Consider the following 72089-nt stretch of genomic DNA (forward strand, 5'->3'; position numbering starts at 1 on the left):
CAACGAGCAATGGAGAAGCAGCAACGACACAGCACTCCCGGCGCGCGATGGAAGAGGAGGCCATGCGGCATATCAAATCTACACAGACACAGACCCTCATGGCCTGAGCACACGGAGGTACACCGGTCGATCACCGATTCACAGATCCGAGCCAACCCGGAGGCAGAGCCGACCCCTGACACGGACCGTCCAGAAGGCGGAGGGGGACGCTCTGCCATGCCACAACACAGTTTACCCAAAGAGACATACCAGAGGCATCGGCTGAGAACAGCGGCCATACAGGCCCCAAAACACAGCCGGTCTTTTTCATACAAGACTTATATTGCCGGACACTCAGAGATACATCTGCACCTACGCACGTAACTATTCACAATCCACTACATAGCCCTACAGGGGTAGCGGGTCAAACACACTCATATTGTTCACAGTTTTGGCCGCTTTTTACACCCCCCTCTCTATTAACAAAACATCGCCCTCCCATACTATCTTAGCAAGACCCTAGGCCTCGCATACTACACTGCACTATGTCTGATATGGGCACTCTATTAACACACAAAGCACACAGAGAGGATCCTAAAATGTCACGTAGCTGCCTTGAAGCCTAATAAGTCTCCCACCCTATTTCCCGTTGTCGACCTGTGCCCACAACTACAGCATGAACCCTTATGACCACAGAGAACGGGGGCCCAACTGCTGCATGTATAAACCAGCATGCTACTCAAGATTAATCAATATTAATTAATGCTTATGTAATCTTATGAATAGCGTGGTTATCTCTATTTTGTCTGATCTACACAAACTTCGTTCACATTCAATCAAAGCTCGCTCGTGATTAAGCTAATTAGAAATCTACTAATATTGTTGAATTGTTGAATAGTTCATTGTCATTTGTGTGGACGATTGTTAGCGTACTTGTCTTACTCTTAGCAAAGCAACATCTTTACTAAAACTATTGACTCAAAGCATGGTTTCATACTATAATATAAAAAATTTGCTGTTTTACATGCCACAATATGTACCGTTTTGTTACCACTTGCAACTGCCGTCGTGGCTTTGCAGGCCTGTTTGTTACTTCAAGCACACGAAAAATAAAGAATAAAAAAAAAAAAAATGTGACAATTATGTAGCAGTTTGCACATAGAAACATAGAAACATAGAATGTGACGGCAGATAAGAACCATTCGGCCCATCTAGTCTGCCCAGTTTTCTAAATACTTTCATTAGTCCCTGGCCTTATCTTATAGTTAGGATAGCCTTATGCCTATCCCACGCATGCTTAAACTCCTTTACTGTGTTAACCTCTACCACTTCAGCTGGAAGGCTATTCCGTGCATCCACTACCCTCTCAGTAAAGTAATACTTCCTGATATTATTTTTAAACCTTTGTCCCTCTAATTTAAGACTATGTCCTCTTGTTGTGGTAGTTTTTCTTCTTTTAAATATAGTCTCCTCCTTTACTGTGTTGATTCCCTTTATGTATTTAAATGTTTCTATCATACCCCCCCTGTCTCGTCTTTCCACCAAGCTATACATGTTAAGATCCTTTAACCTTTCCTGGTAAGTTTTATCCTGCAATCCATGAACCAGTTTAGTAGCCCTTCTTTGAACTCTCTCTAAGGTATCAATATCCTTCTGCAGATAGGGTCTCCAGTACTGTGTACAGTACTCCAAGTGAGGTCTCACCAGTGTTATGTACAATGGCATGAGCACTTCCCTCTTTCTACTGCTAATACCTCTCCCTATACAACCAAGCATTCTGCTAGCATTTCCTGCTGCTCTATTACATTGTCTGCCTACCTTTAAGTCATCAGAAATAATCACCCCTAAATCCCTTTCCTCAGATGTTGAGGTTAGGACTCTATCAAATATTCTGTACTCTGCCCTTGGGTTTTTACGTCCAAGATGCATTATCTTGCACTTATCCACATTAAATGTCAGTTGCCACAACTCTGACCATTTTTCTAGTTTACCTAAATCATTTTCCATTTGGCTTATCCCTCCTGGAACATCAACCCTGTTACATATCTTAGTATCATCCGCAAAAAGACACACCTTACCATCAAGACCTTCTGCAATATCACTAATAAAAATATTAAAGAGAATGGGTCCAAGTACAGATCCCTGAGGTACCCCACTGGTGACAAGCCCAAGCTTCGAATATACTCCATTGACTACAACCCTCTGTTGCCTGTCACTCAGCCACTGCCTTACCCATTCTTCAATATTGGAATCCAAACTCAAAGATTGTAGTTTATTGATAAGCCTTTCAATGTGCAACAGTGTCAAAAGCCTTACTGAAATCTAGGTAAGCAATGTCTACTGCACCACCCTGATCTATAATTTTAGTTACCCAATCAAAAAAATCAATAAGATTAGTTTGGCATGATCTCCCTGAAGTAAACCCATGTTGCCTCTGATCTTGAAATCCATGTGTTTTTAGATGTTCAACAATCCTATCCTTTAACATGGTTTCCATCACTTTCCCCACTACTGAAGTAAGGCTTACTGGCCTATAGTTGCCCGACTCCTCCCTATTACCTTTCTTGTGAATGGACACAACATTCGCTAACTTCCAATCTTCTGGGACTACTCCTGTTATCAATGATTGGTTAAATAAATCTGTTAATGGTTTTGCTAGTAGACCACTAAGCTCTTTTAATAGCTTTGGGTGTATTCCATCAGGTCCCATTGACTTATTTGTCTTTACTTTTGAGAGTTGAAATAGAACCTCTTCCTCTGTAAACTCACGTGTAATAAATGACTAATTTATCCTTTTTCTTAACTGAGGTCCCTTTCCTTCAGTTTCATCTGTAAATACCAAACAAAAATATTCATTGAAGCAGTCAGCTAGACCTTTATCCTCATCTACATACCTTCCTTCTTTTGTTTTTAATCTAACTAATCCTTGTTTTACTTTTCTTTTCTCATTTATGTATCTAGAAAAGTTTTGTCCCCCTTGTTTACTGACTGTGCTATTTTCTCTTCTGTGTGTGCTTTGGAAGCTCTTATAACTTGCTTAGCCTCTTTCTGCCTAATCTTATAGGTCATTCTGTCTTCCTCACTCTGGTTTTTTTTATAATTACTAAATGCTAACTTCTTGTTTTTTACTATTTTGGCCACATCTGCGGAGTACCACAGTGGTTTCTTGAATTTTTTGCTTTTACTGACAAGCCTAATGCAATTTTCTGTTGCCTTCAGTAGTGCAACTTTTAAATAATCCCATTTCTTTTGGACTCCATTTAAATTGCTCCAGTCTAATAATGACTCTTTTACACATATTCTAATTTTAGAAAAGTCTGTTTTTCTAAAGTCTAAAACTTTTGTTTTTGTGTGGTTTGACTCAGTCACTGTTCTTATATTAAACCACACTGACTGATGATCACTGGATCCTAAACTTTCACCTACAGTAATATCGGATACCAAATCTCCATTTGTTAACACTAAATCTAGTATGGCCTCTTTACGAGTTGGCTCCTCAACGACTTGTTTTAGAGACAATCCCAGTAGGGAGTTTAGAATATGTGTGCTCCTGGCACAAGTAGCTATTTTTTTTTTTCCAATTCACATCAGGAAGATTAAAGTCACCCATGATGATAACTTCCCCCTTCATTGTCATTTTAGCTATTTCTTCAACTAGTAGATTATCTAACTCTTCAATTTGTCCTGGGGGCCTATAAATCACACCTACACGAGTTACTGTGTGATTACCAAATTTAACGTAACCCAAACAGACTCTATGTTCACCTCACTAACCTTTATTAGGCTCGATTTTATGCTATTCTTTACATACAGGGCCACCCCTCCCCCTTTCTTGCCTTCCCTGTCTTTTCTATATAAAGAGTACCCTTTCTTACTAAATTGCACCTTTCTTGCTAAATTGCCTGATAAACTAAGACCTATTTTTAATTTTAGAAACTCCAAGTAATATTTTATTAAACTGTCACGTTAAGCTGGAAGCATGTTTTGGAAGCCATTGTGCAATATATTTGACACTCAGAAGTTCAACATGCTCGTTAGAATACATTCTTCTCAACAGCTTTTTAATTTTTGGGGGTGAACAGCCTGTGAAGTCTTCCCCAACAATTTTATTGTCTGACAAATTACAATTTAAATTTGATTTCCCGCAGAGAACATTCCAAGGGATCTCATGACATTACGTGATTACTGCATTTACATGCGTTCTGCCAGAAAGAGTCTGTCTCCAAGATCCTGTTTAAAAATATATATACGTCATTTTCTTAAATTACATTATTCTGACACCCTGTTCATCTGAGTTAATTATTGCTTTATAAAGAAAGGCCTTTTTTTTGTAGGTATTTTTTTTTTTCTTCCACATAGAATGCTTCTCTGCGTGCAGAATGTGTTAAAACACTCTGGGTTTGTCTTGGGAAAGGATCAATTTTCGGAGTTTAATAATGTAACCTAGTTCATCCATCCCCGCAGCTATAAATTACACAGCAGTAAATATTTTGCATGTGATATCACTTGTTAAAGAGACCAGCGCTTTTGTGTTAATAGGAATTGATGCTATTTCTATTTCAATCATATCGCTTTAATCTATCTGCAAGGTAACCATTCAATTCAGTGCAGGGTTTCAATTCTGTCCATCTGTAAGGTTACTATTTCTTAATGATGTTATTTCTGGAGAGACTGGTACAGTCTGCTAAATAACTGCAGAGGTCTCGTACCCCTAACCAAACAGTATAATGTGGCACATATTTAGCCTGTGCCAAAGTAAACCTTTGTTGGATGGCTGGTTAATTTCCTGGTTGTTAAGGAAGTGGCAGATGAATGTTGGAATTAAGGATTCGGAAGAATGTCAGAGAGTGCTATTCATGATTCGAGCTTCAATGTAGTTTGCGATGGGTTGTTAGTTCTCCAAAATCACTATACTGTTCCCTTATGCTTAAATCACAATCACAAATAGGAATCTACAAAGGAAATCTTCGGGATGAAGCAAGAAACGGATCCTAATTACATGTCCTTCCATGAAAACAACCTGGTTGTAAAACATGAAAGAAATTGTGTTGGCTACAAATAATAACATATTTATAATACATACGGTAAACACATTTTTAAATATGATACAGTTATAAAACTTCCAATTTTCTCTATCAAACGGATCAATACAGGAAGTGCTTCTAAGTAGTAGGCCACCCATACCTTTTATGAATGTTCATCTTTTTACTTTTTGTTCATTATTTTTTTTTTCTGTCATCTACACCTCGTAGCAGAGCACAGTGCTTCCCAAAGACAAGCACTGGGGAGTTAGAGAAATGTTATCCAAAGACAAGCTCTGGGGCTATAGATAAAGACAAAGACTGGGCCATAGATAAACACCATCCAAAGATAAAGACTGGGCCATAGATAAACACTATCCAAAGACAAAGACTGGGCCATAGATAAACACTATCCAAAGACAAAGACTGGGCCATAGATAAACACTATCCAAAGACAAAGACTGGGCCATAGATAAACACTATCCAAAGATAAAGACTGGGCCATAGATAAACACTATCCAAAGACAAAGACTGGGCCATAGATAAACACTATTAATTGAGAAAGACTAGGTCATAGAGATGCACTCATCAAGGACAAGCCCCTGGGACATTAAAGGTGCACTCATCTAAGGCAAGCCCTGTGACTATAAAGATGCAAACTTCAAAGACAAGCCCTGTGGACAATGGAGATGCATTCCACAAAGACAAGCCTTGCCACCATAGAGACACACTCCTCAAACACATGCCCTTAAACCATATAGATGCACTTTTTAAAGACAAGTCCCGGGGCCCTAGAGATGCATTCCTCAAAGACAAGCACTAGGACCATAGAGATACATTTCCTAACAATAAGCTCCTGGGACCAAAGAGACACACTTCACAAAGACAAGCCCCTGGAACCATAGAGATGCATTGCACAAAACCAAAACCCCTGGGATCATAGAGATGTTTTTTTCCAAAGACAAGCCCTTGGGACTATACAGGGAGTGCAGAATTATTAGGCAAGTTGTATTTTTGAGGATTAATTTTATTATTGAACAACAACCATGTTCTCAATGAACCCAAAAAACTCATTAATATCAAAGCTGAATATTTTTGGAAGTAGTTTTTAGTTTGTTTTTAGTTATAGCTATTTTAGGGGGATATCTGTGTGTGCAGGTGACTATTACTGTGCATAATTATTAGGCAACTTAACAAAAAACAAATATATACCCATTTCAATTATTTATTTTTACCAGTGAAACCAATATAACATCTCAACATTCACAAATATACATTTCTGACATTCAAAAACATAACAAAAACAAATCAGTGACCAATATAGCCACCTTTCTTTGCAAGGACACTCAAAAGCCTGCCATCCATGGATTCTGTCAGTGTTTTGATCTGTTCACCATCAACATTGCGTGCAGCAGCAACCACAGCCTCCCAGACACTGTTCAGAGAGGTGTACTGTTTTCCCTCCTTGTAAATCTCACATTTGATGATGGACCACAGGTTCTCAATGGGGTTCAGATCAGGTGAACAAGGAGGCCATGTCATTAGATTTTCTTCTTTTATAGCCTTTCTTGCCAGCCACGCTGTGGAGTACTTGGACGCGTGTGATGGAGCATTGTCCTGCATGAAAATCATGTTTTTCTTGAAGGATGCAGACTTCTTCCTGTACCACTGCTTGAAGAAGGTGTCTTCCAGAAACTGGGAGTTGAGCTTGACTCCATCCTCAACCCGAAAAGGCCCCACAAGCTCATCTTTGATGATACCAGCCCAAACCAGTACTCCACCTCCACCTTGCTGGCGTCTGAGTCGGACTGGAGCTCTCTGCCCTTTACCAATCCATCCATCTGGCCCATCAAGACTCACTCTCATTTCATCAGTCCATAAAACCTTAGAAAAATCAGTCTTGAGATATTTCTTGGCCCAGTCTTGACGTTTCAGCTTGTGTGTCTTGTTCAGTGGTGGTCGTCTTTCAGCCTTTCTTACCTTGGCCATGTCTCTGAGTATTGCACACCTTGTGCTTTTGGGCACTCCAGTGATGTTGCAGCTCTGAAATATGGCCAAACTGGTGGCAAGTGGCATCTTGGCAGCTGCACGCTTGACTTTTCTCAGTTCATGGGCAGTTATTTTGCGCCTTGGTTTCTCCACACGCTTCTTGCGACCCTGTTGACTATTTTGAATGAAACGCTTGATTGTTCGATGATCACGCTTCAGAAGCTTTGCAATTTTAAGAGGGCTGCATCCCTCTGCAAGATATCTCACTATTTTTAACTTTTCTGAGCCTGTCAAGTCCTTCTTTTGACCCATTTTGCCAAAGGAAAGGAGGTTGCCTAATAATTATGCACACCTGATATAGGGTGTTGATGTCATTAGACCACACCCCTTCTCATTACAGAGATGCACATCACCTAATATGCTTAATTGGTAGTAGGCTTTCGAGCCTATACAGCTTGGAGTAAGACAACATGCATAAAGAGGATAATGTGGTCAAAATACTCATTTGCCTAATAATTCTGCACGCAGTGTAGAGATGCACTCTACAAAGACAAGCCCCTGAGAACATACACTGTGTGCAGAATTATTAGGCAAATGAGTATTTTGACCACATCATCCTCTTTATGCATGTTGTCTTACTCCAAGCTGTATAGGCTCGAAAGCCTACTACCAATTAAGCATATTAGGTGATGTGCATCTCTGTAATGAAAAGGGGTGTGGTCTAATGACATCAACACCCTATATCAGGTGTGCATAATTATTAGGCAACTTCCTTTCCTTTGGCAAAATGGGTCAAAAGAAGGACTTGACAGGCGCAGAAAAGTCAAAAATAGTGAGATATCTTGCAGAGGGATGCAGCACTCTTAAAATTGCAAAGCTTCTGAAGCGTGATCATCGAACAATCAAGCGTTTCATTCAAAATAGTCAACAGGGTCGCAAGAAGCGTGTGGAGAAACCAAGGCGCAAAATAACTGCCCATGAACTGAGAAAAGTCAAGCGTGCAGCTGCCAAGATGCCACTTGCCACCAGTTTGGCCATATTTCAGAGCTGCAACATCACTGGAGTGCCCAAAAGCACAAGGTGTGCAATACTCAGAGACATGGCCAAGGTAAGAAAGGCTGAAAGACGACCACCACTGAACAAGACACACAAGCTGAAACGTCAAGACTGGGCCAAGAAATATCTCAAGACTGATTTTTCTAAGGTTTTATGGACTGATGAAATGAGAGTGAGTCTTGATGGGCCAGATGGATGGATTGGTAAAGGGCAGAGAGCTCCAGTCTGACTCAGACGCCAGCAAGGTGGAGGTGGAGTACTGGTTTGGGCTGGTATCATCAAAGATGAGCTTGTGGGGCCTTTTCGGGTTGAGGATGGAGTCAAGCTCAACTCCCAGTTTCTGGAAGACACCTTCTTCAAGCAGTGGTACAGGAAGAAGTCTGCATCCTTCAAGAAAAACATGATTTTCATGCAGGACAATGCTCCATCACATGCGTCCAAGTACTCCACAGCGTGGCTGGCAAGAAAGGGTATAAAAGAAGAAAATCTAATAACATGGCCTCCTTGTTCACCTGATCTGAACCCCATTGAGAACCTGTGGTCCATCATCAAATGTGAGATTTACAAGGAGGGAAAACAGTACACCTCTCTGAACAGTGTCTGGGAGGCTGTGGTTGCTGCTGCACGCAATGTTGATGGTGATCAGATCAAAACACTGACAGAATCCATGGATGGCAGGCTTGTGAGTGTCCTTGCAAAGAAAGGTGGCTATATTGGTCACTGATTTGTTTTTGTTATGTTTTTGAATGTCAGAAATGTATATTTGTGAATGTTGAGATGTTATATTGGTTTCACTGGTAAAAATAAATAATTGAAATGGGTATATATTTGTTTTTTGTTAAGTTGCCTAATAATTATGCACAGTAATAGTCACCTGCACACACAGATATCCCCCTAAAATAGCTATAACTAAAACAAACTAAAAACTACTTCCAAAAATATTCAGCTTTGATATTAATGAGTTTTTTGGGTTCATTGAGAACATGGTTGTTGTTCAATAATAAAATTAATCCTCAAAAATACAACTTGCCTAATAATTCTGCACTCCCTGTAGAGATGCACTGCACACAGATAAGCCCCTGGACCATAGAGATGCATTTTCTGAAGACAAGCCCTGGGACCATGGAGGCGTAAACTTAAAAATGTCAATTATAACACTGACAATACAGAATGTAATTGCGAGAAATTGTTGCATTCTTGGATACATTATGTAACGTGAAGGGTGTCACTAACATGTGTATACAGCAGTGACAGTAAATGACATTATTTATATCATTATTCATTTTGATAGTACTAGCTAAGTCCACAGAGCTAGCTGCATTAAAGAAGAGCTGTCATATCAGAGTATGTATTCAGCCCAGTAAACTCTATATTCACCATGGTGAGTTGGGGAGCATAGGAAAAAATGCATGTATTGCTGATCCCTCTCTGAAAGACTGGCGCTGCCATCTTGCCCATGCATCAAGTGCCAGGCTCTGCTGGCAATGCTTTACATTCAATTAAATGACAGTGACTGCCAGAGGGAGTCGAGCTGATACAGTATCAAAGCACATTACACATTACATGATCCACTGTATTAAAAATATACATTTTACCGGTGCAGAAGGAACTGCTGTAGAATGGTCATGGCTTTAGAGGATTAGTGGAGAACTAGGGGTTCAAGCCCAGGTAATTAGATAACATAAGGGGATTGTAGAGCTACCTGAACCCTCCCATGTTCTGGATCTACTAGCAGCCGGGAATTCCAACCAAATAACCATTTCTGTGCCAGATGGATGAGAAAAGGATATGTGGGTGGAGATACCTGGGACCTAGCCGTGGTTCCTTAGTGTTCTTGTACCTAAAACGTCATACGCTTGTTAAAATTCTGCAAAAAAAAATCCTAAAAAAATTATGAAACCTGCTCCAGCTCGTATTTATGTTTTTAGCAGAAAATTATAGAAGGGATACACAGTGTTTTTTAATTCTTAGAAGCAAGAGCAAAAAACAGAGTTGGATTGCATCGCTTTTATGTCATGCCTCTGAAAAACAGACATGTGAAAAAAAAAATAAAGCGGATGTTATTTAGGGTGGAGTTTTTTCATTTTTCATATCTTTGTTTTACTTGGAAATTCATGTAGAAAAGGCTGGAAGTACATTTCTGAAATGTCTCACAAGCCCGGTGGTAAAAAGTGCTGATTAATTTGTTATTTAGGGCTTGTGGAACTACCTTGAATGTGACGGCCGCGCGTTCCAGGACAGACAATATTCTGTATTCTAAATCCCGTGACTAATATATTAAATTATTATTGGTGTGGCTGTAACGTACAAACATATGCAGGAGTGCTGTACAATGATCGGACGTGTCATGCAAATAATTGATAGGACCAGTATACTGGCTTTACAAGAGGTTTTCAGTTTTCTTGTAATTTTTACAGCACAGAGGTTTTATGAATAAAATATACAAAAATCGTGTAATGTACTAAAGGTAAACCCGTTAAGTTACGTTTAAATAAGCCCTCCATAAGAAAGAGCTTTATTGGCCAATCGGAAACTGATGACATCTTCTGGGTCATTTCTGGTAATATTTAACTGCAAGATAAGTTATGTTATAAACATTGCGCTACTACAACTCGCATGGTGGTCGTAGTGGTTTCACAGCAGCTGTAGAAATGCTTAGTTTTCAATGTACTATCCCAGGCAACTGCATAACTATAGTTGTTGTAGTTGGTGCAGCTGCACCGGGTGCCCATACACTGGGAGGTCCATCATGTGGCTAATGCCCTAAGTGCCACTCAATGACATTGCTGAACAGGGGCACTGCGGCCCTTTAACAGCATGACCGGCAGTGCTGGAAGGAAATGAGTGCAGGTCACTTTCTCCCAGATACATAGAGAGCACCGAGTGGGAGGCAGGAACAAAGGAGGCATGGAGAGCAGTAAGAGAGCTGTCTCCAGCCAGGCACTCCCATCAGTCACAGCCAGCAGCATGACCCAAGGGAAGCCACCCACCAGCACATAAAAACTATGTTAACAGGAGGATGGATAAAAATATAAGTTATGAGTTATATATGAGTTATAACATGTGTGTGTTTTTTATGTCAGCGTGTGAGTGTGTATGTCTGTGTTTCTGTGTGCCAATGTGTGTGTATGTCAGTGAGTGTATATGTGTGTGTGTGTCTGAGGGTGTATGTGTCAGAGTATGCATCTGTGTGTGTTAATGTGTCCGTGTGTTCTCAATGTGTTTGGGTTTCTGTGCCAATATGTATGTATGAGACGGTGTATGTGTATATATGTGCATACATACCATCAATTAAACACCAAAACTACATGCAAACACACCCTTGCAATCAAACACAAACATTACATACAAGCACACCCCTGCAGCCAAGTTCCAAAATTATATACAAACACACGCCTTCATTCAAGCACCAATACTACACACAAATGTACACACACATTTAAAAGAAAACACTACATGCAAACATGCCTCTTCATTTACACACCCCTTCACTCAATTACTAACACAACAAACAACAACTACACCTGCATTTAAAAGCCAGCAATACATGCAAACACAACCCTGCATTCAAATGCAAACATAACATAGAAGTACAACCCTCAAATGGGCACTCAAATGGCAGATGCAATTTAATGTTGAAAAATGCAAAGTTATGCACTTCGGCGTAAAGAATGCACAAAGAATGCACAAAGGACTTGGGAATTGTTATAGACAACAAACTATGCAGCAATGTGCAATGTCAATCAGCAGTGGCTAAGGTATTGTCATACATGAAAAAGGGCATTCATTCTCGGGACGAGAATATCATTTTGCCTCTTTATAAATCACTGGTAAGACCACATATTGAATATGCTGTGCAATTTTGGGTATGTAGAGAAAGGTGGCACCACAGATACAATTAATTATAAGCAAGTAGTAATATAGAAGTAAACAATGATATATAATACAGCGAGAGAACAATAAAAAAAATATATATAAAAAGAACAGTCCAAAAAGAGTCCAGTAAAACCTTGGGATGAGAGAACAATAACAGTTCTATCTGAGGTAGAGACGTCTATGGAGTAGAAAAGAGAAAAGAAAATCTAATAGTGCAATAAAACCCAAATAGGTAGCAGCCAATAAAAAAAGGTCTGTATGGTCATACTCACGTTTTTGAGAGCTAAAAACTAGTTCTAGTATAAACAGCGTACATTGGTATAACCCCCACTTATGGGATATGTGAGGGAGTGTTGTAAGTAGATATCTCATCAGATGGGGACCGTATGTAACATAAAAAACAATAGTGCTCGCTGTGATAAAGCCAGGAGAGTGTATAAAAATACCAAATGGTTACTCACGTTTAATTGGGCAGACACACTGCTCAATGACAGGGCATAAGTGGTAAAATCCCCACCAAGGATGCTTTGGAGTAGTATCTCTCTGGAACAAGTAAAACTCAGAGGCCAGGTAGTAAAATACTTATTTTTGGGTACCTGTTCTAAAGAAGGATATTATGGCACTAGAAAAAGTGCAGAGGCGGGCTACAAAATTAGTAAAAGGAATGGAACATATCAGCTATGAAGAAAGGTTAACATAAATTTAAATCTCTTTATTTTATAAAAACGTTGCCTCAGAGGGGATATGATAACATTTTACAAATATATCCAGGGCCAATACAAACCATTGTGTAGAAATCTATTCATAAACCGGACTTTACATAGGACACAAGGTCATGCGTTTAGACTGGAAGAAAGAATATTTCGTCTAAGGCAAAGGAAAGTTTTTTTTTTACCGTAAGAATAATAGGGATGTGGAATTCTCTGCCTAAAGATGTGGTTTTATCAGAGTCCATACAGAGGTTTAAACAGCAACTAGATGCATACTTGCAAAAACAGAATATTCAAGGATATAATTTTTCAATGTTGGGTACATGCTTCTTGATCCAAGGATAAATCTGACTGCCATTCTGGGGTCAAGAGAGAATTGTTTTCCTAGTTTGTTGCAAAATTGAAAGTGCTTCAAACTGTGTTTTTTGACAACAGCAGAAAAACAAATTTAAGGAAGGCTGAACTTGATGGACGCGTCACTTTTCAGCCATATGTAACTATGTAACACTGCATTACAACAGGAGTACTTATAAATGCATTCATACATGCGCACACACACATACTCCATACAAAACCATGATTACATTCAAACACAAGCACTGCTCACAAATATAACCCTGGATTGAAATGGAAACATAACATAGAAGTACAACACCACATTCCAACAGCAATAGTACATATAAAATACATTCATACATGCGTACACACACATACTCAATACAAAAACATGATTACATTCTAACACAAATACACCCATGTAATGATGGACAATCATGGGATTGGTACAGCAAATGAGGATCAACCTTTTGGCCTACCTTGCACTTGAGGGGGGCCCCAAAGAATTCTTGCACTAGGGCCCTCACTACATTAGTTTTGCCACTGATCAAGAGTCTATTCACAAATCAGAGAATTGAGAAATAAAATCATGTTTTATATACCTAGGAAACTAAGATCGAAAAATCTCTGTCAGATGATCCACAAAAAGTTATAGAGAAGGTCCATGGGAAATTTGGAAGAAGGAAAGGCCGAAGGTGAGAAATGGAGAAACAGATACAGAGCGAACGTGTGAGAAAATGAGGGAAAATATGATGGAAGTAGCGGGAGTAAAATGGAGAGATGGAGATAAATTGAGCAACAGAGAGAGAGACTTAAGGGGCAAATTAGAAAAGTTGAGTGGGAAGATAGGGGACAAATAAGATTGGAGGAGGAAAAGATAGAAAGTAGAAGAGGGAAGGAGAGACAGACAAAGATGCTCCCTGCATTGCCTGCCCTTGGTCAGCTGACTTGCTTGATTGGCAAAGTGAAAAGAATAATGGAGCCGCAGGAATATAACATAACCAAATGAAGATTTATTCCACCATTAAGTGGACTCAGCAACATTTCGACACATGCAGTGTCTTTGACTCAGCTTAACAAATGTCAAAACCTTGCTTGGTCCACTTAATGATGGAATAAATCTTCATGTGGTCATGTTGTAGTGCTGCGGCTCCGTTATTCTTTTTACTTTGTGAAGGTGTTGAGAGACTAACCTTAGAAGTCTGCACCTATGCTAAACATGAAGAGTGCAGAATCTCCAACAAGTATACACTGATTGGCAGACAGCCTGACATGCTTTCACCCAAGGCTAGGTTGCCAGTTCTTCAGGTGAACTTGCCCGCTTTCTGGGTGGGTCCACATTCATTGTGCCAGTGACACTGGACCTCCCTCTTCATCCCCACACAAAGGACACCAATATAAGAGTTATGCCATGAGTGTTTGGTCAATACTCCCATATTACATATAATAGAACATGCATGTATTATACAGGTGTTGCTGTTATAACATGTTCATATGTTCGTCAATATGATAAAAATCACAGACTTCTTATCATAATGTAGCAATTCTCTCCTAGCACAGGAGAATCTCCCGACTCCAGCCCATCTCCTGTAGACTTTTAAAGAATCACAGAATTCCAAACCAGACACTTACAAAGCTATGATGCTTTTCTGTCAGTCTGCGCACAGAACTCTGCAGCTTGCCATCAGTATGATTTCATAAACACGTGACAGAAATAATGTTGTCCTGTCCCTGGGGGCCTCAGTTCTCTCCTCCGAAATGTGTGCCCATTAGCAAGATACTTGGCATGAATTTAGCACTGAGCTGGCATTTCCATTCCTCTACAAACAATAGATGAGCAGTTGGGAAATGACATGTACTCACCAGGTTTTTACGAACTTGCTAAACCCTGTAGGCAACGTGGGATTTTAAAAGCCTGTATTTTCACGTAGATTTAGTCACACGCTTGCATTGCTGTAAAATGTACCAACACAGTTACATAATAGGATGTTAATATTAATTCAAAGTGGCGTCAAGGAACACAGATTTCCTGGAAATGACTGCAATCGAAATTATTATAGGTGTACCGCTATTATAAATAAACCGAATTGCTGAATCAAGCAAGGCTATGCTAGATATAAAGTTTATTTTCAATTATCTTCTGGGACAAACAAAAACCACAAATGACTCTTAGAGTGACGCAAATAAGTTGAAACAGCTGTTGAGTACCTATAATTAGTGCAACGTATTATACCAGAGTATACTGAGTTATACTGCGTTTAACCCTCTCATTTCATCATGAGCGACACTGTATTCTGGATCTGCTGCTCAGAAACACACAAACACAAATTGTCTCTAGAGCCTTTCTCCCAAAGTGTATAGTAAAAAAAATAAAAAAAACTGACTATGATGATCAAAAGGTCATTTTAACTCGACCCATACCTTACCAATCACATCCTTTTCCCAGATGGAAAGAAAAAACAACCTCCTGTATCTGATATTTCCCAAACTGCAACACTGTTATGATCTTTCTTTAGAACACAATGTGTTGAAACGTCTAAGGTTTCAAAAGCCACGGTGTTTACAGTGCGATTCCCAGGACAAACTAATAAAAATAACCCAAAATAAAAGTGTGAGGTGACTGTCTGCTTATGTAAAGAAAATTACAAGAGAACGTTCCTATGTTAATTGTCCTTGGAGAATTTTTAGGGAGGATGTAAGATTGTACCTCTAGACACAAGATTTTGTCAAACAAAGAGAAATGAATGCATTTTACCAAGTAATATATCTTTAGTCTGAACAGAGAATGCTCTCGTACAATCTTTGTGTTTTGTGATATTCCCATAACATACATTTCAAATACCGCACAAAACCACACATCTATTGATTGAATGCAAATAATCTTTGGTAATTTAAAGAGGAACTTACAATTCAAATGCTATAGTGCATGCACGGTGTCATTTTTAAAGTCAGTTATTAGCTGGACTTTTTAGTAAAAATCTTTAAAGCTACTTGTTTTTATAATTTTCAGTTTTTTTATCACACACAAAACTGTGCTGGTATAGCTGGAAAACTGATGCAGATTTTAAATTTCCCACAATGCACTGTATACACCGGTGACCATTTGTTTGAGCATGCGTGCATAGGGAATTAAAGGAAAATTGATGCATGGTACTTGCACACACATAGCAATACAGGAGGATGGCATCAGCTGGTTTGACATGCAGCAGATATAGGTGTGTTTCATACTTACCTTCATTACTTACTACAATTGAATGGGTGCAAGTTAATCCATTGGGGCACTCCTGATTTTGGGTCTGTGACCCTTCTTCTGGTGAAGGTAGAGAAGAGCCCTGATGAAGTTAGGAGTGTGTTACTATGGTCTTGTGGTTTAATAAGGTGATTGAAGAACATTTCTGCCCATATGCAAGTACTTTTATTGCTCTCTGCACAGGTTGGGCTGCCCCACAAACTCACTGAAAGCAATGGTCCTCAAAGAAAGCAATGGTCCTACACAAGTTCTCGTCAGCCAAATCAGAATGACACCTTAATGCATGCAGTCGTCAACCCTTAATGGTTGCTGTACCATGGTAAGTAGTCAGACTGTTTTAGCATGGTTTTACAACTTACCTTAGTCGTACGGGGGCCCTTCTTTTCCTGTAGAAGAAATTAAATGTCACTGCAGAGTAAAGCCCGGACAAGTCATGATGCACTCATTGTCTGAGAGCAATCAGCTGACACTTTCAGCCAATGAGCACGGTCCTGCATAGCCCTATCTTTGTTGCACTGACAGGATTTTCCTAAAGGAGAATATCGGATGGAGAGGCTTTGGCCGTGGGCATCTGCTGGGACCCAGGAAAATGTTCAAACCATACTAAAATGGTCTGACTATTTACTGTGGGTTACATCATGATACTCCGGACACCATAACCATGTCAGCAGGCTGTAATGTTTAGGGGGCTTGGGGTGTTCCTTCAACAAATACTCACCATGTGACCTATTGAAATACTGGCCCTCCCCACCCTTCTTTACTAATCCAGCATCTCTGCTATGTCAATCGTTGTGCTATATTCATGTTAGTGACTATCTAGAAAATGATAACTGCATGCCACCATATTAGAATGTAAGCTCCTATGCAGGTTTCTGCTCGGTTTTCGCATGGGTACATTTAATTTTGTGTTATATTTCCTAACTTCCTAATACTCAAATCATACAACACTGCTGGATATACTGGGGCATAATAAATACAAGATACAAGCTATAATAAAAAAGCAATTATAATAAAAATGAAGGCAGCAATATAAAATACTCATATCTTATTCTACTTAAAAAAAAATTAAAAGTAACCACCTCTGCTGATTAATATATTAAAATATTAAGTTATTTTTCCTGAAATAAAATGTATTAGCAGTATACCAACAGACAAATGCTGCTGGCTGTGTTCATTAAACATATGTCATTAATTAGTATGTCAGTTCCTGAGATCTGGACAACACAGTCCCTTTATCGGGTGTGCCGATAAATAAAGCCACATCATAAGACCGTGTGAGGAAAGGAGTTTTTGTCATAGCCAGGAAGTTCACGTCAAGACAAGCTCACAAAACCTTCAGATATCCCGTACAACGTCTTCCAACGGGATCGGACAGTGCATTTCATACGGAGGTTTCTATGCAAGCACATGTGACTTGAGTAGATGACAAAAATATTTGGAAAGAAAACAAACTTGGTTCGGACCAAAATAATAACGCGTATAATGCAGCATTAACTTAACATTAGATGAAAATTAAATCTAATCCTTTTTTTTTTGTGGATACAAAAGGTTTTTCGGATCGTCTACGTTATGCTTTTTATTGAGTCTGCAGATGGCAAGCATCACTTCTTTGATGCAGTTCAAGCTGATACAATGTTTTTTTTTCACATGATTGTTGCCAAATTTGCTTAAAGTTAGAGTTCTATTTTTCTAAGAAAAAGTATAGATTCAGTTTTTGTTCTTATTGTCTGTGTTAAAAACATGACTGTTTGCTTGCACCTAAATTTACATTTTGCAGATATACACCAGCAAAGTGAAGATAAATATAGAATTTTTAAAAAGCTGTTTTTCCAGTTATCTACCTAAAAGCCCCAGGAGCAAACAATTCCACTAAACTGATGGTTATTCAGTGAAATGAGAATTATTGGGAATTCAAAATGAATTTAAAAATAGCCGAATTGGACGCATAAGTAATTTGGAGATTTTTTTTTCAATTTATATATTTTGACTTTAAATTTAAAATGAATAACCCTTTTTGAGTTGTTGTTTTTTTTTTTTTACCAGTGTATTTATATAGTAAAATAAACACATTAAGGGGCAATACTGGGCAGCATTATTTTTGTTGAGTGATAATGTCTTACCTTTACCCATTTGGCTGGCTGAGCATTACAAGATGTGTAGTCCATGCCTATTGGAGCAATGTCATTGTTTACGATTTAAATGATACATTTTAGAATTGTGCGTTAGTGCAAGCCTACAAGTGTTTACATATTAGGTGGGAAATTAAACATCATGTCAGTAATGATGGACCATGGCCAAATTATTCAAACCCTACTCTTTACCTTTAGATATGATGTGGCCAAATGAAACTGTCCCTTACATTACCATCTACCACCAAAAGAACAACTCTTGCAACTCTCTAAACCTACACCCACGGGAACAGAGAAGGAGTAAGATCCTGCGGGGCCCATGTCAGGTTAATAGTTTGGGCCCCCGCTCTAATCTTTGCATATAGATGGTTTATGAAACCATGCAAATTCATGGTTCAAGGGCTCCTGTCTAACTCTTGGCTCCTAGGCAGCTGCCTATAGCCGCTCATGGTCCATACTGCTGTGCATGGGAATTTGATGGGCAATGCCAAAGCCTCACCATTTCACCATTATCATACTTGCCAACTATCAAGAAAATGACAGGACTGTATCATAGTCCGCCTATTTGAAGTTACCCTTCTGGTGCCCCACGACTCTAGAAATCATGAGCAAAACGTTTTCCAACTTAAAAAAATCTGCATGTAAACCCGTTTTAGAGCACCTTATGAATGAATAGACACATTTACAACCTCCAGAACATTCACTACCTCAAACACAGTACATTATTTAGTGGGAGAAGATACAGCCACGGAGATGAGTCCTACTAAAAAAACAACGGAGAAAGTCCTTAAACTTTCAATGATTATGTTGTGAATTTTGCAATAAAACATCTGAGTGTCTCATTTAAGTGTCATCTATTTTGTGAATCTGGTTTATTCTGTAATAAATGCAATGATCAGAGGTAACTAGCAGAATGTTTTCACAAAGGAAACGCATACTTCCAACATCATTACATCAATAGAAATCTTATCACATATTTTTCAGGATGGAACATTCTTTAACAACCCATAACATCGGTACACAGCGAAACTCTGAGTAAGCACAGGTTTTGGTATTGTTTTTAAACTCTCACTTGCGTAAGTACTGACTCAAACTATGCTCTAAATTGAAGTTCACATTGTAATGACTATGTTCTTCTAATTATCTGGGGCTTAGGTGGGATTTGGTGGCAGGAGATCACATGGCCAATGTGGGCAAAGATGCTATTGTTTTATGTTGCAATATCTGCAACGCATCAGTGTCAGTCAGTATGTCAAAAGATAAACTTAAATATAAAAATAAAAATAAAAATAATTACATTATGGTTTTTGTTTTTTTGTTTTTTAAATTGCATTAATAATCGAGTATAAAAACAGTCTAGACACATTTGTATTTGTTTTCAGTGTTATCGTGATGCTATCTTGGGGACTCTTTGTACATTGAGCGAATAGCACTTAACTCCATTTACCTTCATACAAGTTTTCACAAGTTACAAAAATGACAGAATGAAGTGATGAAAAATGAAACAGAAAACATCATATTAAATGTGGTACTACAGCTTGATAATCACTGAATTATTTAAAATATTACCACAATACAGTTAATTGTAAACATTTCCATCAACATCACAGTCTGGCAGCCGTGTCAGCTCCACATACTGCGTTCTTCATGGAGTCCAGTGGATCAGTCCAGGCCTGGAGAGTATTGAGACTGTAGGGCACCAGCCCATGTACAAATAGGGCTGAACTTACCGTCATTGCTGCCCAAGGCCTGTTTCCTCAATACAGTACATATAAATACTAATAAACTACACATATACTAATATACATGCCTACATTTATACACATACATGAATATATGATACTCTCCCTCAAGTATTGCTTTTTAATAATAACCTTAACATTTGTGAAGACTCACATTATTCCATGCAAACACACACACACACACTGACCCTTGCAGACACACACTCATTGACCCATGCCGAAACACACACTGACCCATGCAGAAACACACAGACTGACCCATACAGACAAACACACAGACCTATGCAGACACGTTAACACTGACCCATGCAGACACACACTGACCCATGCAAACAAATGCACACTGACCCATGCAGACAAACATACTGACCTATGCAGACATAACTCACTGACCCATACAGACACACACTCACTGACCCTTACAGACACACACTAACCCATGCACACACACACACACACACACACACACACTGACCCATGCAGACACACTCAATTACCCTTACAGATACTCACTGTCACATGCAGACACAAATACTGACCCATGCAGACACACACACTGACCCATGCAGACACATACACACTCAGGGCCAGTCCTGGGAAGGTGCACAGGGTGCACTGCATCCTGGAGCCCGAAGGTGGGGGGCACCGAGAGGAGCCCTGTCACAAGAGTCCAGGAGGTGACCCTTGAAGCATCGATTATTCAGTAAGGCAGAGTAGGCACCTGCTTACCTGGATGGCAGGTGCCTACTCTGCAGATATATTCCCAGAGGGAAGTGAGAGGAGGCAGGTAGCCCACAATAGCGAGGGAGTGCTGATCTTGCAATACCTGATTCCTACCTCATGCGCCCTGTGTTATGCCAAGGAGCCACAATATGACATCATTCCAGCCCTGGCATACTAAACAGCATGCAGGAGGAGTGAGGTTCAGTGAGTGTGTGTGTCTTGTCTGTCAGTGTGTGTGTGTCTGTCAGTACGTGTGTCTAGTGTGTGTGTCTGTGCCTCTGTGTGTGTATGCCAGTGAGTGGGTGTCTGTCAGTTTGTATGTGTTTGTCAGTGCATGTGTGTGTCTTGTCTGTCAGTGAGTGCGTGTGTCTGTAAGTGACAGTGTGTCTCTGTTAGTGAGTGTGCTTCAAATCAGTGAGATTCTGTGTCTGTCATTGCAAGAACAATTCAATGCAAATGGTTAAGATTCACAGAAATATCTTCAAACTTATTGAGCAAAGCCTGACCAGCTAGGCATTTAGCATAACACAAATAACATATGCATTGTAAAATATTTGGATATTTTTATAATTGGAAAGGAAGGGCGTGTACCCTAGCTTGCTAGGCTAGGGGATCGCCCAAGGAGGAGAGTTCTGCAGCTGTAGTACTGCTTGAATAATGGTCTAAAATATTTTAATCGTGGGTATCATCAAAAATATGATCCCTAAAGAAAACAAAACAAATAAACCTTAATGTACCACCACCATCCTAAACACACTGGGGTGGGTCTTGTCCTCGCTATCAGTAGTGTACAGTGAACCTGGTGCTACAAAAGGGATGGTCCAGTAAATTGTACACTGGAAACTTCCTAGAAGGGCACTGGTCAATAGTCACTGGCGGTGTCCCTTACATGGGCCATAAACAACACGGTATCCCTATTGCACTCTGCACTGTACATAAACCTTTGGTAAATAACAACGTGTCCCTGTGTAACTACAGGGGCATAAAGTAGCCGTCTGACCTGCTTGAGATACAATGTCTAAACCCAGCGTCAGGACACACTGAATGATTACTCTGGTTGTTCCAATAGTTGTGCGGGGTCACAGAGCCTGCTGTAAAGAAAGAGGCAGCATACAAATTCAACTTATAGCAGCCTAATACTGACCAAGACTGACTAGAGTGACTTGATGCAGTACTCGCCTCTAAGCTAGTAGGAGCTGTGATGAAACCGCTGTGGAGAGACAAGGAGACTTATTCTGCACTGTCCGTGGTTAAGGAGTCTGCTGCAGAAAGTGACCCATTAGCCTCACTAGTAACAGCCTAATCCCATCAGAGGCTGACTACAGTAGCTTGCTGACGTACTTGTCCCTATAACAGTAGGAGCTTGTGGTGAAACCGCTGTGAAGAGAAAAAAAGATTCTACACTATACTCTGTACACTTGTCCAATACTGCTATCAAGAACATAACCAGCATAGGTTGAGCGAGACAACGACCCACTACCCTCACCCAGTGATCACATCAAACGTGCTGGTGATCTAAAAGCAAAAGTAACGACCTAACGTCCGTTTCGGCGCTATTAGAGCGCCTTTATCAAAGGTGAACCGGTACGAGTGCCTGGCTGGGTTTATATACCCCACCCGGTAGTGTAAGCGACCAATTACGGCGCTGGGCGTGTCTCGCCTCTTCGCGCCGTATTGCCGTGTAGCCCGTCATTGGTCCGTGAGATCGCCCACGTGGGTGTCTGTGGGGCGGGTCTACGGACAGGGGGAGGGTGTCACTAACACACTGACTGGAAGAAGACTCCTCCCCTTTGAAAAAGAGATGGCTTATACGGTTAACCCTTCGTTCCTTATCCAAATACTAGTTTCGAACCCTTGTTACACGGTAATATGGGTTGAAACCCATGGTCCGTTAAGGCTTAAATGTTAGAAGGGTTTGACATGTGCCGATTGGTTCTAGGTTGGTATTAGGGAATGCAGAGCTGTAGTAACCCTTTCAGGGCTTCAGGACTGTAATAACCCTTACTCGTATGCAACAGGAATCATGTTGCAATGAAGGGCAAGGTAGGGTATGTCTCCCACATTCATAATCAATTTATGCAGGGGGAGACACTGATATTAGAATGATCCTAAGGATAACTGAACCATATAAAGCGTGTTGACGGACCTTATTCCTGCAGCTATTAGGCTGCAGGCAGAGGTGCCCTCTTACGTATGGGATGCAAATGAAGGTGTCCTATTATGTCCTATGTAGAGAAGGTCCTAAAATAGAGTAGGACCAATGCTCGTATCCCTAAGGGAACCAACCAGAGTCAATCGGGGAAGGGGATGTGTTCCCAGATTGGTAATTAATGGCAAAGGTACGGGGCGGTCACTAAATACATTGGCACGTAAGTACCCGGTGCAACACTTTCTACATGTACAGAAAAATGTATCTGTTAGCAACAAAAAGACCTAAATTAAATTGAAGACTGGACTACACAAATCTATTTACATATTTACACAGTGGGGAAACTCATCAGTCAATAAACGGGGTGAAGGTAAACCCTTCATTGAGGCCTTTGGGGGCAAGTGTGTCGAGTTTGTAAATCCAATAACATTCCCTTCTTTTTAGGGTTTGGTCCAGATCACCACCTCTTCTGCCCAATTGGATTCTCTCTATTCCCGCAAACTTAATACATTTAGGAGTGTCAATGTGGTTGGTTCTAACGTGTCTGGCAACTGACGTGTCTCTGTCTGACGTTATAGAATGGACATGTTCCATAATCCGTCGCTTGAATGGGCGTGTGGTTTTGCCTACATATTTCTTGCCACACTTGCACGTGAGTAAGTATACCATTCCCTGGGTATTGCAGTTGAAAAACTGTTTTATGGGAATCTCAACAGTGTTATTATAGTTAGTGAGGGTTTTCGACCCTTTGGCTATGTATGTGCATGCGACACACTTCCCACATTGGTACGTGCCATGTACAGTCAACCATGTGGTGTTAGTTTTTTTGGGGGTGGAGAGGTAACTAGGTACCAGCATCTCCTTTAGGTTTCTACCTCTCTTTGCTGTAATGGACACCCTAGTGGAGATGGTGTCCTTCAGGTGTGGATCTTGTGTCAGCAGAGGCCAAAAGCGACCCATTACTTTTTTTACTTTATCCCATCCAGCATCGTATTTTGCTACACATCTGATTAGTTTTTTAGAGTCTTGCTTGGGCTCTTCCATGAGTAGATCATCACGAGTACTATTGAGTGCTCGCTGGTAGGCATGTTTTAAGCAACGGTTAGGATAGCCTCTTTGTTTGAATCTGAGTCTCAGTTCGGTTGCTTTGAGTTTGAAATCCTCTATAGATGAACAGTTTCTCCTCAGACGGAGGTATTGGCCCACCGGGATCCCTCTTTTGAGTGGAGCAGGGTGGTAGCTCTCCCATCTTAGCATGCTATTGGTAGAGGTGGGTTTACAGTATAGGGTGGTTTCAATCACCAAATTCTCCGTTATCCTAAATGTGCAATCCAAAAAATTCAGTGCTTGGTCTCCAAACTCCATAGTGAGTCGGAGATTCAGATTATTCCTGTTGAGAGTCTCGACAAAGGATTCAAAGTGTAATTGAGTGCCAGTCCATATGATGAGGATGTCGTCTATGTACCTCTTCCACATAAAAATACAGTCGGTAAAGTCGGTGTTTTGCTCAGTGAATACCCTCTCACTCTCCCACCAACCAAGGTGCAGGTTGGCGTACGATGGGGCACAAGAAGTCCCCATCGCAGTCCCCTGCACCTGATGGTAATATTTACTTTGGAAGATGAAAAAATTATGTGTGAGAATGAATCTCAGCAGGTCCAGTACAAAAGTAGTGTGTGTACTGTGTTCAACTCCCCTTTTCCTTAGGAAGAAACCCGTGTGATCCAGGCCACTCTCATGTGGGATAGAAGAGTATAGGGCATCTACGTCAAGGCTACATAAGGTTGCGCCCCTGGGTACTGTGACTGATGTTAGGCATTTTAACGTATCTTTAGTGTCTTTTAGGTACGAAGGTAGGTTTTCTACAAACGAACGTAAAATCCTATCCACATAAATGCTGCCTTTGCTAGTAAAGCTGTTTGTCCCTGAGACAATGGGCCTTGCAGTCAGGGTTTGTTGTTGCTTGTGAATTTTAGGCAGGCAGTAGAATGTGGAGATTGTAGGGTTTTTGTACAGCGGTTTCATCACAGCTCCTACTAGCTTAGAGGCGAGTACTGCATCAAGTCACTCTAGTCAGTCTTGGTCAGTATTAGGCTGCTATAAGTTGAATTTTTATGCTGCCTCTTTCTTTACAGCAGGCTCTGTGACCCCGCACAACTATTGGAACAACCAGAGTAATCATTCAGTGTGTCCTGACGCTGGGTTTAGACATTGTATCTCCAGCAGGTCAGACGGCTACTTTATGCCCCTGTAGTTACACAGGGACACGTTGTTATTTACCAAAGGTTTATGTACAGTGCAGAGTGCAATAGGGATACCGTGTTGTTTATGGCCCATGTAAGGGACACCGCCAGTGACTATTGACCAGTGCCCTTCTAGGAAGTTTCCAGTGTACAATTTACTGGACCATCCCTTTTGTAGCACCAGGTTCACTGTACACTACTGATAGCGAGGACAAGACCCACCCCAGTGTGTTTAGGATGGTGGTGGTACATTAAGGTTTATTTGTTTTGTTTTCTTTAGGGATCATATTTTTGATGATACCCACGATTAAAATATTTTAGACCATTATTCAAGCAGTACTACAGCTGCAGAACTCTCCTCCTTGGGCGATCCCCTAGCCTAGCAAGCTAGGGTACACGCCCTTCCTTTCCATTTTTTGTACATATACCAGGGTTACCCCCTACTGAGTTCTACAGACACACTCCTGTTCCCTCCTTTGGGAACCTAGCACTTCGGTGCCACTTTGTTTCTATATTTTTATAATTATAACATGAATTTGGTTATTTTTATATTTAATAGTCAATCGTTTAACTTATTGGTTTATTTTGTAAATAGTGATAGTTATGTGTTAAATGAAGTGGAAAAAAAGACATATTAACCTACACAAATCGTAAATTGTGAGGTTTCAATTTTTAACAAGTTTATTAAGGTGACATTACTTTCAGGAAACAAGTAAACATTAAAAAGAACATATATGTCTGTCAGTGAGTGTATTTCAAATCAGTGAGATTGTGTGTCTGTCAGTTTGTGTATGTGCATCTGTAAGTGAGTGTGTCTGTCAGTGAATGTGCTTCAAATCAGTGAGATTTTGTGCCCGTCATTGAGAGAGCGTGTCTGCCAGTGTGCGTCTGATCCATACAGACACACATGCTGAATGCTTGTGGTCGGAAGACAATTGCCCCTCTGCCCCCACTTTCTAGCCCTCCCTTATTGTATTTATACTTTTATAGATATGAGAGTCAGTAAGTGTAAGTAAATATGTCTGAATAACAGGTCTGGTATCTTATAATGTCTGTCTTTATACTTTATTTAATACGCTTCTCATTTGTTCTATGGAAATTCACTAATATGTCTACTCTCCATGTAAGCCCTCTAGCATGTCATGCCTACATTCTGTCTCTGTGTATGTTATACATTAATGTCATGGCTGTGTGTGGCCCAAGGCCCAGGAGCTGTGCATTAAAACAGGGTGTATAACGCTGCCAACTCTGTCACATTCACTGCCGAAGAATAACCTTTAATTCTGTGTAATAATATCCCCCTCCTAGAAAATATTCCCCTAAATACAGCTCCTTGGAGGGATCTTAAACACATGAGCAGCTGATAGTGCCCAACCAGTGCCAGAAGCATGATTTATCTTTGTGTTGGAAGGGTGTCCAAGCAGTGACTTCCAGGAAATTTCAAGTTCCATCATCTGCTTGTGATTTTCACTTTCTCTGATGCAGAAAATGTCATACATTCCCAGAGTTAGATTTATTGCTTGCATGCTCCCGAGAAGAGGTCATCATCAAACCCCCACCGCTATCACTTCCACGATCTTCACCGTGTGTAAGACTGTGAGACAGCATCTGTCCCTAGTTGCACCGTCATTGCCCGATCTGTTCCAGGGCAGAGGTTGTTTTTAGACTTTTGCATTTGGTTTAGTCCGAATTTCATATCCTCCGAAGTCCCAATCGGACATATACCCCAGCAATTTTACTTGATTACTTGATTCGGTATTTGGAGTTCCGCCAATGGTGCCAAAAAAAGAGAGATGATCGATAGTAAAAAAAGAAGATTTATGGTTTGGGGATATCTACTAAATATTGATCATATTTACAGATCAAGTGATCAACAGAGGGAAAAAAGAAGGATCAGTAAAATACATAATATATATAATATAGCAATATTGTTTTTGTTAAAGGGACACTATAGTCCCAGAACAACTGCAGCTTATTGAATTTGTTCTGGTGAGTAGAATCATTCCCTTCAGGCTTTTTGCTGTAAACACTGTCTTTTCAGAGAAAATGCAGTGTTTACATTACAGTCTAGTGATAACGTCACTGGCCACTCCTCAGATGGCTGTTAGAGATCCTTCCTGGGTCATGGCTGCCTAAAATCCATCCAAACATTCAGTATCTCCTCCCTCTGCATGCAGACACTGAACTTTCCTCATAGAGATTCATTGATTCAATTCATCTCTATGAGGAGATGCTGACTGCCCAGGGCTGTGTTTGAATCATGCTGGCTCTGCCCCTGATCTGCCTCTTTGTCAGTCTCAGTCAATCCTATGGGGAAGCACTGTGATTGGATCAGGCTACCACTTATGATGATGTCAGCAGACTGCTTTTTTTGTTGTTGAGGCAAACAGCGTGCAGAGTTACAGCTTCAGGCTTGAATACAGTAAGATGTAGAGGCATGAGGGGCCCAGGGGGGCTAGATGGTGGTTTTAACACTATAGGGTCAGGAATACATGTTTGTGTTCCTGAACCTATAGTGATCCTTTAATGCTCTTCCTGTTTTTCCCCTCTATTTGTCATTAATTCTCACTTAATTTGTGAACTAAATGGAGGGAAAATGCTTGTATCAGCGTACTCCAGTCAGCCTTCTCTACGTTGTGTGAGTATATTTTATATATATATCTTTTTACACTTGGTTTTTACCTTATTGAGAGCACTATTGTTCCCCCCCTACTTTTGTTTTCGTTTGAGCTCCAGTTAATCCAAAAGACTGAGGATACCTACAATAAATCCCAAAGTGGAGATTGTACCACTACAAGCGCTAGATGCTAGAGCTGGCTATAGCTCTGCCAAATGTGAGTGCATTATTATTACCTCACCATAACCACTTTATATGATACATATTGCACTATTAGGTCCTTTTTCTCTCCCTCACTCCATTTCATATGACTGAATATCGGAGAGACTGATTACGGATACCATTCCCAAGTTTTAAGAACCCACATCTCTCGTTGAATATACCATAAAGACACCATCTGGTGTGAACCTAAAGGTTTTCTTTTATACCACTGGACTTTCTGTTATTGACTATATTCCATTACTCCCTGTAGTGCAGCCCCCATCTATTCTTATTTTTTTTTTTTATTCTTTATTTTTGTTGTGCTTGAAGGTTACATATACGCTTGCACTGCCCCAACAGCGGTAGCAAGCGGATCCGCATACATTGTTTAACAATACAGGGCAGTTAATAAATCAGCACATTTTGTTTTTGTAGCAGTAAGATTTGATAAGACATACGCTTAATAACTTTTACACTTGAAAGGCATTCTAAGCAGATATTTAGCATGGTCAGACGTGAGAACAGATAAGTATTTTGAGAGTGTATGGCATTGGCATAGCCGGTCTTATATTGCTCTAGCAGTACTTGTGGGTACATGGTTAAATATAACACATGAAACCTAATTGCTAGGCGGAGAACTATGCACATAAAAACTTAGGGTAGACGTTTCCTGCTAGGTCAGATAGCATACATATAAATTGCTTAGGTAAGATATGGTAGGCTGTAAGGCTTAGGTTACATGCTAGGTGAACAGATTTGATACTAAGGACCACTGCGGTCAAGCTAACATCAGTTCAGAGACTAATGTCTGTGGGAGACCATGTTGACGTGGTTAGGTGAGAGCCGCATCAGGGATCAAGAAATGGCCGTTGGTGGTGTTAGTGATGTCTGGGTCCTGGGCTGTAAGTGGTGTCCCAGTCGCCGTCAGTCTCTCGTCATATGTGCCTCTGTGGTGACATGAGGTGTCCTGAGGTAGTCGCTGGAGACTTAAAGTCCGAGTAGGGTTTGAAGAGCTGAGTTAGTGTGGCAAGGCAGTTCTTGGCGGGTATTACTGGGTTTCCGTTGCTCATTAATATCGTTAGAACTTCCCCTTCACGATTGTGAGGCATGTCGGCAGGTTTCTTGGCTGTCTAAGGTTGCCTGGCTTTCCCCCCGCTGAGCTCTCCCTCTTAAGGGTTAACAGGCTGCTTACCGCTGGGCTGCTTTGTGGGTTGTGCAGGTTGGTGAGCTTCTCTCTTCTGGGGCTTCACGAGGCAGGGGCCATTGGTGTTGGGCTCCACGCTGACGCCATCTTAGAGGGCTGATCTGAGGAGTGCTGTGCCTCTCCTTCTCCATTCCCCCCCCCCAGGATAACAGGACCGGCAGGCGTATCAGGGTGTCGGCGTGTGGCAGCCGCGAAGGGAGACAGGGCAGCGGCCGTCCACCCCGCTCCTTTATCGAGTAGGCCGCAGTCCCCGAAGCTTCATGCAGCCCCCTAGGGTCCCAAAGCTCCCGATCTCCGGGTCTTCCACCTTGCCCACCGCCGTGTGCAATTTTCTTGGGCTCTTTGCAGGTATCAGATCTGCAGGATTCGCCTAAGAGGCCAGATTTATCCGGAGCCTCTCCTGCATGCGACCGGTCAGCATGGCGGTCCGGCCCCGCCCCGATCTATTCTAGCTATTATAATATCTTCACTAGAGATGTCACGAATAGTTCGCTGGCGAATAGTTCCTGGCGAACATAGCTTATTCGCGTTCGCCATGGCGGGCGAACATATGCGATGTTCGGTCCGCCCCCTATTCGTCATCATTGAGTAAACTTTGACCCTGTACCTCACAGTCAGCAGACACATTCCAGTCAATCATCAGCAGACCCTCCCTCCCAGACCCTCCCACCTCCTGGACAGCATCCATATTAGATTCATTCGGCAGCTGCATTCTTAGTGAGAGGAGGGACAGTGTAGCTGCTGCTGATTTAATAGGGAATCAATAGCTAGGCTAGTGTATTCAGTGTCCACTACAGTCCTGAAGGACTCATCTGATCTCTGCTGTAAGGACAGCACCCCAAAAAGCCCTTTTTAGGGCTAGAACATCAGTCGGCTTTTTTTTTCCCCTGTGTAATCTAATTGCAGTTGGTGTCACAATAGCTTGCATTTAAAAAAAAAAAAAAAACGTTTTTGACTGTAATATAATAGCAGTCAGTTTCCTTCACACGTGTGCGTTTCAGGGAATGCCAGGGCACAGTGTCACAGCAGTGCAACTCATATCTGGTGTAACAGTAGTGTACATTAAAAAAAAAAATAGAAATTTGACTGTGAAATAATAGCAGTCAGTTTCCTTCACACATGTGCGTTTCAGGGCCTGCCAGGGCACAGTGTCACACCAGTGCAACTCATATCTGGTGTAAGAGTAGTGTACATTTAAAAAAAAAAAAAGACACTTTTTGACTGTGAAATAATAGCAGTCAGTTTCCTTCACGCGTGTGCGTTTCAGGGCCTGCCAGGGCACAGTGTCACACCAGTGCAACTCATATCTGGTGTAACAGTAGTGTACATTTAAAAAAAAAAAAAAGCTAGAAATTTGACTGTGAAATAATAGCAGTCAGTTTCCTTCATGCGTGTGCGTTTCAGGGCCTGCCAGGGCACAGTGTCACACCAGTGCAACTCATATCTGGTGTAACAGTAGTGTACATTAAAAAAACAAACTAGAAATTTGACTGTGAAATAATAGCAGTCAGTTTCCTTCACACGTGTGCGTTTCAGGGCCTGCCAGGGCACAGTGTCACACCAGTGCAACTCATATCTGGTGTAACAGTAGTGTACATTTAAAAAAAACAACACGTTTTTGACTGTGAAATAATAGCAGTCAGTTTCCTTCACGCGTGTGCGTTTCAGGGCGTGCCAGGGCACAGTGTCACACCAGTGCAACTCATTTCTGGTGTAACAGTAGTGTACATTTAAAAAAAAACCTAGAAATTTGGCTGTGAAATAATAGCAGTCAGTTTCCTTCACACGTGTACATTTAAAAAAAAAAAATAGATTGAATAGCAGTTAGTTGTCTGTAAGTGTGTGTGTCAGGCCTACAGCGTCTACTCTGCCAACTTCTGCCAGTGCACAGTGCCACTCATATCTGTTGTCACAGTAGCTTGCACGCATAGTACCACTAATCGAAAAAAAAATGACAGGCAGAGGCAGGCCACCCCGCAGGGGCCGTTGTGGTCGTGGTGCTGTGATTCCCTTTGGCCCTAGAATAATGCCCAGTGTTCAGAGGCCACGTACCCTGAACTCGAAAAGTTCTGAGGACATAGTTGACTGGCTAACACAGGACACCCAATCTTCTACAGCTTCTGCTCGGAACCTTGACACACCATGATCCTCCAGCTTAGCTTTGGGCACCTCTCAAGTTACCACTCGCCCGCCTGCCGCCACCACCAACACTAGCACCACAGCCGCTTCACTTGATCTGTCAGAGGAGTTATTTACACATCAGTTGGAAGAAATGAGTGATGCGCAACCATTATTGCCAGAGGATGTAGATAACAGGGATATGTCTCAGTCAGGCAGCATTACACACATGGACGTACGGTGTGATGATGATGATGTTGTTCCCGCTGCTGCTTCCTTTGCTGAGTTGTCAGATACAAGTGAAGCGGTTGATGATGACGATGCGTCCGTGGATGTCACATGGGTGCCCGCTAGAAGAGAAGAAGAACAGGGGGAAAGTTCAGATGGGGAGAAAGAGAGGAGAAGGAGACGAGTTGGAAGCAGGGGGAGGTCGACGCAAGGAGCTAGTGGCACAGTCAGACAGCATGCATCGGTACCCGGGGTCAGCCAGACAGCACGTCAATCAACGCATGCTGTTGCCACCACCAGAATGCCGTCATTGCAGAGCTCAGCAGTGTGACATTTTTTTTGTGTGTCTGCCTCTGACAACAGCGATGCCATTTGTAACCTGTGCCAAAAGAAACTGAGTCGTGGGAAGTCCAACACCCAGCTAGGTACAACTGCTTTGCGAAGGCACATGATCGCACATCACAAACACCTATGGGATCAACACATGAGTACCAGCAGCACACAAACTCAAAGCCGCCATCCTCCTCCTGGTCCAGCATCTTCAACCACGTCAACCACTGCTGTCCTCCTTGCCCCCTCTCAACCATCTGCCACTCTGTCTCTCGACTTGAGCAGTTCCTGCTCATCTGCCCACAGTCAGGTGTCTGTCAAGGACATGTTTGAGCGTAAGAAGCCAATGTCACAAAGTCACCCCCTTGCCCGGCATCTGACAGCTGGCTTGTCTGAACTCTTAGCCCGCCAACTTTTACTGGTGGAGTCTGAGGTGTTAAAAAAATTTGTAGCTATTAGGACACCGCAGTGGAAGGTAACCGGACAAAACTTCTTTGCACAAAAGGCAATCCCCAACCTGTACTCGATTGTGCAAAAGGAAGTAATGGAATGTCTGGCACACAGAGTGGGGGCAAGGGTCCATCTGACCACTGATACCTGGTCTGCAAAGCATGGTCAGGGCAGGTATATCACCTACACTGCGCATTGGGTAAACCTGCTGACGGCTGCCAAGCATGGAATGCGTGGCTCTGCAGAGGAGTTGGTGACACCGCCACGACTTGCAGGCAGACCTGCTGCAGCCTCCTCTACTCCTCCTACTCCATCCTCTTCCATAACCTCCTCGGCTGAGTCCTCTTCTGCTGCTGCGTCTTGCTCCACATCAACGGCACCCCCCTAGCTCCTATTCCACATCCCGGATACGGCAGTGTCACGCCGTCTTGGGTTTGACTTGCCTGAAAGCAGAGAGTCACACCGGACCAGCACTCCTGTCCGCCCAGGAACGCACCGGTGGATCAGTGGCTGAATCCGCACCAACTGGAGATTGGCAAAGTGGTTTGTGACAATGGAAGAAATTTGTTGGCGGCATTGAATTTGGGCAAGTTGACACATGTGCCGTGCATGGCACATTTATGTAATCTGATCGTACAACGCTTTGTGCATAAGTACCCAGGCTTACAGGACGTCCTGAAGCAGGACAGGAAGGTGTGTGGCCATTTCAGGTGTTCCTACACGGCCATGGCGCACTTTTCAGATATCCAGCAGCGAAACAACATGCCAGTGAGGCGCTTGATTTGCGACAGCCCGACACGTTGGAATTCAACACTGCTAATGTTCGACCGCCTGCTCCAACAAGAAAAAGCCGTTAATTAATATTTGTATGACCGGGGTGCTAGGACAGCTTCTGGGGAGCTGGGAATTTTTTTGCCACGTTACTAGACGCTCATGCGCAATGCCTGTAGGCTCATGCGTCCTTTTCATTAGGTGACAAACCTAGTCAGACGCACCGAAGGCACCATCAGCGACATCATACCATTTGTTTTCTTCCTGGAGTGTGCCCTGCGAAGAGTGCTGGATCAGGCCGTAGATGAGCATGAAGAGGAAGAGGAAGAGTTGTGGTCACCATCACCACCAGAAACAGCCTTATCAGCATTGCTTGCTGGACCTGCGGCAATACTGGAAGAGGATTGTGAGGAAGAGGAGTCAGAGGAGGAATGTGGCTTTGAGGAGGAGAAAGAAGACCAACCACAACAGGCATCCCAGGGTGCTCGTTGTCACTTATCTGGTACCCGTGGTGTTGTACGTGGCTGGGGGGAAGAACATACCTTCAGTGAGATCACTGAGGAAGAGGAACGGGACATGAGTAGCTCGGCATCAAACCTTGTGCAAATGGGGTCTTTCATGCTGTCGTGCCTGTTGAGGGACCCTCGTATAAAAAGGCTGAAGGAGAATGACCTGTACTGGGTGTCCACGCTACTAGACCCCAGGTATAAGCAGAAAGTGCCTGAAATGTTACCGAATTACGGCAAGTCGGAAAGGATGCAGCAGTTCCAAAATCTATTAAAAAGTATGCTTTACACAGCGTATAAGGGTGATGTCACAGCACAACGGGAATCTAACAGGGGAAGAGGTAAAAGTATTCCTCCTCCTCCCACCACCACGCCGGCAAGGACAGGACGCTTTACAGACGTGTTGTTGATGGAGGACATGCGGAGCTTTTTAAGTCCTACGCATCGCCACAGCCCTTCGGGGTCCACCCTCAGAGAACGACTCGACCGACAGGTAGCAGACTACCTCGCCTTAACTGCAGATATCGACACTCTGAGGAGCGATGAACCCCTTGACTACTGGGTGTGCAGGCTTGACCTGTGGCCTGAGCTATCCCGATTTGCGATAAAACCTCTGGCCTGCCCCGCTTCAAGTGTCCTGTCAGAAAGGACCTTCAGTGCAGCAGGAGGTATTGTCACTGAGAAGAGAAGTCGCCTAGGTCAAAAAAGTCTAGATTACCTCACCTTTATTAAGATGAATGAGGGATGGATCCCGAAGGGACTGACAATGGGCGATACATTCGACTAAAAAAAGGCCTGATGAGGGGGACGTAACAGGGATTAAACTGATAAGAATAGTACTACTTAACACACCACTCCTATCTGGTGGCACATTAGATTGCACGTGCATTGCCCCAAATTTGAAGTAGGAGGACCGACCAAGCATCTTTTTCCATCTCTCGGTTCCTAAAATCGATGCCATATACACGTCCCCTGATAGGGGACGTAACAGGGATTAAACTGATAAGAATAGTACTACTTAACACACCACTCCTATCTGGTGGCACATTAGATTACACGCGCAGTGGCCTAAATTTGAAGTAGGAGGACCAACCAAGCATCTTTTTCCATCTCCCGGTTCCTAAAATCGATGCCATATACACGTCTCCTGATAGGGGACGTAACAGGGATTAAACTGATAAGAATAGTACTACTTAACACACCACTCCTATCTGGTGGCACATTAGATTACACGCGCAGTGACCTAAATTTGAAGTAGGAGGACCAACCAAGCATCTTTTTCCATCTCCCGGTTCCTAAAATCGATGCCATATACACGTCTCCTGATAGGGGACGTAACAGGGATTAAACTGATAAGAATAGTACTACTTAACACACCACTCCTATCTGGTGGAACATTAGATTGCACGCGCAGTGCCCCAAATTTGAAGTAGGAGGACCGACCAAGCATCTTTTTCCATCTCCCGGTTCCTAAAATCGATGCCATATACACGTCCCCTGATAGGGGACGTAACAGGGATTAAACTGATAGGAATAGTACTAATTAACACACCTTATAATAACGCAGAGAGAGGCAACGCAGAGAGAGGAGTCTGAAGAAGAGGAGTCAGATGAGGAAGGTGGCTTTGAGGAGGTGGAAGACCAAACACAGCAGGCGTCCCAGGGGGCTTGTTGTCACCTTTCGGGGACCCTTGGTGTTGTACGTGGCTGGGTGGAGCAAGAGACCTTCAATGACATCAGTGAGGACAAGGCTAGCTTGGTATCCAACCTTGTGCAAATGGGGAGTTTTCGGTTGTGCAAATGGACTGTTTGCGGTTGTTTGCGGTGCATTAAACGGGGAGTTTGGTCTGTCACTGTGAAGCGGGTGTAACCCTTACACTACCTGATCGATACAAAGCACGATATTCCAAACAATTTAGGAATGTTAGGCGATGTATGCCCTTTATGGATTAAAACCAGACTCTGCATCAACTATGTAATTTTCCATGGGAGTTTTGCCATGGATACCCCTCCGGCCTGCCACAGTCCAGGTGTTAGTCCCCTTGAAACAACTTTTCCATCTCTATTGTGGCCAGAAAGAGTCCCTGTGGGTTTTAAAATTCGCCTGCCTATTGAAGTCTTTGGCGGTTCGCCCGGTTCGCCCGGTTCGCCCGTTCATGAACATTTGCGGAAATTCGCGTTCGATGTTCGCGACATCTCTAATCTTCACCATAAACATTTCTGTACAATTCACTGTCTGCGAGTGGGAGACAGTACTACCAAACTCTATGGTGCTCATCAGCTGAGGTTATCATTAAACCACCACCCCCAGTCCAAGACTCCTTATTGTCTGTAAGTGACAGCCAGGATCTGTCTCTAGTTGTACCACCATCATCAGTGGCTAATTCTAATACCACAAGCAATATCTGTCCAACGTTAACATGGTAATTTGCTAAGATCCGAATTCCTTTATCCAGGTTAATAAAATAATACAAGAACCATGAGAACAATTCAAATTGCAAAATATGGACATTGTTCTCAAGAGTCATCATTGTCCAGATCTTGCAATACAATTACCAAGAATGTAGACGAGATTTCACTCTACCCAGAGGAGACAAAGGCTCAAATACAGTGGTGACTAGACTGAAGTGTCAGCTGTCTGCCTCTAAATTCAGTTCAACCCATTTCTACAATTTGCGTTGATGGACTTTGCAGGCAGACTTTTGCCTGTTAAATGGTTAACCTGCTAGAGGGTCCAAAATATCCCAACATATATCAAATATCAAGCATATATTTTTAAGTTTTTGCTCTTACGTTATATTTTTAGCATATCTATATTTACACATGACATGTGTGACATGTCATGATTCCCTTTTATTCCAGAAGTTTGGTCCTTAAGGGGTTAAAATCATAGCCAACACAATGGTAAACAAAAATCTGCACACCAGTCAAGCCATAAGGCTTTTCCCACAGAAATTACAAATTTGCAGTGATGTTAGTACCGCAAAGGATTCTGGATGGGCATATACAAATTAGTTCAACAAAGAATCACATTTTTGCCTCATTCCCTTTTAAAAATGGATTCCTTTGAGTCTGTGTTTGCTGAATACAACAGCTCTAAAACACAACTTACGAAAAGTTGCAAAGTGGTTCACCCTTTGCGGTTGTAACATCATTGCAAATTTGGGATTTCTGTGGGAAAAGCAAGTCTTATGGCTTGACTGGTGTGCAGATTTTTGTTTAACATTGTATTAACTATCCACAGACTTCAGGTGGAAGGGGTTTTCAATCACAATTGTTCCCCACCATGACCTTTTTGGTTTTTGCTACCCTATTAAAATCATGATATTTTAAAATGTTTTATTATGTTAACACTTTGCCCTGCTCTGGGTGATTTTGCTGTCAGTTGGCAAATACGGGAGATTTCTCTAGATTTGCCTATAAAAAGTATGTGAATTTGCCTTCTACCAGATTTGTCCAGAGAAAATCCAGTTAATATTCAGCGTTTGTGCTCAGTTAGTTAAAACAACCAATTTTCGACTGCATTTACCTTGAGTACACATGATAAATAAATAAAAAAAATAGGTGGACGTTTTGTTATTTTAACCAAATTTTATCTGAGCCACATTCGGTCCTCATGGAAATACCCTCTAAAGTGTGAATTGTGGATTACAAAAAGCCTTGAATTAAAAGTGAATATATAAAGAATTTTAAGCTAGAATAGATGTACTGAATGCATAGCGGACATTAAGAATATTTCCATCTGGACTATTCTGGTCTTACGTTTGAAATTCAGTTAAGCCTGTTGTGCTGTGTTGGTACTAGGATTGTGTTATAATACATCATATATTGCTGTATTTTTTCATTATTTCTCACACAGTCATGATATCGAGTGCCCTTGATGAAGATGAATCCACTGACCGGAGCACTTACAAAGACAGCTGCTTTAGAAACTAAAGGCTGCATTATATAAGATTGTTTCAGCTGAAGAATGTAACAAGGTGAATACAAGTTAGAACACGGTGTTCAATCTTTCTTACCATCTTTGCTGTCTGAAAGTTTCATTAACCCTCGGAGAGCCAAAAGCTGGGGGTGTCATAAATTGTTCTTGGTTTTTGTTCTTGTAACAAATGTTTAAAACCTGCAGGCCCTGAAAAAGAGATACACATATCTTTTTAAAGAATCACTACCACAATACCTTTCTTTTTATCTCTTTAATCTCCTGTCAGATCTCCCATTATATAACGTAATCAGATGATCCATACTGTATTACGGAGTTGCCAACACAGTAAAATTAATGAACAATTAATTTAAACGTAGGTGGTAAGTGCTGTGGTGGGATGGAATGTGCAAGCTACAGGAGTAATTGTGTAATTTGCAATGTAATTTCTGAAGATTAAATGATTGTTATCAGTGAATCTAATAGAAACCGTAGCTTAGTCATAGTGAGAATGTTAGCCTTTCAGCGATATTTCCTTGCTACACTATAAATCTTCGTAATAACGGACACTTTGCTCCTACGGTATTTTCTACTGCTTTATTCTTGGCGAGCCAACAGTAAGGACATCGATAGCTATCTTTAAAAATACAGTTATTTGTGTACTACATTTTTTGTGATGTTCACCCTGTTATTACAGGTCTAAAACCTGGCTGAGCATCATGGAAATGAAGGTCATACACATCTGCAGTGCCAATGTCCAACAGAGTTCCATGACATTGGATATAGCCCAACGCAACCTTGTCGTAGCTCTAGTTACATCACTGGTTTTATCGCTTTTTAAATCAGATGTTCTAGAAACATACCAGAACTCTTTATAAGCTGAAACTATCTAGTTATAAAAAAAAGACTCCATGATTGGCAGGAGAACAAGCACAGATTCTTGTGTTAGAGGCTGGTTTAGTATACAGTCCGCATCCTCAACATCTATAGTAATAGAGTCTTCGTATGTCTTCAAAGATCTCTGTTTTAATATTATTGTATATATGAATTAATACAGTTATGATTAATACATAGATATGGGCTACATCTACAAATTAAACTATATATATATATTAGAGAGAGGGAATATACTGTTGTGTGTCACCTACGAGCTGTGTTAACACTTGGGCACGCTGGCCAATTGTCCGGCGGCCCCACGAGCATAGGGACTCCGTAGGCTTGCCAACTTTTCAGTATTTTATTCTAAGAAATGTTTTCAGAACCTTCAAACTCTCTTCATTAAAATGTTTAGGTTGATGAATCACCTCAGTATTAGCTGTTATCCGTGCATGCAATCTTGCTGTTGCAAATACTTATCTTGCCGATAACAATGTCCACATACTGATTGTGCATAAGCAATACAAAATCAACACACATCATTTTTTAAAACCAGAAAACTATAATAAAGTTCTTATAATATGTTTCATTGTCCATGTTAGTTGAATCTCATGTTACCTGCTAAACGTTTGTGTGGCTTAATCTCTGCTGCACGGCATGCTTTTTTATGTTTATACACTGATGTTGTTGGAGGTATCAATAAATATATGCTTAATTTTATTGCTAATTTATATTTTCATTCCTGTGAGTGCTTGTGTAGGCAGGGTTCCAGTGTACTGCTTAGCTCAGGGGCCTATAATGCTATTAAAAAAGTTGAAACAATCATCTTTCTACAACTTCCTAAGTCCACCTTGAGACATGCAGGTAATGCACAATAGTCATGTTTCAATTTGCCCTGTGGGGAGTATTATTGTGATTGGTTATTCATGGTGGCTCCTCCCCTTCCTTAAATATACAAATGAATGGAACTCTTGAACTCTTCCAAAACATTAGTCTATTATTCTACCATACTTGGAGGGCAATCCAATGCATCTACAACTCGTTCGATTTCCGTCTCTGATTTCATTGCTAGACCCCATAGTCTCACTTCTATCTTTCTACAGAATAGCTCACTCACTTGTATTTTGTTAAATCCTTGACATTATACTATCTGTGAATTTAACTTGCCAAGTGTTTCGATTATTTCAGAGATCAACCCTCATCATTCTCAGCTGTAACAGTCATTGGTAAATCGGCAGATGAAACTTTATCTAATGGGATAAACTCAGAACTCACAAGATCTGCGGCCTCTGTTATGTGTCTGGGTCACTTTAAAAGACAGAGGGAAAGGTGCAAACGTCTTTTCTTTCTGAAACCTATGACAGACTATTGGGGATTTAAATGTATTCTGTTCCTTAGCAACACAATACAATCACACAAATACCAGAAGTGATGTGGATGTTGTCAGCTGCTCAATACTTTTTTTTTTTTTTTTTTTGCATCTTAAAATAAATGACTCAAATGATATTCAGCTGAACCCTCACCCCTATAGATGTCAGGCTGCAGCGATTAAAATCCGCAGAATTTTTCAATACAGTCACCTTGCCATAAGAGCCAGGAACTCTTCAGGATAAATGAAGTGTTAAAGCATGTATATTTTTAATTCTCTGCCTGTAGGCACCATGGTGAAAGAGGGCATTTATCATAAATTTTATTATGCTTGTGTATATGGTAATTACTTAGCAACTGAGAGAAAAAAATCCCAAAATATTATGAGAGACTCTTAATGCATTCCTTTCTCCGTGAAATCGCCGTTTTCACATGATCTATTGCAACCTTGTCGTTTCTTTTGCAGTTTATATAGTTTAGAAGATAGGAATGACTGCAAATTTGTTTTTTTTTTTTTTTGCTCCGAGAACATTAATGGTTTAACCTCATCACCGTTACGTTCTTTTTATGTAGAAAGAATTTGCATAGCATGTATGTGATGTACATCCAGCAAATAAATCTATTTTACAGATGGGAATATCAAAATGTAATATGTCAGAGCATTTAGCACAGAAGTAAAAGTTTAATTTATTTCATGTATGGTAGAATGTAACCTGTACTGTATGTCCATCTGCAATATGTAGAGTTACATCAATAATCTGTACTAAACAGCAATCACTGCAATATGCTTAATATGCTCGCATTCTCTCACCACCCAAGGCTGGAAGAATGTAGTCATGATATTTCATTTACAAAAAAATAGGGGGAGGTACTTGTCATTTACAGTCCCTCCACAGAGATGTAGAGGGATAGATTGGAGCTGCAGCAGAGAAATGTAATATCTACAAGGTAAGGTTTAATGTGAGGCTTAATGTTATATTGTCTTGTTTTTGCATTTCAAATTGTTGGGAGGATTAGAATGAATAGTGAATTTTAATTCGAGCTCACAATTGTTAGTCATTTATGGTATCCTTGTAATTTCATGTGCCCAATGCCTTATGGCATAAATTGAGATAACAAGGGGTTATCACGTCATATAGTCAGACTGCAGAAAATTACATTTGGGGTCTTTTATTAACCAATATAATTCTCTCCATTTGCAGGAAATCGATTCAAATCATTTGCTGCGATACAGAGTGCACAAAAGGAAAGGAGACGACACACGTATTGACCTGCAACATTGAGGCCTAACTTGCAGAGTTGAAACAAAATCTACAAACCAGATGGATTAGAAATTCTATCCAGTTTGGCCTGCAGGTTGCAAGTCGATTTTCAAGTTACATCTATGTTACTGTTGTATAGAAGGCTTGTCTGTAACATACTGTATCTCTCAGTCAGTATATTGCTCTGCTTTGTGAAATAGATTTGTGCTGTTGTTTGAAATAATCTTGGGAGTGTAAAGAGTGCACATGACGCTACAAAATCTCAAACGTGAAGAGGATACGGACTCCGCTACACTCTCAGAACCAAGCTGTAAATAACGTGCTTAGGAACATGTAAGAGAAACGATACAGAAATGAATTTTTTTCCGCTGTGTTAATTCTGCAGCCAACGTAATTATCACTCGTTATTCCCAGTACGGGGGCGGATACAGCTCTGCACAGGGGCCTGTAAACATTTACTCATTGTGGATTAGCTGGTCAAACAGATGAAGTCATGAATTCAAAACTATGTACAGACGACATTGAATTGGGCTGTTAATATTTTGTTTACACACCCTAGTTCTGTGCTTTAAGCAAAACAAAGCTCAGATGGGCCTTTCACCTGCCAGTTAGTACACAGTGTATGTATTAGATGCAGGTGCACCGAGCCAAGCGACGTATTATGCTGATCCATAAAAAGAAGATCAGGAGTTTTCTGTGTAAATTTGTAATCTGACATGAACAAACAAGCCTGCGACTTTTTGTGTTAACTGTAGAGAGGCAGGGAAAAAATAAAGTCACAGAAAAGGGGTAAAAAGAATATGTAGATAAATTATAATCCAGAAATAGCAAATTGCAGTAACTATATGATGTTTCATAAATCTGCTCTTCAATCAGAATGCTGTAGGTTGACACATGTACTCCAAGGAAATAAGATACATTCTCATTAACATGTTGATATATTGGCGCTCACTCCCACACCGTTTACTGTTAAATCAGAAATGCCTTGGTAATAATGGGTTAATTGGCAGACTGAACGCACACTAATGTTTTTCTTAGTTTATTGAAAAGTTTCTGCCATAGTTAAAGCCATTTGGCCAGGAGAGGTTATGTTTCTTTTTAAGACAAATGTGATGGGGGTCTCGGGGGGAGAGCATGAGGGGACTGGTGGGTCGGGGGAGTACCGGGTATCTGGAGGGTTAGGGAGCTGAAAGGGAGACAGAGGTCAGCAGAGTATCCCTTACAAAACGCCTTGGATACGGCCATGACAGTACATGAAACATGGCGGCGGATAGCCCCTAAAGACAACTTCCACAACATGGTAGATGAGCGGTTCGATGCATTACCCCCTCCCCTAGGCCTATACATGATGTCTGCCGAACAACATTAAACTTTAATGTGGAACTTGAAGGGGAACCCATTCTAGGGGATCCTTGTGATATTAGAGGGAATAAGGGGCACGATATGGTGGATCAGACTAAATGGAGGGGGTCGTAGGGGTTTTCACCATGTGGAGGGGAGGGGCCGCGCCCTGGGGAGAGCGGGAGGGTCGGGCCCTGTGACCTGGCGTTCCCGCTCAAACTTGGGCGGCGGAGGACGGGACTACAGATGCGAGGCCCGTCCTGCTGATGACGCGGAGCACGAGACGCATCCACCCTCTGACGTTATGATGGAGAGACTGATTAGGGGGGGACACGGGCTTGGGGAGACCATGCACGCAGACACAGCCATAGGACCGGACCCCTGTATGCATACACTCCGCAGTCTTAGAGGGTACCCCAGCGCCGGAATATACGCGCAAGTGGATCATGATTACGCCCCCCCCCCACCTAGCACCTTAAATCCGGGGACCTGGAGGGAGGGAGGTGACAGACAACGCTACCCGTCATAGCCTCTTGTAGGAATGGCAATCAACAGCAAAAAGTGCTGATAGCGAGGATTTACATAAAAGGGTACCCCCCGACGGAGCTAGGGACATCTGTGGTAAATAGACAGGGAACTGACCCCCCCCCCCCACGGCACACAAGCCAACGGTTGCTAATATAAATGTGGGAGCCTCGCCAGGGTGCGTATCGGCTGAGCTTCCCCCCCGTTAGAGGAGACACCCTCAGCGCGGTGGACGCCCACCCCCTATAGCTCCTGGCGACGGATAAGACCCGGATAAAGTTACTAACTACTGTTCTGTAGTGAACGTATAGTGAACCTGCGAGTTCACAAAGTTTATTTGCTTGTATTTTTAATCTACACATCTGCTTCTACCTAGGTTGTAAACACACTACAACCACTTCCTTCTCTCATCCCTTCTCTTTACACCCCCCCCCCCTAAAACTTTCTCTACCTTCTTCCGGATTTGGGCACGATCCATTCTACGGGGCTCATACCCACGGGGGTGATCGGTGCAGCATCAGACGAGACCGAGGTCCAATCAAATATCTCACCACCTCTGGGGTAAGTCAGCCCACATCAACCCAGCACGAAATATGGCCTTGAAAATCACATCCCTAAATGTGAATGGCCTCAATACACCCACTAAACGCAGACTACTCCTCAGAGAAGTGCGTCGCCAAAAGGCCGACATCACTTTTGTACAAGAAACACACTTGACGCGAAATGTGAAAATTACTCTAACAGACCACATATACACAAGAGCGTATGCATCACGTGCCCTAGGTAAAAAAAATGGGGTAGAAATATTACTCCACAAACGATGCCAGCTGCAGGTCACGAAAGTACACACAGACAAGGAAGGCCGGTACGTGGTTCTATCGGGCACCCTACACTCCCACACGTATCACTTGGTGAACGTATACGCTCCAAACTCCCCCTCACCGGAGTTCTGGGCAGATCTGGAAATAATAATAAATAACCTACCAAGGGGAATCCTGATACTGGGAGGGGACCTAAACGCTACCCCGTGCCCTGCGATAGACCGAACTGGGGGCCAACGACTCCCGCGATCGCAACACAGAGGGGGACAGGACAAACTCCTACACAAATTCATACTAGACACAGGACTGCTAGACCCCTGGCGGATCCAACACCCAAGTGATCATGACTATACATTCTACTCGGCCCCACACGCCACCTATTCCCGCATAGATCTTTTCCTCACGAATAGAATGGGTATGCAATGGGTGAAGACCACCGCTATTAACTTAATATCCTGGTCAGATCATGCAGACATTGAACTCACTTTGAAAACAGCAGGCACACAAACACCCTGGAAGTGGCGACTGAATACCTCCCTCCTTAAGATGCCACACATACAGGAAAGCATTAGGCAAGAGATTCGTAACTACTTCCAGGAAAACGATACACCAGACATATCCCCAACAACCCTATGGGCAGCCCACAAACCGGTAATAAGAGGCCTCCTCATAAAACTGGCCACACAACATAAAAAAGAAAAATACGACAAACTCATGGCCCTACAAAAGCAATTACGCAAAATAGAAATGCAACACAAACAAGCGGCAACTCACACCACAACGAGAGCCCTTCAAGACACAAGACGTATGCTACGGGAGTTGATGGTGGAAGAAGTCAGCAATGACATCCGACACACAAAAAGACTCTTTTATGAGAAGTCCAATAAAATGGACACCCTCCTGGCGAGAGCTCTAAAGCCCAAAACAAGCAAAGCGCCAACCATAGCCATACGAAACAAACATGGTATAATTCTGACAGACCCCACAGAGGTTAATAACGAATTCACGCATTTTTACGCCGGCCTATATAACCACGCCCCTACACTGACAGAGACTAATACAGAATATATGGGGGAGATCACGAACTTCCTCAACAAGGCACTACCACCTAGACTCCCCACACACCTTGTAGAACAGCTAGGGGCCCCCATTGAGATGGACGAGGTAGTGGCAGCCATGACAGGACTCAAAGGGAATAAAGCCCCGGGGCCGGACGGCTTCGACGGCTCATATTATAAAACCTTCAAAGACGAGCTGGCGCCACATATCACTAAAATGTATAGAACATAGACTGAGGGGGAGAAACCACACCAAGATCTCACGACGGCTGACATAGCCCTCATTCCCAAGCCAGACAGGGACCCTACGCAAGTCGCTAACTACAGGCCAATATCCCTCATCAATTTCGACCTTAAAGCATATGCCAAATTACTTGCCGGCCGAATGAACCCACTGCTCACCAGATACATTCATGCGGACCAAGTGGGCTTTGTTCCCACAAGACAGCTGTATGAAAATACAAGGAGGGCTGCAGACCTCATATGGAGGGCTCGGGAGACGAGAACGCCTTCTCTGATCCTCGCCTTGGATGCGGAGAAGGCGTTCGATAGGGTGCTCTGGCCCTATATGTTCACGCTATTACGTAAAATGCAACTGCCAGTCGCTTTTGTCAACGCAATACAGGCCCTCTATGCAAACCCCAGGGCACAAACACTGGTGCCGGGCACCTTGCCATGCCCCTTTGCCCTCAAAAATGGAACGCGCCAGGGGTGCCCACTATCCCCCCTTCTATTCATCCTAGCCCTAGAGCCACTATTGATACGAATCAGAGACCACCCAGGGATCAGGGGCCTCCGAGTAGCGACAGAGGACTTTAAAGTCTCGGCGTACGCCGACGACGTTTTGTTAACTCTTACTGAACCGAAGGACTCTGTGCCCAACCTCCTAGACCTCTTGGAAGAGTACAGACGGGTTTCGGGATATAGAATAAATGTTGAAAAGTCGATGGGCATGCCACTAGGCTTACAGGACACAGACACCGAATGGCTAGCCAGCACCTACAAGTTAAACATCACAAACCGACCGCTAAAATACCTAGGCGTCACCCTCCCGCCAGACAACAACGACCTATACATAGAAAACTACAAACGCTTACTGACCACCCTAACGAAAGACCTGGCGACATGGCAAGTCAAACCTATCTCATGGATAGGAAGACTACATAGTGTAAAGATGAATTTGCTACCGCGCCTCCTGTTCCTCTTCCAGGCTCTACCGGTGAGGGTCACCAAGGGAGACCTTAAGCCACTCCAAACAGCTATAGACGAATTTATATGGGCCGGGAAGAGGCACAGGATAGCGAGAACTACCTTACACACACCCAAAAGCAAAGGAGGCCTGGGCCTCCCCAACTTACATGCCTACTACCTGGCGGCACAGCTAGCCCAAATTATAGAGTGGCACTCTCCACCCGACACCCACAGGTGGGTCGACCTTGAAACCCTGCTAATGAACACAGACCTTCCACAGTTCTGGATCTGGGTACCAAGACCCGATAGACCAGACCTTACCACAACGTGCCCGGCAATCCTGAACTCCATCAAGATCTGGGACTCCGCAGCCCACAAACACGCGCTCACACACCCAATCTCCCCTCTCACGCCCTATCTACGTAACAAGGCATTCCCGCCTGGGCTAGCCGCTAGGGACTTCAGAGGAATCGAGAATACGGGTATACAAAGATATCATCAGTTATACCACACTAACACGATAAGAACATTCGAGGAACTCAATGCCCTTGCCCCACTAACCACCAGAGACCATTTTAGGTACATTCAACTACGGGACTTTGCAGACACGACACAGGTCAAAACAGCCGCCAGGGCCAAGCCCACATTCTATGAAAAATTATGCGTGTCGGAGGGACCACGTACCGGCCTCATCACCCTTTTATACAACCAGCTCAGTGCACCACCAGATAGGGCCTACACCCCCTCATATGTTACACAATGGGAGAATGACCTACAGCAAACTCTGGAGGGGGGGGAATGGCAAGATATCTGGGAGGCAGCAGCAAAGGCATCTATATGCGTGATACACCAAGAGCAGTGCTACAAAACACTCATGAGGTGGTACACCACCCCGGTTAAATTATGTCGCATGGGTAAAACACCCACCGACACATGCTGGAGGGGTTGCGGGGAGAAGGGCACATATTTACATATGTGGTGGACATGCCCCAGGGTGGTGACCTACTGGGAGGAGGTAGCTCACCTCCTGACCGAAGTGTTAAACAAACCAATCAGGCCGGACCCGTGGTCATTCCTAATAGCTAGACCTGTTGACACATTGATTAATAAAGAGCAGAAGCTGTACAACAAACTCACACTGGCAGCACGACGAGCCCTAGCTCAGACGTGGTTACAAATTGACATGCCACAAAAGGAAAAAATCATAAGCAATATCCGAGAGGCCTACCTCATGGATAAATTAACGGCACAAGTTCGAGACACATACCCCTTGTTCCTTAAAACATGGGAACCATGGGAAGACTACACCAATCGCTGAGAAACACGCCTCAGATAGGTTTGACCAAGCACACTGCTAAGAAAATAACGACCCAAGTACCGCTCACCCCACGATGGATATGCCCGTACCCAGCCCTATCCCCCCCTCCTCCCCTCCCCCTCTCTTCTTTTCTCTCTTCTCGTATACCTGGACCTGTCTATTGGTCCTGTTCTAAAAATGTTCATGCTAAAAAGGAGTGTATGGGATGCAGATGATATAACATGCTACTTACATATCTGTACCCCGTGAGAGCGGAGGTACACGGTGACAAAGGACATAAGCAATTATCGACATATACAACCGAAGGCAACCTATAGCCCTGAGTTATAGAGTTATCGGACACACCACCAGAACGGAGGACACCACCTAACTACATAGTACGAGTTGAAAACGATAAGGACTTGCTACCTTCCCCCGTTCACATTATATGAAGGCATTATTGCACTGTATGTTGTCAAACTGTAAAACCAATGTCTATATGAGACCTATACTATAGAACAAGCATGTCCTCTCGCTCAATTAATGCTATACACTGCTAACGTGCATGAATTGAAAAATAAAGATTTATAAAAAAAAAAAAATAATGGGTTAATTGGGCACAGAATCATAAATTCTCTCACGCTAGCCAACATGGATTTCAGAAATCAGTCGTCCAACAGCAGTTACCGTATTTATCGGCGTATAACACGCACAGGCGTATAACACGCACCTCATTTTTAGAAAGAAATTCCAGGAAATTTCCCCCCTCATGCCATAGTATTCCCCCCTCATCCCATAGTGTCCCCCCCCTTTCCATAGTATTCTCCCCCCCCTCCCATAGTATTCTTCCCCCCCTCCCCCATAGTATCCCCCCCCTCCTCCCATAGTATTCTCCCCCCCTCCCCTCCCATAGTATTCTCCCCCCTCCCCTCCCATAGTATTCTCCCCCCCTCCCCTCCCATAGTATTCTCCCCCCCTCCCCTCCCATAGTATTCTCCCCCCCTCCCCTCCCATAGTATTCTCCCCCCTCCCCTTCCATAGTATTCTCCCCCCCCTCCCCTCCCATAGTATTCTCCCCCCCTCCCCTCCCATAGTATTCTCCCCCCCTCCCCTCCCATAGTATTCTCCCCCCCTCCCCTCCCATAGTATTCTCCCCCTCCCTCCCCTCCCATAGTATTCTCCCCCTCCCTCCCCTCCCATAGTATTCTCCCCCTCCCTCCCCTCCCATAGTATTCTCCCCCTCCCTCCCCTCCCATAGTATTCTCCCCCTCCCTCCCCTCCCATAGTATTCTCCCCCTCCCTCCCCTCCCATAGTATTCTCCCCCTCCCTCCCCTCCCATAGTGTACTCCCCCCCCTCCCCTCCCATAGTGTACTTTCCTCCCCCTCCCCTCCCATAGTGTACTTTCCTCCCCCTCCCCTCCCATAGTGTACTTTCCTCCCCCTCCCCTCCCATAGTGTACTTTCCTCCCCCTCCCCTCCCCTCCCATAGTGTACTTTCCTCCCCCTCCCCTCCCCTCCCCTCCCATAGTGTACTTTCCTCCCCCTCCCCTCCCCTCCCATAGTGTACTTTCCTCCCCCTCCCCTCCCCTCCCATAGTGTACTTTCCTCCCCCTCCCCTCCCCTCCCATAGTGTACTTTCCTCCCCCTCCCCTCCCCTCCCATAGTGTACTTTCCTCCCCTCCCATAATTACTTACCTGTCCTGAAGCGTGGGCCGGCTTCACGTACCGCGGTGCGCGCTGTAAAGCCGGCCCACGCTTCAGGACAGGTAAGTAATTATGGGATATCGGCGTATAACACGCACCCACGATTTTTCCCCTATTTTCAGGGGAAAAAAGTGCGTGTTATACGCCGATAAATACGGTAATTACTTGTGGTTATGCTGAGCTGCTCTGCTACAAACGTGGGAGACATCTCAAAGAGAAACAGACCAGAAACGTTATGAGGGCCTCCAGTTGGATGGATAGCCATCCCTTAAAATGTCTATGTTACCTGAACCTTTTGCTACTTAAGTAAGTTTAAAAATTATATGAGCACGGTGTGATAATATTATCATTAACACAAGCCATAGTAAGATGAGCAGTAATAATATGCAGAGATAAGACATACTTTATTATTTTTATTATTATTTCATTATTTATATTACGCAGTGCTGTACAATGGGTGGACTAACAGACACGTAATTGTAACCAGACAAGTTTGACGCACAGGAACAGAGGGGTTGAGGGCCCTACTCTATGAGCTTACATGCTAGAGGGAGTGGGGTATAGTGACACAAAGGGTATAAGCAGGGGTAATGAAATAGGTTGCTAGAAAAGTGTCCGCTGAGAACTTAGTACGTTATTTTTAAAAGTTGCAGGAGAGGAGTCATGGAGGGGGTGGTGCGGGGGGGGGGGATAGAAACCCCACTAACATTTTTAATTATATGCTTTCCTGAAGAAATGTGTTTTCGAAGACTTTTTGAAGGACTGGAGACTGGGTGAAAGTCTAACGGAGAAGGGAGTTCCATAGAAAAGGTGCAGCCCTGAAGAAGTCTTAGAGGCGAGTATCAGAGTATGGACAGAGGAATAGACATCCAGAGCTCAGGGGCCTCGACGGGACATACTTGTGTATTAGGGAGGATAGGTAGGTTGGAGCAGCATTATGTAAGGACTTGTAAGCAAGCACCAGAATCGTAAATTGATCCCTATATCTAACTGGAAGCCAATGTAGGGACTGACAGATGAGGGAGGCGTGGGAGGTGCGGGCGGACAGGAAAATGAGCCTCGCCGCTTCATTAATTAGAGATTGCACTGATGCAATCTGGGAACACATAAGGCCACTGGGAAGTGGAATGCAGTAGTCAAGGGAAGAGAGAACAACAGCATGGACCAGCACCTTAGCCGCATTCCTTAGCATCAAGGTGGCCATTTTGGAATCCCAGTACTTGTATTACAGACAAAGTTAAAAGCCTGATTTTAAAAAGCTGCAAAATATATTTGATCAGTCAATCAGAACCTGAAACCATTATTGCTGAGCTGATAACCTCCTGACATTGTACTGAAACAGATAGATAGACAGACAGAGAGAGAGAGATAGATAGATAGATAGATAGATAGATAGATAGATAGATAGATACATAGATAGATAGATACATAGATAGATAGATAGATAGATAGATAGATACTGTATAGATAGATAGATAGATAGATAGATAGATAGATAGATAGATAGATAGATAGATAGATAGATAGATAGATAGCTAGATACATAGATAGATAGATAGATAGATAGATACATAGATAGATAGATAGATACTGTATAGATAGATAGATAGATACTGTATAGATAGATAGATAGATAGATAGATAGATAGATAGATAGATAGATAGATAGATACTGTATAGATAGACAGATAATTTTGATAGCTTTATAAAAAAAAACACGTCTATAACATTATTTATTTTTTATTCTAAATATTTGTCAAGCTTCATATCTCTGTACACAAGTTTAACCTTGATGATTTACACTTGTTTTGAACTTGTGTCAAATGACCAATCTATTCATACTAAAATCAATCAATAACATTGCATATTTAAGTATTTGTAAGTGTCCTAATGTCTTATACAAATGGTAAGATGTATTTATTTAATAATGCATTTTACCTCCATAATCAATGTGTGTGTCACTTTAAATCAATGCATATACAGTTATTTTCCATTTGCGGTGGTTTTAGTGCACGCTCCCTACTGTCAGAAAGGTCACAGAAGCAGCCAGTTGGCACTCACACTGAAAGAGAAACTCAGTCCTTTTCTAACTTGTTAAGCAAGTACCAACACCTTCTATGTAAATATTGCTTAGTCAAACAAGGAGCGTCTGGAACTTTATCACCAACTCATGGCAACTGGGACTTTTCCAAACGGTAAAGGACCTCTCATGCCCTACTCCCCCCCATTAAACGTGTATTGCATTGAAATGGTAACAATGTGTCAATATTTGTGCAAGATAAAAATAAATATCAGCATTAATCCTTTAAGACTCAGGCTGGATACATATAAAGTGGAAAGTCACTGATTAGGCTCCCAAGTGCTTAATGACAGATTATTTTGACCCTATAAAGGCAAATGAGGTTAATAACACATTCCTATGGCCTGCAGAATTTTAAAGGATATGTTATAATCTCCAATATTTTCATGCGCTCCGTTTATTATTCTTATTTCAAATAATAGCAATTCCCTTGGCTCTTAATAATAATTATTTATTTTAATTTGAAAGTAGAAAAATGTCTCTAATGCAGTCACCAAAATGTAGACTACCATCTTGTTAAATTACCAGCCTTCAAAGTAGGACCGCATTGCAACACCACACACCACCTGATTGATTTTATTCATGTACGGAAGTAAGGTCAGCATAAATCTTAACCTGATTTTACATGAGTCCCTTTCATCTGAAGAATGAGCACATCTAACAGGGTTGACTCATGAGGGGTCTGAGTAGGTTCTTGGGATTCAGGCATAACTTGATTGGAGGGTTGCCACCCTAGACACCGTATTGGAGTCTTGGATCCTCATGCAAAAAACCCAATGAGGTTGCCACCATTGAATCCCAACAATGATCTTCTTTCTTGGAATTAATTAGTGCTGATTGGTAAAATAGAGATAGTATGGTCCACGTGTCCTATACTTACCATATAGAAATGGTGTGGTCCATGTATCCTATTCTTACCATATAGATATGGTATGGTCCTATACATAGATATAGTATCCTATACTTACCATATAGAGATGGTATGATCCATGTATCTTATAATTATCATATAGACAGTGTGGTCCACCAACTTTCATTGGTTTTGAGCCGATTTCACCCAATGACAACACTTGGTTGGACAGCAGTCTGCCAGTACATGCAGCTGTACATGCAGGAAACTGGCTGCCTATATAACGTATTTGTATCTAAACTAACCAACATTTGTGTGTGTGTCTGTGTGTGTGTGTGTGTGTGTATGTGTTTGTGTGTGTTTGTGTGTGTATGTGTGTGTTATATTTATTATGTTTTAGAAAAAAAAATAGCAACAGAACACACCCCACTTCTACAGATTCAACTGTACGCAAAACATTGTCCCATCCAGCCGCATGGAGGTGGACCAGATCCCTCAAGAACTATAAATGTATTTATTATTAACGCTAAACACCTACATAAACAGAGTTATTCACTAAAGTGAGAATTGCAAGGAATCGTTTTCAAGTATGTCCCAGGTCTTTGTCCACAAAACATTGCAATATTGTACAATATTACAAAAATACAATATACAAGCTATATATATATACACACACACACACACACATAAATTTGATACATAACAGGTAATAAATATATTGAACCATGACAGGTGCATTCTGTGCTGAGGTATATTGCCATAGAGCTCTTAAAATATTTTAGATTGAATGAAGATTTGACTGTGTCCCTGAGGTTATTCCATGATTGCGGTGCTCTGTAGGAAAAGGAGGATTGAGCCACTTTATTTTTGTATTGCGGTATGCTAAATATCATGCTAGTACTGGATCAGAGATTGTAGGTGGTGGGAACAGCCCGGGAGAGCATTCTACTCAGGTAGGGTGGGAGCTTCCCAGAAATGCTCTTATGCACAAGGCTGGAAAGATGATGAGTTGGAATTCCAGCGACAGCCAGTTTAGCTCTTTTAACATGTCACAGTGGTGGGTAAAGTAATTACATTCTAGTACAAAGCGGCAGAATTAATTATATAACGTATTAGGTTATTAAGGTGGGTTTGCGGTGCAGGTGCAGCGCTGCATCCCCGTAATCAATGACAGGCATTAGCATTTGTTTTCTTACTGTAGGGCTTAGGCAGGATTTGTTTCTGTACAGGGCACCTAGTTTTGGGTAAAGTTTTGAAGAGATTTTTTCAATGTGACGGCCAAAGGATAGATTGGGGTCTAGCAACAAACCTAGATATTCAAAAGAGCAGACTGCTGTCAGTGTGCTATTTGAATTTGTTCTGATACACAGTTGTTGATTTTGTAGTTTACATAATTTAGGTACAGTTCCAAAGATCATTGTAACAGTTTTGTCAGTGTTTAGGGGGAGTTTGTTTTCCACTATCCACTTTTCTACCTCTGTAAATTGGTTTTGGAGCACAGCCTCAAGCTGCAGTAGATTGGGTTTACTAGTGTAGATTACAGTGTCGTCTGCATACATGTGTACAGTTGAGGATTTGCAGACGTTAGGCAGATCATTTATAAATAATGTGAATAGCAGGGGACCGAGTATGGGGAACACCACATGTGACTGGAAGAGGTAGGGAAGCGCTATCAGAAATGGTCACATATTGCAATCGGTCTGAAACATACGGTTGAAACCAGTGCCTGAGTTTTTAAGTTTTTGCAAAAGAATGCCATGGTCTACTATGTCAAAGGCCTTGGCAAAATCAAGGAAAATAGCTCCAGTTAAGTCTCCTGGTTCCATGCCAATTTGGATGTCATTGCAAACTTTTAAGTGGGCGGTCATAGTTGAATGATTTGGACGATAGCCTGATTGATCAGGGGTCAGATAATTCGATTGATATTATTCACATTGTTGGTGTGGAGACATTTTTCCAAAAATGTTGATAATACAGGGAGCAATGATATTGGGCGATAGGTAGATACCAAAGTATTGTCACCACTTTTATGGAGAGGTGCAACTTTTGCAGTTTTCCAAAGTTTGGGTATGTATCCTGACACCAGGGATTAATTGATAAGAGTAGTGACAGGTTTATCAATTGCTGGCGCACTGAGCTTCGCCAACATTGCTGGGATTTGATCTGGTCCACACTGGTTTTTAATTTTTACATTATTAAGATGTTTATTAACGACACTAAGAGGCACAGGTCTAAAATCGAATTTCTCTAAATGAGGATTTTGAAGATTTGGCAGGGCCTGATCTTTATTTGCAGTTTGAAAATGAGTGTCATTTGTTATCTTAGCAATCAGGGTGGTAGCACATCCAACAAAATAATTATTAAAGGCATTTGCTACATCAAGGGGGTGTTGCAGCGTTTGGTTGTCCATTTTGACAGTGGAGGGTTGGGAGTGGATTGTCGGGTTTTTATGCTATTTATGATTTTTCAGAAGTTCCATGAATTTGATAGGTTGTTGTTCAGGTTTTCACTGACATTTTGGGCCTTTGCCATTTGTGTTTGTTTTGTGCATGCATTTCACCATTGTCTGTAAGTACAGTGATCGTTCATGGAGCCAGTATGCTTGAACTTTGACAACATTGAGTCTCTAAACTGGTACATTTGAATGAGGTCAGCTGTAACCCAGGGCAGGTGTGTCCCTTTTAGTTGCACTTCACGCAGAGGGGCATGCAAATTCCAAACACGCAAGAGCTCGGACTGAAAAAATGCCATTGCAGAGTCTAGATCTGGTATTAGACATAATCTGTGCCATGGTATGTTCTTGAGATAATTTAAAAAGGATTCAACATTAAATTTTTTGAAAGACCTGGTGATTATAATCTTGGGAGGGGATTTAGTGGCCTTTTTTTTGCGTATGCAGTACACTAGACAGTGGTCACTGAAACTGTTAGGGAAAACGCCCGCCTCCTGGATTCTATCAGGACAACTGGAGAGAATCCAATCTAGCAAGGTATGGTTATGGCTTTTAATATTAATGAGAGTTGGGGAGGAAATGAATTGTGTTAGCTGCAAAGTCTTAAACAGCCTACATGATTTATTATTTTTAGGATTCAGCCAATCAATTTTAAAATCTCCAAAAACCAACAGTTCACTTTTTTGGTTTTGAACTACAATTTCACTTAGTAGTTGGGCTAAGTCAGAAAGGGAGTGCACCGGAGAGCTAGGTGGGCGGTAGATTCCAGCAACAATGATAGTTTTAGAGAAAGGGATCTCAATTGTGCCAGAAAGGAAATCAAAGGCAGAAGGGGAGCTATAGTTTTTTAATGGAGTAAATTTTATGGACTTGTCAACAAAAATAACAATGCCTCCTCCTCTCTTTGCTCTGTAATTTCTAAAACATGAATAAACCTGTATTGCAATGGCGGAGTCTGGTATGAGTGGGGAGATTAGGACTAGAACTAGCTGTGAGGGCCTGGGCTAGACTCCACATTATTTGCAAGGCATAAGGAATAGGAATATGGACATTCAAAGTGGGGCCTGGGCTAGACTCCACATCATTTGCAAGGCATAAGGAATGGGAATATGGACATTCAAAGTGATGTTAAAGTGAATTTTATAACATGACAGGAGGCTTCGTATTTGCTTAAGTCTCTCTTTACTAGAACTCCACAGCAGCACAGAAAAACAACCAATCAGAAAAAAGTTAAGTACTATAAAGCTCCCCTCCTCATGCACCATTTCCTCTTTCTTTGCTGCTCTGCAGACAGTACAGGTCAGAGTACCACTGCCTCCTGCTTATAGTGGGTGGCTTTGGGATTAATTATGATTTGTTTATGACTTTTATTAATTATGCATGTTTTTTTTGGTGATTTACTATCTTTTATTCGGATTTATATTAACTATACATAGTTTTGATGTTTTTCTATGTTTTATTATGATTTATATTGATTCTACATAGTTTTGGTGATTTACTATGACTTATGATTTATATTTATCAGGCTTGGTTTTGGTGATTTACTATGTTTTATTAAGTCTATTAATTTTGCTTAGTTTTGTGGGGTTAATGTGCTTTTGGCTCTTCTTTGATTCCCCTGGTTTTTCTTTGGAGATTTTCTTTATCGTTCTGGGGGTTTATGGGGGTCCCGGGAGATACCTTTCCGGTTACTCTCCCTTGCTTTTACCCTTCCCCCCCCCGCCTACCCCACTCTCTATCACCCTTCTGCTTTGATCCCGCCATTGCTAACCGCGGGCTACACGTGTTTGGCTCGGGGTTTGGGGAGGCTAGCCGTCTGGCTGCCTCCTCTGATTCCCCGAGCTCCTTTGTGAGCTTACCGGCATCCGGGGTACTCCCAGTCGGACACGAGTCCCCGGGGGCTGGTCCCGCTTGCGCACGTGGCAGCCTCACCGCGATGGCTCCCTCTGGAGCCGCGGCCACCGACCGGTTAGAGGAGGGCGCACCTGCTCGCGGCCCCTCCTCCATCCTAAGTGCTCGAGTCTCGGCTAGGGTTGCCCTGCTGGATTTCACCGGCCGACCTCGACAGGTTTTACAGTTATGTTGCCACATATACAGTGTTTAGCTCACAGCTTGCTGTGAGTTTTAGGGCATGTTGTATAACGGATTCTGAGTTCTATGTCTTTGTATATGTCAGCAGACTGAGCTTTCATGTGAGCAGTTTCTGAGTTCTATGTCAGTGTTTCTCTATTTGTATGGTATATCACAGCTTCCTGTGTTTTATAGCAGTATACATCACAGATTTATGTGTTTTTAGGATAGTGTATGTATCACAGATTACGGTATGTGAGATTTCCGTGACTAGGTAGATCACAGTACTGTGAGATATATATTTATATATCTAACTCAGTTGTACATGCTCTGGATAGGGGTATACAGAGCCAATTTACTAGTTTGCTTTAGGATTGGGACTACTCCGGTTTAAATCCACTGTCCATGTCCGATATTAAAGCTAAGCAGCTCTGGCTCTGGCTCAATCTGATATGGGAGACCAGTCTACATGGATATTATTCAATTTTGTCACGCTCTAGGGGGAGACTCTTTGAGTTGGTGAGTTGGCAAAGGTTAACCCTACTCCCACAAGAGACCATCTATACAATACCCTTCAGGTGGTATGATGAGCTATGTAAAGATGCGTGATCTCAAAAGATCTGTATGTGCATGGGCATACCAATTCACAGTTTGAGGAAGGTATCGCTCAGTATATCTGGCTTTTATGGACCCTGTAATCACTGGAATAACTTTAACTTATACCCAATACAGCTGAAATCCGCTATTTGCCTGCTGGGCATTTAGGGACTGCCAGTCCCGGTTCAAGTTATTCACACGGCATTACGCTGTCTAAAAGGGTTGATATCTGGGGGCCCTATGTCACAGGGTGCTCTGGGGGTCTACAATTTTTTGGGGAACCCTACCCAAGCTCAGAGATCCCCATTACTCATTCAAGACCCATGGTAAAGCGCTGCTGAATTGGAAGGCGCTATATTATACGTGTTAATAATCTTATTATGATAATACACAACCCATTGATTGGCCTGCTATGTCTGTGCCCCATTGATTGGCCTGCTATGTCCGTGCCCCATCGATTGGCCTGCTATGTCTGTGCCCATAAGATTGGCCTGCTATGTCTGTGCCCATAAGATTGGCCTGCTATGTCTGTGCCCATAAGATTGGCCTGCTATGTCTGTGCCCATAAGATTGGCCTGCTATGTCTGTGCCCATAAGATTGGCCTGCTATGTCTGTGCCCATAAGATTGGCCTGCTATGTCTGTGCCCATAAGATTGGCCTGCTATGTCTGTGCCCATAAGATTGGCCTGCTATGTTTGTGCCCATAAGATTGGCCTGCTATGTCTGTGCCCATAAGATTGGCCTGCTATGTCTGTGCCCATGAGATTGGCCTGCTATGTCTGTGCCCATAAGATTGGCCTGCTATGTCTGTGCCCATAAGATTGGCCTGCTATGTCTGTGCCCATAAGATTGGCCTGCTATGTCTGTGCCCATAAGATTGGCCTGCTATGCTCGTGCCCATAAGAACGGCCTGCTATGCTCGTGCCCATAAGAACGGCCTGCTATGCTCGTGCCCATAAGAACGGCCTGCTATGCTCGTGCCCATAAGAACGGCCTGCTATGCTCGTGCCCATAAGAACGGCCTGCTATGTCTGTGCCCCTTTGATGGGCCTGCTATGTCGGGGCCTACTTGAATGACCGGCTATGTCGGTGCCTACTTGAATGACCGTCTATGTCTGTGACTATTTGCTTGACTAACCTCTCTGCGTCCATTCGTTTGGCCGGCTGGGCCTATGCCCTACTGACGGGCCTACACTATTGGTACCGAACCCCTTTTGGCCGCGGGCCTGGGGTAATATCACTGAGGAAAACCCAGTGCACACCAGTGAAATGGAAATAAGCAGGTGTCCAGACAAACACCATTGCCATAGTGTTCAAGAGGACACCAGTATACGGCCATCTGAATATGGTGGGAAGGATGAAGGCCCTAAACCTCATGCCTGAAGGGCAAGGTTTCTTATGAAGACTCCGGACACATCCACGGTTTACTCCAAACCGGCGACGGCACATCTCCAAGGAGAACTTCGCACAGGCAAGGACCGGTACTCAGACTCCTACAGGAGAAAGCAGTGTTTTTTTCCCTGTCTTTACCAGCTACTCCGTATCTGCCTCCCGGAATCCTTATAGGTTCGGTAGTTTTTTCCTGCGTTAGGTTAGCTCCTGGCCCTGTCCAGTGGGACTTACTTTTCTTACCTTCCGGCCTGCTGCTTGCCTTCTATCCGAGATAGAATGGGTGTAGTTTCTCTTATCTATGTTATTGTTGCTTTTTTGCTTTTTCATGACTTCCTTTTCCTTTTCGCTCGGGTCGTCGTGAGGCCTGACTTGGCCTCCTCCGACCTCCCGGGCACTCGTGGATTGCGGAGAACGTCTCCAGCTTTCCTCGGACTACCAACGATCTACCTGGACCCCGCGCGCGCACGGGATCCGGATAGTTGGTTGATAGTTTTTCCATCGTTGTTTCCCAGATTGCCCTCAGCCTTATGCTGACATTTGTAATTGGTGCGTCCTACAGTTTGGTCACCCTGAATCTCTAGGGACTCTAGTTTGCACCACAGGAGGGTGCGGCCCTCCATCACCTCGGTCCAAGTATATTTATTTTCAGGAACAGTGGGGCGAACCCTCTCATACAGAACCAGATACTTATTTATTGTTAGAGGGCGCAGCCCCTCACTCATCCTCAACCAGATACTGGGCTGGATACAGAGGACAGGTTGGGTGGACCCATTCTCATAGAGAGAACCGATCACGGATGTAGACTCTGCTGTTGGTTACTAACGGGTGCGGCCCGCTCAGGCTAACAACGGACGCTCTCACGATATGCGATCACAGTAGTAGAGAGCGCGGCTCTCTCATACCCTCGACGCTCTACAGTACCGGCCGTTTGTTCATCACACAGGCTTGTACCGGTGCAAGACATTGATGACTACATAGAGGGGCGTCCCTCCTGCACTCAATTAGAGCTGTCATTCACGCTACTGACTTCGTTCTAGAGGACAGCCTTGGCATGCAAGAATTACATGTTTGGACCAGATCCCTCTATTCTATCTCCTGTGGTGGATCTACTGGAGCCGGACCGCTGTAAAACACGCGAGAAATACTCAGAGGTATAACGGGGGGAGTCTCATGCTTATTTACACGCACTTCTGGAGATGGTACGGCTAACGGATGGCCCTCCGGTATTATGAGAGTGCAGGTTTTTTGGCATATTCCTCACCATATAATACAGAGATTGCTTTCTGTTTTGGATATCCAGGCCATTACGAGCAAACTGCGCAGACTGTTTCTACCATGTCAAGATGTCAGGAGATACGGAGACCTTTATGGAGCAAACAGGCACTGCCTTAATCGGGTAACAAGATTAAGGGAGGCCTATTACCCGGTCTGGAGATAGAACCGTACGTATGGGTCACATGGTAAGTCAGGAATCCCCGGTTGTTTTGAGTTCCCCGGTCATTACGATCTTGGGATAACTTGGTCAGGACTGCCCCATCTCTTCGGTACGCATACCTGGTAACAGGGTTCGGAGGTGGTGGGTCCTCCGTCCATACTTTATTTACCCCTCACGGGAGCCGTTTTGTTTTTGGATTTGCGCCAACCTACTTTTCAACTACAGTCAAGGAGACCTACGGGACCTTATGGGGATACCTGGTGTACCCCGAATCCTACACAGACATCTTTCACGCTTAGACGAGGACATATCTGGATGGAAATCTGCACTCCGGTTTGCATTTCCCATCCCTTTGACTATTTCTGGGATTCACTATTCCCAGAATAGTCGACCACCGTTCCTCCTCACGTGCTCAATTCGGAACCCTGAATGGACATCCTTTTGGAGTCTTTCCCCTACCGCATCCGAGGATTACACAGTCCACTTGGAATATTGGAATCACTTAGGATACGGCTAGTTTGACCACACTCTGGCGTGCATTCGAAAGGTATTCTCGGATGAGACATCTCACCGGGTAGGCCAGGAGGGAACGAAAGATCCTACTTGGTTCTATTGCGATTTGGTGGTGGACTTAGACGCATTCCTTGAGATTAAAGATCTACCCGCAAGGCCGCGTTGCCGGGTGACCCTGGCACGATCGGTGGAGCAACCTTACACATCAAGAGTTGAGACATGGTGGCAATGTCTTATCGCGGCCTAAGTCCGCTTATGACTTTTGACATTTTTTAACCGCAGGGAAATGGCTAATAGGGCAGTTTGTCAGCTCATGGACCAGCTGGTAGGCAACAGGTTGCATCCCCACGTACAATGGATCTGTCAACGGACAATGTTTTTCAGTTTTTAGGATACTTCATCAGCTGGCGTCTCCATCGATCGGTGTATTGTCATCTATCGCAGTTGGAAAGTCCATTTAGGATGGCTCGGGTAGCTCCGAGAATAGGTACCAGCGAAACAAACAGCATTGGATTTGTTGTCTGAGCGTTAAAACAGCAAATACGAAGCCTCCTGTCATGTTATAAAATTGTAGATTATGCTAGCTTTAGTGTACCTATAATCTTAATTTTATTAATGACAGGAGGCGAGTATTTCCCACCCATTTTTTTCCCTCCCTTGTTTTAGGTTATAAAAATTGGATTAATCAGGTATGTATGCAACTCTGTTTGTTGTCTCTGCTACCTGTCGCCTGTTCTTATATCTATGTTTATTTTCATAGGTAGGGTTGGGATATCTACATTTTAAGGTAATTTTGGTTGCTACATTGGGTGCACACATGTTTATTCAGAGTACTTTTTCATTGGATAATCAACCTGTTTGGTTCTGTTTTTTTCTCTCGTTTCAGTTTATAGTCCATCAACACTATCTGGTTTGGCAGTTCTTCTCGGATGGTGGACATCGTTGTATTCATCATATCTAGGACTTCGTTTCTCCCCATTATGTTTTCTCCTTTTGTTCTGTTTTTGTCGCAGCTTGAAAGAGGAAATGGTGCATGAGGAGGGGAGCTTTATAGTACTTAACTTTTTTCTGATTGGTTGTTTTTCTGTGCTGCTGTGGAGTTCTAGTAAAGAGAGACTTAAGCAAATACTCGCCTCCTGTCATTAATAAAATTAAGATTATAGGTACACTAAAGCTAGCATAATCTACAATTTCAAATTAAAGCTTAAAGTAGCCGAACAAGAAGCCTAGCTGACTGGGAGAATTATTGTAATTATTTTGACCTTAAATTTGAAATTGCCTTTGATTTCCCTGAAATACGCACTTTAGTTTTGTTACCAATCATAGACAATATTGCTAAGACCTGCATGGGTCTGTCTCCAGCTGTTTGTGTTTACATGTATTCATGTATGCGTATGTATTGGAATGTATGCATTATATTTCAAATATTCATCGTATGTATGAATACATCCGTTACAGAAATATTGTATATTATATAATATATATTGTGTTTCTTATATTTCAGACAGGGTTGGAAAAGTAATAGAAATCATAGAAAAAGTAAAAAGAGAAGAGACTGAGAATAAGGGATATTCTCCCAAATATCAGTCCCTATACCCTTGAAAAAGGTTGCTCCACTTTTATAAGGCAATAAAGTTGCCAATTTTGAACGTAGGAAAATTTGTACATAAAATTAATAAACCTTTATTGAGCCCCCATAGGGGAGAAAATAAGTGAAAAAAGACTTAATGAAAGTGTATTTACAATAAAGTAATATAAAATAAAGTGAAAACTTGAGAGACTTTTTAGTTCCCAGCCATTTTCAACCAATCCGTACTGATACTAAGACCTGGCTCAATAAACCTATCACTGGCACTTTTCAATGTGGGCACTGTGTTGCCTGCAAACATATAAAACATGATTCCAAGAAAGTGTTTGACAGTGATAATAAATAGGTCTTTGATATCACTTCATTCTTCAATTGCAATACCTTAGGGTTGGTATATCTGCTTACTTGTGAATGCAGATGTAAATATGTGGGAAAAACTTTTCGTCCCTTTAAGGAGAGGATCAAAGAACATGTCAGGTCACCTAAACTCGCCACTGAGACACCAATTGCTCGCCACCTCAAGGAACATCACGAAGGAAAATCATTTGGCCTACGTTTTTGCGGACTAGAATTGGTAAAACGTGATAAGAGGAGAGGTGACTATGATAGGTTCTTAAGGCAGCGAGAGAGTTTCTGGATATACAGACTCAAAACGTTGCAACCCAAAGGTTTAAACGAAGGCTTCTCCTTTGCACCTTTCATTTAATATATGTGTTTCTCTATCTATTTAGAAAACCCTAATGACAATAAGGACACAAGAGGGGTATGCCTATCAGCCTAATCCCCCAGTGACCCCTAAAACTTTGTGGGGGGCCTCACCTTATGGAGGGGTGAGATGGATGTAAATAAAGATCCATTGGATCCCTTAATCCATTAGACACATAGATAATTCATTTTGATCAATATTATTTACATGGTAAAAAGGAGTAGGAATACTACTCAATTTTTCTTGCCACTGTGACTATTTAATGTGCTTTTTCACTTGGCCAATGATGGGTTAATGTTCCCCTTATGTCGAGCAGCAACCCAATTTACGCCACTCCTAGCCCACTCCCCGCCCACTCACTGACGTGCCTGGGCGTGACAATTACGTCACGAAGAGGAGGGGCGGAGTCTAGAGCGTTTAAAACTGTGACGCCTTCACTGCCCGGTAAGCTCTTGACAAAGGCGCATCTTGGCACCGAAACGCGCGTTGAGCTACACGGAGACCACAGGGTCTGCCTTTCAATAACGTCTGTTTCTTTGTTCTGTCCTGGTGACTTTGGGGGGGGGGCGGTTTTGTTAGCTTCAGCTATTTGTCAGGTCGTAGGCATAATACTAATCCGCAATCTGAGCAATCTGAGACATCACTCTACCACCTAGGAGCTGATAGGAGCTGTTAGCCATATACGTATTGAACTAGTAGACGAGTATTTAACTCTATAGTTAATATGTTTTGGCAAGATTTAATCAGATGAGACCATATTAAATAACAAGCCTAGTGTTAAATAACTAAGACTAACATAAGTACGTGTGACTAAGAGAGCATATAGTCGATTGTATTTTGGGTCCGGTTGGACTCTCTCTGACACTCAAGCTCCTCTTCTCACTATACCTTCTTTCAGCTGTAACTAAGGGGTGTTTTTTTCTTTTTGAGCACAAAAATAGGGGTTGTTATATTGTTTTAATGGCTAGTACCCTGGTTTAGTGATACTACCAATTTATTCACCCCATACGCTCTATTCTCCCCCTTCAATGTTAACTCCCACCCATTTGCTAGGAATAAGTGCCCTACACTTTGGAGGGGTAATTATACCCAGATTAGGCAGGGTTTAATCACCCAGTGGTCATAAGTGGCACTTATTTCTTCTTTTCTTTTTTAGTTATCCCTTTTAAGTTATGTCATTTCGGTTGGTCAAATATTGACCCTGTTAGATCCACACATAAATGTATACTGGTTACTGAGACACTGTTGCACTATCTGTATCAGCAACAGTGTAGACTTTAATTTGCAGTTGCTACAAACAGGAGCTCCTAAGTGTGGTGTATATATTATCTAACAAACAGAACAGCAGACGTTTTCACTTTATTTTATATTACTTTATTGTAAATACACTTTCATTAAGTCTTTTTTCACTTATTTTCTCCTCCAAGGGGGCTCAATAAAGGTTTATTAATTTTATGTACAAATTTTCCTACGTTCAAAATTGGCAACTGTATTGCCTTATAAAAGTGGAACAACCTTTTTCAAGGGTATAGGGACTGATATTTGGGAGAATATCCCTTATTCTCAGTCTCTTCTTTTTTTACATTTATATTCCTGGGTTATGCCCTGATACCCTACAACCCACTCAACTCCAGTGGAGGTGTGATTCTTTCTCTCCTTCACTGTGGCTGTGTCTTTTCGAAATCATAGAAAAAGTAATAGAAGAAAAATCATACGTATTGTATGTATGTTTATAAATATATACAACTGGCAACGTAAATAACAAAAATTACTATATGTATATATTATATACAGGCGCGGACTGGCCATCGGGCACACCGGGCAAATGCCCGGTGGGCCGCGGTGCCATGGGCCGAGGTCGGCAGGGGAGGTCACAGGGCATCCCCTGCTGGTCTATGCAGGGCCGGCACTATCCGAGCGCCGGCACCGCTGTGTGCCTTTATGGGCCGGTGGGGAGATCAAAGATCTCCCTCACCGGCCCACTTAAATAGACCTGCGGCTGGGGATCTAGAGGAGTATCCGGCGGAGCTCTATCTTGCAGCACCCTCACACACACAGAAACCCCTTAGGCTAGAGTTCACTCACCACTGGACCACCAGGGATCGTGTGCGAGTGCTGCCCCCCCTCCCAGGTACCACCATTCCTGTCACCCCCTCCCAGGCTAAAGGTAAAAAGGGAGAGGGGGATTTCATGCCTGCTTAGTTTTTTTATTTGTTTATTTACCCCCCTTAGTTTTTTTTATTTGTTTATTTACCCCCCTAGATTTATTATTTGTTTATTTACCCCCCCTTTTTTATTATTTGTTTGTTTATTTACCCTCCCCTTAGTTTTTTATTTGTTTATTTACCCCCCTAGTTTTATTATTTGTTTATTTACCCCCCCTTAGTTTTATTATTTGCTTGTTTATTTACCCCCCTTAGTTTTTTTATTTGTTTATTTACCCCTCTTAGTTTTTTTTATTTGTTTATTTACCCCCTAGTTTTATTATTTGTTTATTTACCCACCTAGTTTTATCATTTGTTTATTTACCCCCGCTTAGTTGTATTATTTGTTTATTTACCCCCCTTATATTTTTATATTTGATTATTTACCCCAACACACAACATTTACACTCAGCACTCTCACACACATCACACTCAGCACTCTCACACACATCACACAGCACTCTCACACTCAGAACTCTCACACACATACACAGCACTATCACACTCAGCACTCACACACAGCACTCTCACACTCAGCACTCTCACACTCAGCACTCTCACACTCAGCACTCTCACACACATCACACTCAGCACGCTCACACACATCACACTCAGCACTCACACACATCACACACACCACTCTCACACACATCATACACAGCACCCACACACACAGCACTCTCAGCACTCTCACACACATCACACACAGCACCCTCACACAAATCAATCACATACAGCACCCTCACACACACAGCACCCTCACACGCACAGCACCCTCACACACCCAGCACCTCACACACACACCACCCATAACACCCTCACACACACAGCACCCACAGCACCCTCACACACACACCACCCTCACACACACACATACTGCACTGCTCACATACGCACTACAACCCTCACATACACACACAACACCCCGATACACTGCATCACACACATACACAATACTTCCAAACATATTTATATAATATAGCACCCTTCACACACACAGCACCCCTCACACACATACTGCACCCCTAAACACATTACATTCCAGACACACACTAGATCCTTTACCCAACTCTGGATCATCTACACACATACACACACTACACACATACACACATACACACACTAGATCCCTATATACACTCTGAATCTGTTATATACGCACACTCACTAGATCTCCTTTACACATTGTGGGTACTTCAAAACACACACTAGACTCCTATATATACATTATATATATATACACACACACACACACACTCTGGATCCCCTATACACACACCAGATTCGTTGTAAGCAAACACATACTACACCCCTAAACACACACCCTCTACAAACACTACATCACCTATACACACACACACACACACTATAGCCTGTATGCACACACTTGCTACATTCCCCTATACACACATATATATATATATATATACAGTCCCTAGCCACATATGCATTACATTACACCGCAAACACAACACGTCTAAAACCGACCTTATTACACAATACCACACCACAATCAGCTCACTCTACACACACGCAATCCCACAAGCAGGCTCCAAACACATGCACAATACTCTTTCCTGGCATTTTTGTCTCCTGGTATCCATTTATAGAGACACCAGAGACAAGTTGCAAGGAAACACAGTCAAGCATGTTATTAAATTTGCTTGCGCTGTGCAGAACAAATACAGGGCTTTTTTCTCATGCTAGAGCTCTTTAGCAGAGTTCTGCGCATGGTCTGCCCTGGAAGAGCATTGAACCAACATGCTCACTTTGAGAGGGGGTGTGTTTGTCATTAGTGATGACAAAACACACCCTCTCTGCCCCGCCCCGTTCTTAGTGGGCCACTGTGATAAAAAAATGCCCGGGCCGAATTTTTTTCCCAGTCCGGCCCTGACTATATATATACAGACTGTATACCACTGTAAATTTGCTGTCCCCTTAAAATAACTCAACACACAGCCATAAATAGCTAAACTGATGGCAACAAAAGTGAGTACAACCCTAAGTGGAAATGTCCAAATTGGGCCCAATTAGCCATTTTCTTTCCCCGGTGTCATGTGACTTGTTAGTGTGACAAGGTCTCAGGTGTGAATGGTGAGCAGGTGTGTTAACTTTGGTGTTATCGCTCTCACACTCTCTCATACTGGTGACTGGAAGTTCAACATTGCACCTCATGGCAAAGAACTCTCTGAGGATCTGAAAAAAAGAATTGTTGCTCTACATAAAGAGGGCCTAGGCTATAAGAAGATTGCCAAGACCCTGAAACTGAGCTGCAAAACGGTGGGCAAGACCATACAGCAGTTTCACAGGACAGGTTCCACTCAGAACAGGCCTCGCCATGGTCGACCAAAGAAGTTGAGTGCACGTGCTCAGCGTCATATCCAGATGTTGTCTTTGGGAAATTGCTGCAGAGGTTGAAGGGGTGGAGCATCAGCCTGTCAGTGCTCAGACCATAGGCCGCACACTGCATCAAATTGGGCTGCATGGCTGTCATCCCAGAAGGAAGCCTTTTCTAAAGATGATGCACAAGAAAACCAACAAACAGTTTGCTGAAGACAAGCAGACTAAGAACATGGAATACTGGAACCATGTCCTGTGGCTTGATGAGACCAGGATAAACTAATTTGGTTCAGATGGTGTCAAGCATGTGTGGCGAGAACCAGATGAGGAGTACAAAGACAAGTGTGTCTTGCCTACAGTCAAGCATTGTGGTGGGAGTGTCATGGTCTGGGCCTGCATGAGTGTTGCCGGCACTGGGGAGCTACAGTTCATTGAGGGAACCATGAATGCCAACATGTACTGTGAAATACTGAAGCAGAGCATGATCCCTTCCCTTCGGAGACTGGCCCGCAGGGCAGTATTCCAACATGATAATGACCCCAATCACACCTTCAAGACAACCACTGCCTTGCTAAAGAAGCTGAAGGTAAAGGTGATGGACTGGCCAAGCATGTCTCCAGACCTAAACCCTGTTGAGCATTTGTGGGGCATCCTCAAATGGAATGTGGGGGAGAGCAAGTTCTCTAACATCCACCAGCTCTGTGATGTCATCATGGAGGAGTGGAAGAGGACTCCAGTGGCAACCTGTGAAGCTCTGGTGAACTCCATGCCCATGAGGGTTAAGAGAGTGCTGGAAAATAATGGTGGCCACACAATATATTGACGCTTTGGGCCCAATTTGGACATCTCCACTTAAGGTTGAACTCACTTTTGTTGCCAATAGTTTAGACATTAATGGCTGTGTTGAGTTATTTTGAGGGGATACCAAATTTACACTGTTATACAGGCTGTTCACTTACTGCTTTACATTGTAGCAGAGTCATTTCTTCAGTATTGTTACATGAAAAGATATAATAAAATATTAACAAAAATGTGAGGGGTGTACTCGCTTTTGTGAGATACTGTACTTCCAGATACTATTTTTAAACCTTTGTCCCTCTAATTTAAGACTATGTCCTCTTGTTGTGGTAGTTTTTTTCTTTTAAATATAGTCTCCTCCTTTACTGTGTTGATTCCCTTTATGTATTTAAATGTTTCTACCATATACCCCCTGTCTTGTCTTTCCTCCAAGCTATACATGTTAAGATCCTTTAACCTTTCCTGGTAAGTTTTATCCTGCAATCCATGAACCAGTTTAGTAGCCCTTCTCTGAACTCTCTCTAAAGTATCAATATCCTTCTGGAGATATGGTGTTAGAAAATTAGATAACTCAAATTAGTTACCATCTATTATATAATGAACATGCCACTACAGAATGAAAACAAGCCTTAGAGTGTTCAATATATACAGCACTCCAGCCCCCCCATACCCCTTCTTTCCCCCAGTCTGTATAATGAAGATAACTGCATATTATTCTGTACAGAATAATATGAGAGGGCAGAATGAAGTCTAAAATATGGAAAACACAAAATGAAAATTAGGCCGTCTACATACAAGTCTGGAAAGGAATTAGTAAACATTGACCGTTCTATCTAATGTTATTTATCTCAAAACTATATTTTTTCTTCACAAATTGAAAACGTGTTTTCTTCTCCTGGGATATGTTGACTCTTGATACATGAAAATAAAAGAAAAATCCAATTATCAGAATGTATTGATTAAATAAAACATTTTTGTGAGCTGCTTAACACTGACCACCAAGTCAAAAGATAAAACATTGCACGGTAATATTTAGATCAATGTGCCAAGGTTTTTTTTTAAAAAAACAAGCTCCAGGTTAACAGACGTACAACTATTTGGCCTTAATGCAGGTTATCAACTAACCACAACTCACTCATTAGTTAGCAGACCACAAATGTTTGGCTATTGTGATTGTAATGATTCGATTTCTCCGACCGGAATGGGAAGGGTTAATATGTTAGCTTCATTTAAATCTGTTCCTGCTTTCTATTAAGAGTACAGGATTGCCACAATGTTTTGTTTTAAACAGTTACAAAATATCACTGAACCTCTTATCAAATGTTTTGTCGATGATGATGTTATTATCGCAAAGACTATTTAATAACATACATGTGTTAATTTGCAACAGACAGTTATATATATATATATTTGTAAAAAAAATAATACATATAGGATTGAGTAATTATACAGATATTTCAAGAGAAGGTAAGAACTGTAGTTTAGCAATAGCTAAATGTTCCAGACTCAAACTATTCCCTTCTCTGAAGGATTCCTTTGTGTCCGGTAAAACAGTTGTTAAAAGACAGGCCCTTGTGGCCCATATGCTTTGGGTTATGTCCCATTAAACGCCACTTGGTGGCAGCAAACTGCATAATGTTAACCATCAATAATGTTTAAGCACCAAATTGAATTGACAAAATTCTAAGAATACTACTACCCCAGGGATTTTGGGTGGAGGAGGAATGAGGTAGACTCTCATTTGTAGTGTTTTGTAATGCAGAGAGCCTATAAAAGCACTTTCCAAATTCTGATTATTGTACGTGGAATGAAATCTGGATACAATAGATTGAACTTTTATCCGTTTAAAGGGGTTATTCAGTGTTTATTACTGTTTGGGTTACTGACTACATTGACATTTGGGGAGAAATGATTGAGGAATTGCAAGTTTTAGCCTAAAGTAAGAAAATTGGAAAAAAGAAATCCCCAACTTGGCTTTTTTCCACCTTGTCTATTTTAAGCCTACATTAGCAATTCCGAATTCCCACTTTAGTAAATAATCTGCTGTTGTGTGGTGAGTATTTTCAGGGACCACTTCGGCTTCATTGCATATGGTGGAAGAAACTAACTTTCAATGCATGTGATAAAATAAAATAACTTTGAGACTGCAATACAGGCAATGGATGTGACAAATAAGCAGAATTCTGGGTGGAATTTCGAGAAGATAAAAACTGAGCAGCAATCCTCAAAGGTTGTCATGGTGATTGCTCTACTATTAGAACTTTGCCCCAGTATTGCATTTCTATCTCTTCCAAATATACTGATATATATATATATCTATATATATATATAGTCCAGAGAGTTAAATCAGGGAAATCGATCAGGGAGAGGCAAGTGTAATCACAAGAGTGTGCGTGCGTGTCTACGTGTACATGGATATGTTTTTTCTTAATCTTGGAATCAAGGGATAGATTTACAATTTGCTGTTGAAGGACCTGCAGGTCCAACCTAGGCCTGAGTTAGACACAGAATTCTACTCAACAGGAAGTCGGTTTGGGTCACTTTCTGAACACTGACTTCTTCATTGTGTTGGATGTGTGAGGTGCACATATGGTCACTAGTTGTGGCTCTCTTCACTTAATTAAAGGCCCTCGAAGTTACATTACCAAGTGTAATGGGGATAATTGACATAAGTATTCCAGAAAACGTAGCAAGATAACGTGTGAACTGCATGGAGTGCAATAGCCAACACATATATGCATTCGAGTGTGAGATAATGGTTTGGACATATCCCACATCAAGGCGTGGTCTTCAACATCAGCAACATGACCATCCACATATAGCAAAACATACAGAATTAGAAACAGCAGCAGCTTAATAGCAGATGACACACTTTTCTGCACATTTAAAAGATTTCCCTGAAATTCTTCACAAACATCAGCCTCTACTAGTGATCTAAATAAACTAATTAAACACTCCACAAGGCTGGCTTAGTAATATAGGAGTTGTGGTTCATAGCAGCAAGAATTGTAGCCTTTTTTTTTCAGATGAAGAAAAAAATGTACTTGGCCATTAAATCTCTAGAGCACTTACGCATACGCTTAATGGAAAACATAGTCTTGCCTCGTAAATCACAACTCATACTCTATTTGCAGTACAGGAAAGTGGTTAAACATAAAGATTATTAGACAAGGAAGATAGTGTTATGATACGACCTCAAAGACTAAAACAGACACACAGCCAGAGACACTTTAATCCAAAGATTGGCAGTCTTTTATTTGAAATGTACGGACTAAAGTCTGAGCAACAGTTGGGTCTCTCTCGTCCTCTCCTCATCCATCACCATGAGATCCCTGGTTATCTAATACTAGAGCCTTTTCACAAACAGAGTAAATGGTGTAGGGTGCAGAGAAAATCGCTGAGCGTTTGGCACAGAAGAGACATTAGGCATGCTCAAGTCTGCTGCAAATTCATTGACCCAAAAACATTTTCTCTTAGTTACAAATCCCTTAATTGCCTAATGCTGACATATGGCATTATGGGTATTAAGACAGTAATGTTAAGTGCATTTGTTTTGGAGATGGGAGGTTCTGCCGTGACAGGTTATCTGCTGCTCTGCTGTATAATTTTGTTTCTGAACTGCTGTGTGTCGTTTTGACACATTGTCGCACGTATAAGAGGTCACAGTAGCAGCTAATGTGTGAATAGTCTCTTGGTAAACCTCTAGACTCTCGTTGTTCCTTAACATGCTCCAACGTTGGCCCTCATGTATTTTTATGCCATTAGTCAGAAAAACAGATTATTTCATAAACTGCGGAACTTATGGCAGGAAAGCATGATCTCCTCTATAACCGACTACATGCTCTTGGCAAGACACTTCCTCAAGGTTCTATAAAAAGTTCAAGGAAGATATTTTTAAATGTGTCCTTTTATTATGGGTAATAAAAGGACATGAAAGGGGGAAATAGTCATGGTAGACAGTAATGCTTTTAATAATAAACCAGTCAAGCAAAAATTCAGATTTGTTTTATTTCTTGATCCAAAACCCCAAATAAAATAAGGGGAAGAAAGAGAATTTTTATAGAATTAAATG

Source organism: Pelobates fuscus, chromosome 8, assembly GCF_036172605.1.
Source record: "Pelobates fuscus isolate aPelFus1 chromosome 8, aPelFus1.pri, whole genome shotgun sequence".
Lineage (NCBI taxonomy): Eukaryota > Metazoa > Chordata > Amphibia > Anura > Pelobatidae > Pelobates > Pelobates fuscus.